We start from the raw sequence: 72089 nt of genomic DNA, 5'->3' as shown, positions 1-72089 counted from the left end.
AAACTGGAAAAATACCCTAATTTCAATATTTACTTGTAAGGGGAACATCAAATGTATATAAATAACCTTCATATTCAAAGTCTTTTAACACAATGAAGATATCAATAAGGCTTTAAATTTGAAATCCCCGAATCTCTTTATGACTTCCAAACAGTTTTACAACAGAAACCTTTGAAGAATTATTATAAATGTTTATTAAGCAAAAAAATACAGAAAATGAGATGCAAAGAAATCCTCACTCGGCATTATCCCATAGTCTAGAAATGAGCATTATGTCAGCAAAAAAATGAACATATTTGGCAGTTGCACTTTTTAAAAATTGTTATATTGTATTAATAGGGACCAGTTGCATTTCTAAAATCCTTTAGATTTAAAACATGGTCTTACTCCTAGTATACCTTGATTGCAGCATAATTAGAAGAAAGGATAAGATTACATACCTCTCTACATGTTGGGACAGCTCTGAGGGGGTTTTTATAAATATAAAAGATTTTTTAAAATTCCTTCTTCTGTTCAGAATTATTTCTGCATGATGTTAAAAGCCATAGCCTACATACTAATTTTTCCTCTAGCTCCAAGAAAAAAAAACAAAGAAAAACATTCATTCTGCGGAGTGAATATTATAAAAAATAACTAATGCAAACAACTATTTTATTGTTTTTAAGACAACAGATTTTGTCAAATATTTCTTTTATTTTCAGCCACATGTGCAATTATGTGTTTTTGGAAATATGAATCTATATGCAGTTGTAATCTAACTCATATATGAAAAGACACTTTCATTTTTTAAATTCAGGCTTGGTCTGTAATTGCATCTGGATCTCAAAATCAGTAATATAAATATGCTTCTCCAAATTTAATTGAATACTTGCTTGAATAAAACTCAGCTTATGTGTCAAAAGAATTTTTTTGCCCATCTACTTAAAAACAGCAAGAGAACAAATTCAGTCATATAATTTTGATAAAATGCATAACCTTTTTAAAAAGGTAATTCAAGAACTGTAAAATGTTTGATTACAAGAAGGTTTTATATTACCAAATAAACAGAAATCTCACCATAATGAGGGACAGTTTAAATCCAAATTAGAGCTTGAATTCTTTGATTAACATTTTATATGTCATATGATTATTACTTACATACAGACTTTCTCATTGATGTTCATGTGGATTAAGTATTTATGGTCACTGCTTTTTACTGCTCTAACATCAACAATGTCCAGGCCTGTTACCCTTTATTACATACAGTCAGCTGATGTACTATATAGCCAGTGGCCCATGACAAAAATGGACTGTACAATCAGAACAGTAAGAAAATCAAGTTGATACAACTAACAATTTTTGACATCTGATTTTGATGGAAATGAGACTTTACATTTAAAACATCTGTATTCAAATACCTAAAGAGGAAAATTGATTCACTGTTTTTAACATTCTTACAATTGCATATTAAGACTTAGATTGAGTTCCAGTGTCCTGTGAGGAAATTTTCAATATATATAAAATCCAGCAATCTGCTACTTTGTCCTTTTGGACTTCACATTCTGTTTTTGACCAATGGAGACCTGCATGCAATCCTTCATGGAGGATTGATGGCTGTGGGAAGAGGAGAGGTATCTATCCTTAACCAGAACAAGTCCCAGGAGGCAACTACTACAACTTCTAACACTATATTATTGGTTAATTTGGGGACTTCTTTCACTCAGATGACATAGCTAGAAGGATGTCACTGCACAAATCAATATCTACTGCCTTGCCATTGATGTGCCTGTTACCTTAAACAACAACAGCTGTGTCTATGATCATCTCTGAGTTGTTCAGGGTACTAATTGTAGTCAGCACACTACTCTTTCTAACAAATGGTCTAGGAAGGTGCCCCCGATGCATATTTGAAGAATTGATGCATACTTTCCAGTAGAATTCACCATTTAATTTTCTGTCTTTACTTTTTCCAGAAATGGTTTCACTCCCATTTCCATTAAAACTCGTCCTTAGCTTTGGCCTGATGTTGAAAAAATGAGATTTTAATTTATTAGAAACAAATGCTTGCAGTTCTTACAACATATTGGGATTAAGAAGCAACGTATTTTATACAGATTTAATATTTTTTTTCAGCACCTTTTAGCAGGATATACAGAAAATCAGAAATATTAATCTGAAATCAAGTTTTAAAGTTTTTGGAAATCCGTTCATATTTTCCAGAGTCCTTCCAGTCTCTTTACATTGTACAAGGCTCATTAGGAGGTAAGACAGCACATCAGCCATCTCACTGATCCAGTTTAGAATGGCAAGAACCATATCCCATGATACTGAGGAAACAGATGCTGAGTTTAAATGTTTGAATTCATTTCTGTACAAGGCATCATTTTGGTCATTTTTTAGGTGCAGCTGTGGTTTTGAAAATGTAATTTGGAGCAGGATGGGAATGGGCAGCTGATGCTCACAGTTTAACTTAGAAGATGGCTAAATTCTGTGTAGCTTTGCAGCAAATTACCTGGGTTTTTGACTGCTGCAACACAAGTTTTGTGTCTTTTAGAAGGTGGAAAACATGGATGGATTACTTCCTGCTGTTAGCAGAAAGCCACTGCAATTGAGGGGAAAAAACAGCTACTGTAGTCTAGTCCATCTTACATAAAGTCATCCCAAAACAGTTTAGGCAGAATAATAATTGTTAAAGGGCTGAGAAATTTGAGATTTTAGTTTTTGAGTGATTTAAGGTTTTGTTAAAATATTTTTCCCTTTTTTTTTTTTTTTTTTTTTTTTTGGTAATGCCCTACTTTTTTTTGTAATTCAGGACTGTATTCTCTTTGTATAAGCTGCAAATATCGGTATATAGTGACAATGTTAGGTAAAAGCATTTAAAAAGTTCAGTTATGATCACACTTGAGTCTTGCCTAATCATTTGTTAATTGTAGTAGGGTACCTATTTTTGAAAATCATTTCATGATAGGAAGCTACATTTTTGATTTTATGCTGAAAAAGAAAATTACCTTGCACTCTCTTTTTAAATTGGTCACTGTCTGTTTTCACTCCATGTCCTGTTGCATGCAGAAAGTGAAATCCACAGGCCTGTAGTGGATGAAGCTAATATTGTCTGTGTCTTTCACTGCTGGCTGTTACAAAAATCAATACAAAAAACTTATGAGCATTCTCAGTACCCAATTCAATAGAAAATATGTCCCATTTCTGCAGCTTTTGCAGCATTGTTTGAGCTTCCAGGGCATGGAGGTCTGGACATACTTTTTATTGAATCAGATCCTCAGTAATGTCTTCATATATTTTTAAAGAAAACTGTGAAGGTACACACTGAAATAAACAGTGAGAATCGTACAAGTTGATGGCTACACCAGAAAGCTTGAATCAGGATGTGAGGACTGAAATCTCTGGCTAGCAGCACTTTCGTCTGAAAAATATTTTATTTCTAACATAAGGTCTACTAGATCTGGCTGCATCAACTTCAAAGAATGCAAGCATGGTGCCTTTGGCACTGCCTAATTTTAAAAATATATACCCACCAATAAACTGGCAAGAGATACTTACTGTAATAAAAAAATCATGATGGTTAAAAGTTTTATCCTGTCAGGTTTACAGAATATGTTTCTTCTTCCTTTCCCCCCACCCCTTTCTGTTTGATGCATTCCTTGAATATTCAAAAATATATTTTAAGCTATTCTTATTTCTAAAAGTCTGATTTGTGTCAGTTCTATACCTATATTGAAGTGCCTGGAAGATATATACAGTCTGAGAGAAAGCAGTTGGCTCATGATAAACACAAGATGAAAGTGATGCTTCTAGGCAGAGATTCAAGGAAATTTCTGGAAGGCCATCCTCTCTCTAAGCTGAAGACATCAAAATAATCCTATGGGAAAGAAGTTCTTATTTCTTTTCATTGTCTTTATATATACTTTCCTTAGTCAGTAACTGGCATTTTGTGAAAAATTGTCTTCTGCATCCTCATCTGCATGGACTGAGGCAAAAATTTGTAACACTTCTAATGTCTGTGTAGGAATATTGCAGACTTCAAAGAGGTCCTCAGTAACATATAGGTGAAAACTGATATAAAGTCCAGTCACAGCCATGAATGATGTGAGATATATTATTGTGATTTGCTGACATAAAATCTGGTGATTATGTTAAGAAAATTAAACTTGTCTTGCATTTGCAGTGACCAAGGATAGGTACTGAAGAAGCAGATATTGTGACTTAAGACAAGCTGAGAATCCCAGTTCTCCCACCACTCCTCACGGTTCCCTATTTTCTGGCTGCTTCACTAAGTCATATTGTTGATGTGTAAAAGTATGGTTTCATTTCAAGAACTAAAACAATTGTTTGACATCTTCTAGATTTATTTTAATGGTATTACCAATACTATCAATAATGACGGGTATTTGAAGGTATCTTAACTTCTCAGGGAAGGTCTTTTTGACAGGATAAAAAAAATCATAGAATGTAAATGTTTTAAAGCTAGTAAGGTCCCCTTGCTGACTGCCAAGAAAACATTTAGACATTCATTAGTGAAGTGAAAATATTTTTTTTTTGGTTATGTTGCTCAACATATTTAAGGAAATTTAAAAAAAATTATACATATACATTGTATACAGTTGGGGTGTGTGTGTATGTGTGTATTATTTTTGTGTCTCTGTGTGCTGTTTCTTTCCTTTTGTACTGTTGACATATTTGATCACCAGTGCAAAGGTGAAGTCTGGCTAGACGGTCACCAACAGGGTGGTCAAACAGGGGGACAGGTTGCCCAGAGATGTTGTTGAGTTTCCTCCTGACTGAAGGGGGTCCTGGGCAGTCTGCTGTAGCTGAGACTGTGTGAGGAGGGGCCTTGGTCTAGGGGTCTCTTCCAACCTCAACCATTTCATGATTCTTTGATTTTTCTACTCAGTTACTACAGAGGTCCAAACAGAATTCATGCTAAAATTTATCAGATATTTACTAACTCTGATTTGTAGAAGGTGCAAGTCAGGATCTCATATCATCTGCTCTATACTTTCTGGAAGTAAGCTAAATAGGAATTATATCATGTTCTACACAAAATGAACTGTGATTGCTTCACCTGCTGCTAATGAAGAAAGACAGTTTACTCTTTTTGGGAGATTTTTTAAAAAAAGTCTGGGTGCTCATCATCTGCAATTTCTGAAAAAGTATAAAATTAGTTAACTCCATACACATGAACAATTTTGCAGGGAAAGTTTTCATCTACAAAATTACATGACTTATCCTGAGCGACTAGCAAAATTATCAGTATTAGTTGTTATTCCAGTGGGGATAATACAGTGAAGACACATCTTTCTTTGGAGAATTCAGTCACTTTTTGTGGATCTGGGTCCTTAGATATAAAAACTGTTTCTTTAGATACTGTAGGAATCATAAAAATAGAAACGATCTCTTTAAAAACCATTACTGGTTTTTTTTTCTATTTTCACTGCCGTCAATCATTCTCCATTATTCTTTCTCAGGGCTATCATTTCCAGAGCTTTTCCTGTCCCTGGCAATCCCTCTGTTTCATTTTCTCTGTTTCTCTCAGTCAGTTGTGCAAAGCAAAATGTTGCAGAAATTCATGTCCTTTTTGTCAGTCCCCAGAAAATCTTTGCAAATGCTCTGATACTACTGACAGATGTCTGTCTTCTGTGTGGTGGTTGATATTGCTTTTTCAGTTCTCAATAAAGTGGAAGATAATTGTCTCATTAAAGCTGTTCATTAGTGTCTGCCATAAGAAACCTCTGAATACCCTGTAACGACATCACAAAATATGAATGTACATAAACCAGAAATATTTCTTATTCATAACTGTATGTTCATAATGCAATTGATTTCAAATGCACTAGATGAAGCACTCCATACTCAATTCAGTGTTCTTTTGTTATGTCATGTTTGTTTTATTCAACCAAGTTTTATGCCACTATATTTCAACCACAGGATTGTCTGTGAACTGATTGTGGGGATTATCATATTGTAAGTATAAGAAACTTGAGTTATTTTGATTGGTTGCATATGACATAGCTTTTGTTTCCATTAACAGACTGAATAAACAAAACTTGTAGAAACTTGAAATTCTTTGATTTCGAATACATTTCATAATAATTTTAATACTGTATTCAAAGGCAAACAACCTGAATATACTTCTTAAAATATTAACTTTTATTTTGATTTTTTAAAGTAGATTTCTAAAAAGAATTTTTTTCATGATGGTTTTAATAGAAATTGTTCATTAAGTAAACTGTAACATTTCTGGTGAATATATATAGTGGATATTTTTTTGTACAGACACAAATTTGTATTTCTATATAAGGATTTAAATAAAGTCATTATTATTAGATTTAATTATTTTTCAGCAATTTAATTATTATTGTTCAGCAAACAGGGTTTTCAAAGCTGAAATATGCCACTAGTTTATAGAGATATTAATTCTAAAAAGAAAATTTTAGAAGTTAAAAAAATGATCAATTTTCTGAAACAGGGCAACTAATATAGGAAAAGAACTGCTAGAAGTACTTATCTGTGTGAATTATGCCATTTATTTTTAATTTAGACACTGCATGAATTCAGTCTTTTCCATGACTGTATTATGTGCATTATCTGGAATAATAGAAAATAGGTGAAAATCAACAGCTAAATATCTATACATTTCAGAAGCTACATAAAATACATCTTGCTTTGCATTTTACTTGTACATTATCTAGTATTTATGAGAATCATATTGTGTAGGTTATAGTCACGTACAGGAGAGATATTTCCCCCTTCTGGTATTAATATGAGACCATTTTCAAAATCCAGGCAGATCTGGAGGTTGTCTGGCAGATGTGTATATCCTCTATCTGTGGGAGTGTGCACAATGAAGTAACACTTTATGAAACCACACTTCAGAGTCCAACCTGAAATATCAAATTCTCTGGTTTGCCAGAGGAAGGAAGTGTGAACTGAATAGTGTATCTCCTTCTTAGAAGTTTAGAAGTCTGCTCCTGAGAGATTATTATGTTTGGAATTGTTTCTTTGCACCTTCTATAGTGAACTATTGGTTGTACTGTCACTGATAACTCTTTTGTTTCAGCACCTTTCTATCTTTTTGGCTTTATACCTTGTCACTTATCACTGTGTCTTTCCAATTGCACAAGTTAGTTATCACATGTATGTAAAATTAAAATGGCTAGGGGGTCACTAACATTAAAGCAGTACTACACACCAAAAGGTAGCAGCGATTTTCATATGATCCCCTGCATTAAACCCCAATTTTTATCTAAGAAAAGCAGTATGTTTATAGGAGAATTATTTCCAGGAACAAACTTTGCAGCCAAGTTACCTAATTGATTGGAGAATTTTTCATTTCAGTTATGACCTTGAAGTCAGTGATGCCTGGAATGCCCCTCAGACCATGTCATGGATGCTCTAGTAAAGATCTATCTCTAGATCAATTACTAAAGCAATGGAACATCTGATCCTACCCTTGAAATTAACCAGGAAAAGTAGGTCAGCACACCTTCAGCTGACACAATGAAGTATTATGCTCTCAATGACCCAGGAAGGAAAGCACTAATGATTGATGGGAAGAGATATTTAAATGAGAAAGTTGAAGCACACTAGAATTAAGCATGTCAGAATGATCAAGCAACTCTAGACGGCCAAGTGCCTTCAGATAACAGTACTTTTGGCCAAATCTCACATGCGTTTATCCTCCCCAAAACAGCAGTTATATTTATAATGAAATTTTAAAGGATTTGGGCTTCAAAGATCTAACGGTCTTTCCAGATGGTAGCCTTTCCTTCCTTTGTTGATCTATGTTTTTTGTTAAAATTGCCTTTCGTTTGTTATCGTAATCTGTATATGTGGTAGAAAGGCCATTGCCATTTCTTCTGAGCAGCTAAAATCACTGAAACAGGTGTCAGGAAGAATTTTGCAGGGCATCGCTGACACAAGATTTAAGAAAACTTTTCTGAGTATGGTTCAGAGGCATTCTTCTTTGAGCAAATAACATGGACAAATTCAACAAAATACTCGTGGTAATACAAGAATATCAGAATGACATGCAAGTAAGTTTCAATGATTCTATGGTCAAGAGCTCAGCATGTATTTAGAAACCACTTAGAACAGCTTTTTTGGTCGTAAGTCAGCAGCACTTGTTACATCCCAGTCATTCAAACCTAGGCCTAAAGCAATGTTCTTTTGAGTGGAGCAAATGCCAATCAAATATTTTCAAGAAGTAAAAATACACAGAAGTGTACTGGCAAATTTAAGAAAATTAAGGAACGTTGGCAAAAGATTGAATACAACATATAGTCACTTATCACAGCATGGACTTAGCCCACTGAACATAGAAAGCCATTAAACTCATTGGATGTTATGTTTCATGAGAAGAGAGTTAGAAGAAGAAGAAAGGGAGGAGAACAGTGAGTTGGTTTGAGATCTGGCCGAACAGCAGATCCCAGAGAGTTACAATCAGTGGCACAGGGTCTAGTTGGAGTCTGTCACAAGTAGTGTCCCCAAGGTTAAATACTGGGCCAGTATTATTTAAATTATTCATCAGTGACCTGGATGAAGGGACAGATGTCTCCTCAGGAGTTTCATTGATGACACAAAGCTGGGAGCAGTGGGAAATACCCCAGAGAGCTGTGCAGCCCTTCAGAAGGACATGGACAGGTTGGACAGATGGACAGAGAAGGACATTCTGAAACTCAGCAAAGGCCAATGCAGGGTCCTACACTTAGGGGATCATCCCCTGTACCGGCAAAGTCTGGGAGCTGGCTTGCTGGAAAGAAGCTCTGGGGAGAAGGACTTGGGGGTTCTGTTGCACAACAAGCTATCCATAGGACAGCAGGGCCTTTGTCACCAAGAAGGCCAATGGTACCCTTGGGTACATCAGGAAGAGCATTGCCAGGAGATCAAGGGAGGTGATCCTGCACCTCCACTCAGCCTTAGTGAGGCTGCCTCTGGGGTGCTGTGTCCAGTTCTGGGCTCCTCAGGACAAGAGAGACATGGGACTTTTGGAGCAGGACCAGCATTGGGCAACAAAGATGATGTGACCTCATCAATGTCTGTAAGTATCCAAAAGGAGGATGTCAAGAAGATGGAACCAGGCTCTTCTTGATGCTTCCAAGAAATAGGACAAGACACAACAAGCACAACAAGAAACTAATGCGTATCTGAATATGAGGAAGATTTTCTTTACTCTATGGATGATGGTGCACTGGAACTTTGCCCACAGAGGTTGTGGAGTCTCCCTCACTGGAGATATTCAAGAACCCTCTCAACAGAGTCCTGTGCCATGTGCTCTGGGTTGATCCTGCTTAAGGAGAGAGGTTGGACCAGATTCACAGAATATTCTGGGTTAGAATGAACCCGTAAGGATCATCAACTCCAGCTCTTTAGTAAATGGCCTGTGCAGGGATTAAATCCACAATCTTGGTTTTGTTGGCATCATTCTCTAACTAACCAATGATCCATTCTGTGAAGTTATTGTTTAAAGACAGAAATCTTTGTGAAGGCAGGAAGATTCCATTATTGTTTTTTAGAACAATAGTCAGATAAAAGGTATGGTTTTGATGAAGTGTGTCAGAGATTATGCAATGCCTTTCCCAAGGTTTCTGGGATAAACATCTTAAAAAAAGAAAAGGTGAAGGAATTTGTTGGTCTCTTACCAGACTGACAATTTTTTTTTGCCAAGTCTGAAGAGGAGACTATACTTGCACTTGCTTTTTCTACAACTAATCGTCCAAAGACACAGCAAACAGAATTTTGAGTAGCCAGGGATTTGGGGTAGTCAATGTGTTTGCAAATTTGTGGCTCAATTGTTGTCAATTAAAATGACCTAGTTTTTGTATTCAGCAATTAAAGGCACACCTGTCATAGGATATTAATAATTTAGAACTATAAGTTTACTGCATCAACTTTTTCTTGGACTACTAGGAAGAGAATTTACAATGTGCTGCTTTTTCTAAATAACCTTCTATTGAGGGAAACATTACTTACTTCACTGAATATTTTAAATGGGTGTATAAGAAATATGAAACACCTGTACAGAAGATTAAACTGAATGTCCTAGAGCTTGAATGACTCTGGGAGCTGAATATATGGTTTTTGGTTTTGCTTTGTGTTTTGTGATTTTTTTTTTTGCTTTGCACTGGAATAATTCAAGTTTATGGTGTAACAGCAGCTGGAGTAGAGTGGACAGGGCGTCCAGAGCATGAACAATGAGACTACTTCCACGTACTTCAATGTTCAATTTAGAAAAAGTAGTTGTGAACATAACTAAATGTTTGTTACCACATTTTTATCTATCTTTTAAGTATAATCAAAGGGTAAATCTTCAGATTGGGAAACAGCTGGGATAACTGATTTACTGTCTCAGTCAAGCCCTACTAACTGCAGCCTCAAGAATAAATTGGTTTTTTTAGACTGTGATTTGGGTTCTGCCAGATATAATTCAAAAAATTTGCAGTCATCTGTTTCTATCATTTCACTGTTTCTCCTTAGGTCCTTGGCCCTTAAGGGTCACATTATTTTATATTTCCAGAAAAGGTGTCAAAATTAATGGAAAATAATACCAATTCTTACTGGAAGAAGTTCTGAAATAGCTCATAAAAATATTTTTCCATATCTGGCGCATTATGATTTAATTTCTCTTTTAACTAGATTTTCATGCTCACTTACTTTCCTTTTTCTCACACAATGATGAAAGCTAGCAAAGCTTTTGGTGCCTGAACTAAAATAAAACATCAAAAAACCCCAGTGGTGCTGCTGCATGTATGTGAATACACTGTGGTGATAAGTGTGATCTAATTCAGTTATTTTACATAGGCCACATGGAACTCATTGTTCTATTTGAACAGCACCCGGTGAAATTAGCTTTACTCATAATGCTTTAAACATTCAGTATCAGGTTATTTATTTATATTAATTAATATATAATTTATGTAAGTATATGATATTTATATTAGTAAATAAAATATATTAGATTGATGTCGGCAACAACTCCATCTATTCGTCACTGAGGTAAGAAGGAATATCTCTACATTAAACCAGATCTAAAACTCTCATTTGAAAGGAAATTTGCCTATTTAAGTTGTAGAAATCTCCTAGCCTTCGTAGTTGGTATCTTCATAAAAAGCACCATTTTAAGATAAGTATTAGGCAACCACAGTCTAGTATTACTAGACTTAGAAATAGACTTCAAAACCTGGACTTGCAAAGAGACCTCAAAAATAACTTACAGAAAAAAGTCTTCCAGAAGTAGGCAATCTTGGATTAGAAAGGAACATTTCTGGATTGTTTTCCAATTTTTTAAGAAACTTGAAGCAAAACTTATCTTTCTAGGGGAATTCTTACATTCTTATTATTTGCCTGACTGCTTTGTGGAACACTTTCATTATGTATCATAAATGAAACAATAAAAATGTCACCTGGAAATTATGATTTGGTTTAAGATTTGTCAAGTCATTTTTAAGAGCATCAACAAATGGTGTAAGAAGCACTGCAAAGATCATTTTGTAATTAGGAGTGGTGTGCTTGTAGTGTTGATTAATTTCAGGCAATGATTTCTGAGTACACTTGGTATATAGCAGAGTTTTTTAGTATAATTAGACTTTGAATGCCAAGGTTCTGATCAATAAGAATTAAAAGACCATTTTCAAAAGCTATACTTATACAATTTATACAATCACCTTTTCTTTCCTTTAAATATCTCAAAGCCTAAGGCATAAAAATTGTCAGGATTCTATGCTGGTAACATCAAAAACTCTGCTTCTTTTCTTGCTCCATATAATAGTTACCTAACCTTTTAATTTTCCATGTAAAATAAAGTTTGTTGATATTTAGTTCATTTGTATTTAGCTTAGCAGGTGCCAATTTAATTAATAATCAACCAAATGACATTCTAGATTTGCTTTGGATAGCAGTTCAATGCATTCTATTGATTTTTGTATTATTGGACTAGATGTTGTCATCATTATTACTGTGTGCCATGCTTCAGGCAGGATTTGAATTAACCAGTACTATTTCAGTATAGGGAGCTTTTTCTTTCAGCATGGAAATCGTATTATAGTTCAGCAATAAACTACAATAAACTATTTTCAATATCCTTTTGGGGTATTTGTTGTTGATTTTTTTTCTTTTTAACCCCCCTTATGAATTTAAACATTCAAAACAAAATGCTTCCCAATACTTTAGCTCATTTATATACAAGAAAGTTTTTCAGTTTTGTTGTTTTTGTTAAGGCTCTGCTGCATTTTGTTCAGAATATAATAATAGCAATAATATAAATAACAACAACAACAACAGCAGTAGTAGTAGTGGTGTGATGTTACCTAGCATTTTAACAGGAGGGCTGAGGTGAGACAGTTTTTCTGTGGATTAACCTTTATTTTCTCTACAGTAAAAGCAGCACACTCCATTCACTGTTAAGTCAGTTAAGGGAAGGCATCCTGCCCCAGTGAGCAGGAGCTGGGGAACTTCTCTGTGAGGAAACCAGTCTTGGCATGGACAAGGATTACAATGGAGGAATTCTTAAGCATGTTCAAAACCTCTGTAACTCCAAGAAACTGGACATCTTGTATTACATTTTACAAACCCGGGATTCCCTTGGGAAAGAGTCTTTTCTTGCAGGAGTAACAGAATTTGAGAATAGTGTAGAGTTCTCTCTGTTTTCTAGCCCAAAAAAAATGTATTTGTTTCTTTTGAAACTAGCACTTCTTATGAATGTAGGAAGTTTTGTAAGTAGTACTGCAGCCTTAAACTTTATAACTACTAGGCAAAGTTAAAGGCCACAGATACTGAGATCTGAACAGGAGTCTGTTCCATATCAGTCTGACTGTTCTTATGACTAATGAAGTATTGTGTGTATGGAAGGGGTGTATCAGCTACATCTGGTTTTGCAATGGGATTCAGATTAGACTCAGCTATTTCAAATGTTTACAAAGATTTTAGAAACAGATGGAGCCTCAAAGCTAAAGCAACAATTTTTCACACAGTTATGGAATGGTTGAGATTGGATTGACCTCTGGCCATCATCTTTTCCAATGCCCTGTTCAAGCAGGGTCACTTACAGCATTCTTCTAGAGGTGATAGACATTAGTACATTTTTGAGACACTCATAAAAACTCAAACAACCAAATTAAAAAACTGCTTTCCAGACAACAAAAAGGATGAGAAATTAAAGAAGGTAAAGGACTTTCCCATTCTCATGTGGAAAATGTGTTTACTTCGAGAGAGTATTCTCTGGTCAGGTGGCCATGCAAATGTAAACTGCAAAGCAAAAATGTGTGACTAAATTAAGGCAAGACATTCTAAACACAAGTCCAAGGAGGCACTAATATAGAAAGACCTGCTTTTCAAGATGGAGTAAAATATGTAATTAAAGTAATAACATGTAGTCCCATTTGAGGACTTTTTCCAAACTTTGCTTAATTTGAATTTCACATACTTGACATCTTGTTTTGACAATTCATCTGATTATATCAATATGTCACATTATGCAATAATAGCGAAACATGATGTATTTCAGCACAATGAGTCATCCTGATGGCGTGTCAGATCCAACATATTCCAAATCAAAGTTCCTTAAATCATAATGATTGAAATGTCTATTTAAAAGAGCTTTCCCTGCTCAGATTATTTGTATTTCCTATTGCTTCTGTTAAGTTTAGCTGTGTCTTTTACAGCCTGCCTCTCTTAACTCAGTTATCTTTCACTATAAGTCAACACATAAGAGAGAACAGAGATGTGCAAAACCTCGAGGGTAAAATGGAGAACAAAATAACCTTTCTTTTCTTGTACTTTTGGCCAGGTTTGAAAATACACATCTAGAGGCTTAAAGTAAATTTCCTTCCAATAGTAATTGAGTTCCTACACCTCTCTAAATAATCAAGATATTCTGCCCTTTAAAGCTGGGGCCAAGCAAAAGAAGTTGGGGACATTTAATGAGTAAATCTTCTTTTACAAACTTTGGGCGAAAAAAATCTTATTATTGAGTCATGTCAAGTATTCCAGAAATAAAGTTTCATTTTCTCTTACTCCAAGAAGGCAGAGCTAAACACAAAACATATAGTTTTGTTGCTGATAGTAATAAAAAGTAATAAATAAATTTTTCTTTTTTTAAAAAAAAGATGTATTTTCTTTTTAGTTTTGTTACCTGAAGAAAAATTCCTGAGCTTTTTACGACTTTTTTTTTGCCATGATAGAATATTTGGATATCAATTTAGTAGAAGAATTACTTGGTATCATTTTCTGCTTGTTCATATGAGGGGACATATAGATTGTTTTCTTCCTCCTTTATTTGCCACTACTGCTAAAAAATATAGGAGGTGTGCTATTTATGGGAGATGATAAATTTCCTCAGATACAAGAGTTCTGTTGAAGTCTGGGTGGTTCATTCAATTTGATGATTAGCTTTTTTTGCTGAAGTAGCTTAGGAGGGCCTCTGTTTGATGTCAGTGTCTTCCCTTGCTTCTTTGAGAAGGAATGAATTCGTGACCTAGTTGTGGAAATGTTTAGAAAAAAGTTGCTTCAAGGGTTACTTACCTTATTAGCTGTTTTTACACTGCTGAACATTACTACCCTTAATCCTAATCGAAGTTATATACACACACCTTAGCAGACAAGTGGGTCACCCTGCTGAGTGGATTTCAGGCTCCTCAGAAAGTGATACAACAGCAAAACCATTGCATTAACCAAAATGACTGCCAATGATCATAATAGGTCCTGGCATTGGGTGGAAAGGGCAGGAATCTGGGCAACTTCTCAGTTTTCTCTGCCTCTTCAGCAGATAGTCTGTCTTTTCTGAAGGCACTGCTCTACTGTGAAAGGAACCTGCTGTCCACTGCCAGACTTTAGCTAAATATTAATTGGGAACTTAATGAAAAATACAACACTGAGTCTGCGAACCCTCTAATTTGAAATCCTGCTGTATATGTGCAGAAGATGGGAGGGAAAGGCAAGTATAAAGGAGAACAGTGAATGTTGAATGTGAGATTAATATTTTGCAAAATATATTTTTGAGTGTGCATGGGAACCCACTGAAATGCAAGCTGACAAGCACTGCTGAAATTCCTACTATAGGGGCTCATTTTTTTGTATAGATTATGAATTTAAATGATGTAGAGAATCCTTCCATAAAGGGATAAACCTGGTAGATAGCACCCCAAAACCACATGCATTATTAGTTAAAATCCAAGCCCTTTCAGAATAGTAAACCATCTAAAAAACTTCAATAGATAAGAATACTTTTTTTTTGCTTCAGTAAACCAGTGTATTTTTGAGTAGAACTGATGGCAGAAATGAAACATATTTTTCATTATTACCCTGTTGATAAGTGACAATATTCCTGTCTGATTTTATTAAATGAAAAAATAACCCAGAAAAAATCCAGACAGCACATATTAAAGTGAGATGTGTGTAAGTACCTTACACTTTGACAAGATGATCAAATAATATTCATTACAGATATTCACAAAATAGATCTGGAAAGACTATTAGACATATGAATAATTATAACTCTCCTGGAAATACTGCAGTATTTGATGTATTGTATGCTCTGTAAATTTTGATATGTTAGCTGTTTCTGTACAAGTAGTTTGTGACTGAAATTTTGGGGCAGATTTTTTTCCTTTGCTTGGAACTAGGGGTTCAGGATACATTTTTCCTTTTCTTTGTATTGCTTGAGTTCTGATTTTTGTGAGGGACAGGAGCATACTCTCTAATTATTTCTTTTTTAATATTACATTTTTACATGGCTATATTTGCTAGCCAACAGCTATATTTCAGTTTATCACCAGACTGCCTTGCAAATGGAAGCACTTTATAAAACAAGTGAAATCACAATACCCAATCATTCAGAAATATTGGACTACTTCAAATTTTTATAAGCTCTTAAATTTTGAGGTGATCAGGGTTCTGAGCTTGCATTGCACAGAATAATTTAAAATTATTGGAGCACTTCACATATTTTTAAAACCACTTCAGCTAGGAAATGATGGGGTTCCAGAAATATGTGGCTTATAAGGGTATAAAATTATCAGAGAGCTTAAGTGTTTCATTGTGAAAGTGATCAAGGTTCCTTGCTTGCACATTGCAAAGCAATTGAAAATTACTGGAGTGCTTCAAGTGGTTTGTGTTTTTAGGATTTTAAGTCCCTCCTGCTCAAATACTCTTTAAAATTATTAATGTTTGCAATATTTTCAATTACTGAGTATGCACCCATTATCCTATTTTTATTTATTTTGGGTTTTTTGTTTGTAGGATTTTTTTAGATACAACTATTTGTCTTTCAGAGGTCTCAGAGTTAACTAAGTCTTGAAATTCTTTTGTTTGCAACACACAGGAGCTGTGGTGATCTTAACGGTGCTATTGCTTTTAGAGAAAACAATTTAAGGAATAGTTTTTATTAATGCCAGTATCCAAAGCTGAAACCTGAGGTTGTGCCTATATCTTTTATTATTTATACAGTACTTTCCACATGTAGCTTATTTAAAATTTTATAAGGTTCAGATTTTAATCAATTAAAATATTTAATATTTCTTCTAATATTATCATGTTTTTTTTAAAAATTACCTTTTAAACACTGTGTTTTTTCTTTGTGTGCCCTCCTTTCTCCTTCTCTTCTTTCTGTCTTCAATACACACATAGCACAAACCACTGGTACATCATAATTCATTCTCTCACAGCCCATTCTCAGTACTGTGTTTTGGTAGAACTCACAGTGGGTAGAATTTTGAGCTGGATTTATCATCCACACAAGAGAATCATAATAGTTCTATATTTTAAGAAGGGAAGAAAAAAGCCCTATAAAGTGCATCATTCTGCAATGCATTGTTTCTGTACATTGAATTTATGACTGTAAGAAGGAAATCACTTGTGTTATACAGGTATTCTATTGTGTGCGTTTAAAAATTTAATTCAGTCCCTACCGTGCTATTCGTTTTACTTAACTGTTTTCATGAACTTTGCTTATTTCAGGTCTATATTTCCTTACCTTATCTCTATTATGAACTGTTTGCTTCACCCATTTTCCTCTTCCAAAAGTATAAAGGAAATAATGTAAGCACCCGGATTTTTTTCCTCTCTTTTTTTTTTTTTTTTTTAGGTTTAAGTATAGTAGTAAAAAGGATTTATTGACTTTTATCTTCAGGTTGTATTTATGAACTATATTAGTAATAAGTAGTTTTCTGAAAAATTAAATACTTTCCTTAGAGAGGATTTTAAAATATTTGTGCAACAGGATGAAATTTTCTTTAACTAGAAGAGTATAATCATAGACTTAAAGAAACCAGAAAATACTTGCAATAAATAGATCAGGTTTTTTGACGATCATAATAGAAATACTACATTTTTGACATAATATTGCATTCATTTTCATGGTACTCCTTTCACTTTTAAGATACCTAGAGCAGGCATGATTCCTAGGAACTGAATTTGAATGGACTGTTTGTAAACTTACATATATATAATGCTTTTTATCATTCCTTTGTGAGAATTTCAAGCTGTGAGCTGCCAAAAAGTGCTTATGTAATGTAAAATGTAAAAAAACCTTGGAATTAAAAAATTATCATCTTATATATGTTTTATTCTTGCTGTCATGAATAGTGTCTTTCAACCATTAGAAAATTATAGAAATAATAGTATAGTAATCTAATATATAATAGTATAATATATAGTAATATTAATAGAAATATAGAATAATAAACTATAGTCCTATAGGAAATGATTAAAAAAAATTATCTTAGAAAATCACACCTATATTGGCCACAGATACATGCCTATCAATAGCCTCTGTTAAAACAATGGTTTTGCAGTTTTTGAAAATGGAATGGCTGTTGCAATTACAATTGTTGAAATAAAAAATATAGATATATTCAGGGATTTAAAAGACTGAAATCTGCAAAAATTAGTATAGAAATTTTTTGCAGTGTTAGCATTTACCGCAGACTGAATTTTCTGTGTTATAATAAATCATGTCTTATTAGGTGAGGGCCTGGCCTCTTTTTTTGACTATTCAATGTGATCACAAGGAAAAATATGTTTGTACTTGTAGTTCATTTTAATCAAACTGATTTTAGAAAAGCAAGATGTGAAGACTTCAGTAGGCACAAAAATCTCTTCCCTGACATTTCTCTCACAGTTTTTGGTCACAGTAGGTATCCAAGCTTTGGGAAAGATTTTTTGGAGTAACTTTGAAAAAACTGCCTAGAAAATGATGATGATATCTCTTTCTATCATACTACTGTTGTCTTTTCATAGCAGATAAATACTGACACTAGAAACTGCTATATGAAGGCAACAAACACTCAGGTTTGCTTGGACGGAGTGAGTGCCACATGAGTGCAGTGGTAATTCTGTCCATGGGCAACAAGGTCTGAAAAGTGAGCATGGACCAAAGGGGTCCAAAATGGCCACCAAAGAAACGTGGGAGAGCTGCTGAGTTGAGACTGGCTGAATTCACATTGCAGAAGCTGGAAGACAGTTTTGTGCCCTCTCCCTCTTAAAAAACCAGACAAACAAACAAATAAACAAATGCAAAAAAAAAAAAAAAAAGTCTATGCAAGGATTTACTGCTATCTACCATCAAAGTACAGATACGTCTCAAAGTAGACTTTTGATCTTGGTGAGGATGACCATCTTCAGGCAGTATTAAGCAGCAAAATGAATAGTGCATAATCAGTGCCTAAGGCTGTTCCTTAGAACTTACTAATAGGTTTAGACATCTCATAAATTTGCTGCTGAGAGCAATCTTGATTTCACGTATGTAGGTGTGTTTTTCTCTAATTTTCATATACATAACAAAGTGTTTAGATAGTTAATCTAATTATTTTTTGCACTTTTGCCATCCTTCTCTTGTGTTGGTAATTTTAGGACTTCTTGGATGGTCTAAAACAATATTTCTAGAGGGGAAAAAAAGGAAATTATTTAATAAGTACAATCCACATGACCTGCTTTATAGAAAGGGGTATATACAGTTTTTCACCTAAGTGGCATATATCTTTACCACAGATGATGTGAAAATTGGTTTATAAGAAGTTTGTGTACAAATATTTCATAAACTCTTCTAGTAGGGGAATCATATGTTGAGATGTATGTTGAGATTTTCCATTTGTAAAATGGTTTGGATTTTTTCTTTCTTATTTCCAACCAAAAATTTGTCACAGGTCTGGTTTTTTTCTTCATATACTTTTATAATGGTTATTCCTCCATATCACAACTGAGAGACTTTGAACAAGGGGATTCAAATATTTTAGCACTTCAACTAGAGGGTGATGAACAGTTAATTATGAATAGAGATCCTTCTAGAGAAAGGGAATAAAAAGACATCTTACCACAACAAATAATATTGTTTCCTTTACCTTCTGTTGCAAATTCAATTAATTTGCCAACGGAGCACTATTGTGAAAAACCAAGGAGCGAGAAATAGAAGTGTCTGTTAAAAGGGGAGCTTATGACAAAATTACAGGGTTCAGAAATGTTGATGGTTTTCCCATAGCTTACTGGATTCCTGAAGCATTTATTTCATCACAGACATCAGTTTATCACAGATGTCTTCTGCAGCCCTCCTTATCTTGCCGGACAGTGCTTTTTTGAAATAACACCTGTGAAATTGTAAAAAAAAAAACCAAACAACTAAAAACCCAGAATGGTTTTGCTATTTGCTTCCTATAGTGTTTCATTTTTGGATACTGAAGTTAGGCCTAAGTGCTTTTTTTTCAACAAATTAATGTGTTTATTTACTTCTGAGCGTAATATATGAATACATTTCCCAAAATAAGTTCCTATATGCATTTTCCCAAAGGCTGACTGCTCATGAGTTGTGATCTATCCAAAGCAGCCATTCCAAATTCCCCATCACAGACAAAAATTAAAAAAAATCTTCAAATCTTCAAATCTTGATCTTGAATAAATAGTCAACATTTTAATACTGTAAATTTTAGACAAAGTACATATTCAAATGGCCAAAATTTCCAAAACTTTAAAAATTCCCTAAGGGGAAGTAAATATATTAGTCAAGATCGGAATCTGTAGGCTGAATAATGATATATTTGGTTAAAAATTAGACCTCTAGCTTCTGAAAATTATCTTGGCTGGTAAGTATGATTGGCCTTTGGTTCACTTTCTGAATGGCAGATAAAATGTTGCAAATATGGAATTTTTTAATAAAAATTTTACTTAGAAACACTGGAAGCTGTAGTTATGCTGTTTCAATATTCCATATTCATTATAAATTTTAGTTCTATTCATTTAATTGTGTTTTTTTTCATTCTTATATGTTTTCCAACACACAGTTGCATTTATAGCATAATCAAAGAAGTGTTGTCTGAAATCAAAAATGAATTTATATATTAGTAATTTTTTTCATTCCCAAAGCTTCATGGTTTAAACATTGTAGAAAAAGCCTTTTAGAATCATCAGAAAAAGGCAAAATGCTGGATATTAAAAAAATGTTCCTGAACAAACATTTATAAACTCATATTATTCAGTAGACTTTTTTGTAACATTGATATGATTAATAATGCATTGTATTTTAATAGGATATGGTATGTGTGAAAAGGAAAAAGAGACTGAATTAAACCAGCCTTTTTTAATTTTTTGAGAAATAAAAAAATCTGCCCATTTTACTGGTGCTTAACATGTAGGAAAATGCGGTTCATACACAATGCAAATTTCTACATGTGTATGCAATTTATAAAAAAAAAAGAAGTTAAGAATAGTGTTTTAAAAATATCTCTCTGTGGAAGGTGGTCACTGTGAAATATAAGAAAGGATGGACCATTTATCTTCCTACACAGTGAGTGTGTGTACCATAAATTAGTTTGATAATTAATAGTAATAATTTTAGTCCTTGAGAAAGTGTTAAAGTTTGGTCTGGAAATTTAAATGTGTTGGGTTAGTTAATTCAGTGTTTTAAGCACTGAGTTAGAGAATACCTTTTATTCTTATTGCAAATGGTAGAGAAATTGACCTCTTCCTGCTAATTCTCTATATAACTTAAACTATCACAGGAATAAAATGATTGCTATGCTGAATGAAATACATCTTACAGAACTGATTGCCTTTTCTTTGTGTTTTTTTTGTTTGTTTGTTTTGTTTTTTGTTTTTTCTGTGGTGTTTTTGGTAGATTTTGGGTTTGGCATGTTGGTAGGGTATTTTGGGTTTTTTTTTTTTAGTTTCCTTGGTTTAAGGGTTTTTGTTTTTTTCCTTTGAAATATATGACAATTTTTCTTTCCAAAACATTTGGTAAATGTGATCAGGTATTTGGAATGTAATGAAGAAAAGATAAAAGATAATTTTTAATGTTCTTTCAATCTATTTCTAACATGAATTCCTTTAAAATTAGGTTTATACAGTGATTCTCAGTCAATTAGTCCCCTACTTACAACACAATACTGGATTAACCATTGTGAGCTTCATTTAAAGGAGAAGGCCCGAGAAACATCAGGTTTTATGTTCTGTGTGTCAGTTCCAAGAATTGTTCAAGCAATATACTCATAACTTTTTCACATGTCACAATAGTGCTGTCTCATGACTTAGGGGTAAAAGGAATACAGTTGGAATTATGACTGTGTGAAGGCTTGGCTAATAATTCTGAGGAGAAAAAGGCACAAATGAGTTAAAAATTCAGGCTGCATTATGTCCCCAGAAAATTAAGTACACTATTGTGTGTCTGATTCTGTCAGTGGCATCCAGCACATAGCTGAGGCGTGTAGCACTGACTTTACTGCCAATACAGACAAGTAATGGGCTTTAGAGTTTGTTTTGTTTACAGAAAAAGATTCTGGTACCAGCCACAAATCTGTGGGACCCTACCTGGGACAGCAAAGTTGCCATTTGGTGCCTCTTGTTTAAAAGGCTGAGCCAAGTGGCCTTTCCTTGATTATTCACTCTATGATGTTGCTGATACTTCTTCTGCTTTACATAAAAAAAACCCCAAAAACACTGGTCTTTTGCCCAGAATGACCTGAAAATCCCGAGACACTGGAAGATATAGAGAAATTGGGGGTTTGGTGTTTAAATTGTTTAGCTGATGGGCAGCTGCTGTGATTGGCTCTTCTCACAGGAATACCAAACTGACTTCTTATCTTGCATTCAATGTTTGCCCTTTTAAATATTATGGTCTTGCCTGAACATTTGCTCAAAAAAGTGGGAACTGGTCATAACCATGAATCCAAAATTCTTGTAAGACCATTTTCTGACTCAGAAAATCCAGTTATTTTTCTACTCTGGTGATACTAACCTAAAATGACTCCATGTTTTACTCTTTAATTTAAATCAAACAGTTTGTTCTCAGAATTGATGCTTTTATTTTTTTGCCTTTTTTTTTTTTTTTTTTTAAGATGAGCCATTAGGCTTAGTGGCTTTCCGTTAACAAAATTTTGAAAGAGCTGTTTATTTTAAGTGTTTATCTAAAATGTCAGTGTCTTTGCAGTGTGGGAATCACTTACAGCTGCTTGATTCCTTCTCATCTACTTCTACTCTGTGTTCTGCCTGTGTCCTCCCCATTCCTGCATCTCTAGGGCCATCTGCAGGACATCTCTCCAGCTGAACCTGAGGGATCTTCATCTTTTCCATGGGGCCTTGCTTTCAGGAGCCCCTTTCCTCTCACAGTGGGCAATGACAACTTTGATGGGGCCTGCCTGAAATCAGATATAATTTAATGATTTACTAATAGATGAAAACCTGCATTAATGACTGTCCCTCTCCAAAAATATCTAGTCTCACGTTCCACAAAATTTTTGAATGCAATTGTCCTTTAAGCAGAACTACAGCAGTAACCGATCAGGAGTGCTTGAAGGTAAGAAGATTTTAAGCAGGATGGGTGTTTTTATCCACCTGAGTAAACAGCAGTGGTGTAAGTTTCTAAGTGCATGAAACATGTCATTTGGGGTTTTTTTCATATCTTGTCTATTTAGCTTAGTATGGATGTGGCTCATCCAGAGCAGGTTATGTGGCCACTGCATTAGAGTAGCCACTAAAGCAGTGGGGCCATAGTCCATGTGTTTTTTCTTTTGGTTTTGTTGTAGTTGTTTTGTGTAGTTTGGTCTTGGCTTTTTGGGGGTTTTTTTGGGGTGTTTTTTTTGATTTTTTTTTATTTTTATTTTTTCTGTAATCACTTCAGTAATTAAGAACAGCTACATTTTATATCTGTGTGATTTTTGATGGTTTTCTTGTTCCTACGAATGGACAGCAGGGGTTTGCAGCCCTTTTCCAGGAGGGCCATATTGGCCACTTTGCAAATTGGCTGGCTGGGAGGAAACCCATTGGTGCTCACACCAAAGGGAGCAGGGTGAGGGATGTTCTACTGGCACTGAATGCAGGTGAGATCGCTAGTGGGAAGGTCCAATGCAACTCAGCCAAATTCCTTCCTGAGAGCCCATGGCTTAGAGGACTTTTCTTTAGAGCAAATTTGACCCAGACTGGTTTCTGAGGTCTGCCTTCTGCTTTTCAGTCAGCTCAGAGGAAATTTCAGCAGCCTGGGTCTGGAGGTGTCAGGTCCTGCCTGCTACCACTGCGAGGAAGGGCAGATGACCTGTCAGCTCCCCAGTTGCTTAGGTCCCTGTCCAGAGAAACGACAGGGTCAGTGGTCAGGCTGGCAACTGCCTGTTTCAAAAGGGCAGCTTTCAGCTTAACCTTGAAAAGGAGTCTTCTGGGATTTGCATTTGCTCTTTAATGCCCATGGAATCCAAATTTCATCTTCCTAAAGATGATTCCCCCTGGCCTGGAAGCCAGTACCTCCAGTAAGAAGTACTGCAGAGCTTCACCAGTCAGAAACTTCTCTTATTTATTTGCAACTTTTGTATTTACTGCCAAGTGGCTTCTTAGTTTTATTTGAAAAGGAAATTGACTTCTCTCTCTCTTTGTCATTGCCTTGTTAACAAGGAGGAGGAAAAGCTGCCTAATCTCGACATTATGAGAGTTGTTAGAATTGATCCCAAGTGAACTCTGGAGAGCAGAAAGTCAGATCACCTCTTTGTTTTGTTCCAGGGGGTTACCGAAAGGGAATGACAGCCTTCAAGGGACCTATTTTCCACTGGCTGAAAGACTGCATTAAGCAAGCATGTTTAGTGAAGGGTAAAGAGAGTACCAGTGGGAACAAATGCATGCACCACCATAGCAGGCACGGGGCTCAGAGCAGAGGAGGCGGATGTCTGCTGTGCAGAGCTCTCTAAAGAGGCCACGTGGGCCTTTCTGCGTAATTCAGCATCGCAGACTAGATCCTCTGCAGCATCCTCTGGGCTCCTTGGTAGAGAATGGCTACAAGCAGCCCCTTCTAGCCTCTCCTTACCTACCATGCAGAAGTACTGCTTGTTGATCCAGCTTGCTCCACACAGGAGATGTTGGGAAAAAGGGATTTATGTTGTCGTGATTAAGTTTCCCCATTTAAGCTTGTGTAGAAAGTATCCAAAAATTTTTGCCATACTGTTTTTTTTGGGTGAGTTCTTAACATTGTTTTATTCCTGTTTGTTTAAATATGGCGAATAAAAATATTCCTTCTAGTATTACTATGTTTCCAAGTAGCACAGAGAAATATTTTCTAAGTTATCTTTTCCCTTTCTGAGATTTGTCCCATGTGTATAAACAAAGTACTTTGAGTAGGCTAGTTCCCTTCCAGGAGAGAGGATATCATACTTTCATGCCAATGAGAATCCAGCCTGCAATGTTAAAGTGGGTAGTACAATATAAGATGCAAACCAGCAATATCAGACTTTTCACTGATACAAAGAGAACTTCAATAAGGCTAATTTAGGTCAGTGCCAAAGATCAAAAAATAATTGAAATTCCTGTATTTGTTCCAGACCAATATGAAATATATTTGTTTCAATACTGTAGTTTCAATGTGCAGGCAGAAAAATGTCTTACAAGGCTAGGAAAGGTGATCTCTTATACTTGAGCTCAAAGAAAATTAAAAAAAGGCAAGTTTTTCCTATGAGATTTAGTATCCTGATGAGATGTGCTGCCAGTGAACCTTGTGCCCTACCTTGTTTACCTGCATCCTTGCCAGGTGGACCCAGAGGGAAGGAGCCTGCCTGCAAAAAGACATACTACAACTCCCAGGAGTCCCTGCAGCCTGAGTGAATTTTACTTCTTAAGGCAGAAAAGGAAAAAAAAAAATCTTTTTTTCCTCAGTGCCTAAATTCTAAGGGCAAACAGAAACTCATGCTGTTGGTATTTTGTCTTTACCAGACAATATGTTGGTCAGACTTAGCAATGTGCTTGGCTCTTTGAGGCTACTTCCTTCCTGCCACACAGGGAGAGATTTTCTGGGAGAGGATGGTAAGGCATGCACTCTTTCCCCCTTGTTCTTAGGATTACATTGAGCAGGCCCTTGGCATAGTGCTCCCTGAATCTAAAGGAATAGGTTGTGTGGAAAAACAGAGAGAAAGGTGCTGGAAGTTGAGCCAGTTATTTCTTCAGTAAGGCATTTAGGGACTGCTTCAAAACTTGTTGGTGAATCAGATTTCTCATTGATTCTGTGGGTTGCATCTTCAAGTGAAAACTGACTATTGAGGTTGTTATTCCATAAGGTTTTCAAATGACTGCTGAGAGATCCAAGTATGACCCACTTCCCACTCTTTTTTTTTTTGTTTTTATTTTTGCTCTGTCTTTAGTTGTGAGGAAGACTAGTCCACTTAAAAGGATGATGTAGGAAACAGAAATTTCCATCTGGCAGAACAAGAGTGGCTGATGGTGAGAAGAAATCTTTTATATAAGGAGGTTATTATCTATGATTTCTAAACTTTATTCCTCTTCTCTTTTTTTTCCTGTTTTCTTCCTTTTCCCTCTTGTAACAAGGAAGCCAGGTAGTTTTTCCTACTCAAGGAAAAGTTATTAGAAAGCCAAAGGAAGCAGCAGGAAATAGTTGATAAGATGGTGATTACTTCTTTAAAAAATACCTATAAAGTTCTTTTAAATATCTAAGCATCTGTGACTATTAGAGTCGATGAAAAATGTTGTTCATAAACATCAACAACTGTTTAACACTTAAGCTGTAACCACCTTTTCTGCCAAATGGTTAAAAATAATTATGTAGCAGCTTTAATAGTTAAAATCTCTTTTTTCAAAGCAACCAGTAGGCCTTTTTTCAGGTACAGCCTGTATCTACAACAAAGAGAATACTATGATGGGGAACTTATTCTAAGACAGGATTTTTATCATGTTGGGACATTTCTTACCAGCATTATTTAAAAGCTTTTTAAAAAAATCCTCCCTCACACCTTTGTTCTTTCTGTGCCAGGAAATGTTGCTACATATTTAATACCATATTTTAAATGTTTCATATGTTTATGACATGAAATACATGTACAATATAATCAAGGCTCTTAAAATTCTTCTGTATCTATTTCACTCCAAACAGCAGCCTGAGAGTTTGTGTGAGGAAATTCTTCTGACCACAAATGCTGTAAATTGAGAAATACATTTTATAACTATTTTTTACAGCTTCGATCTCTTTCCGTTACACGACAAAGACAAAATGTGGGGCTGCTGGGAAGAATGCTGCTGTTTTTACTCTCTCTTTAAAAACTATTCTGTTTATTCTGAAGGTTTTGTAATTAACTCTTAAAAAGTCTGTTTGAATTTGGGGAACCTATAAAAAAGGGACAGAGTGAGGTTTGCTCATCATGCTAACCTGGATCAATATAATTGCATATTTCTCAAACCACCAGTAACACCCTGGTGGTAACTTCACACCACTAAGAGGAGACCTAAACAAGAGCTCAGTTGAAACTGAAAGGCTCCTCATTTCTCTCAAACAGGATTCATTTTCTAATTTTATTTTCATGGATCTGACATGTACATATGCATACAGAATTCCTAGGAATCTAGTTCCTGCAGGTAATACAGATTAGAATTTCTTTCATCTCATGGTTTTAGGGCATGGGCAAGAGCAAAGCAATTTTTTTTTGGTAGCAATTAAGCATTTCATTGTAGTGTTTATGTGTTAGTGGGAATAAAAAGAAAATTACCTGATGTAAAGCTTGATATAGTTTATGACTTTTAAATTAAAATTTTGAAGGTAGTTTTCTTTCATGGACAGGGATCTTTCCAAAAGTATTTTTTTTTGTTTATTTGGGATTTTTTTTGTGGTTGGTTGATTGGTTTGGTTTTTTGGTTTTCTTCACAGTGAGAGCTTTTAGTAAAAAAAACACTTTTTTTTTTTTTTCTTTTGTTCTGACATTTCTTTAGATCATTCCTGGGAAATTGAGGAGTGTGAATTTCTGATCACCAGGTTTACATGGATCTCCTGGCCTATGCTGTCAATGGCTCAACTTTTCCTCTCACTAAATAAGTAAATTATAGAACTTAAAACACTCAGGTCTGATGTAAGACAAAGTGACTTGGAGCAAAAACTGAAATATTTACTGGAATTTGTAGAGGCAAACAAGTAAAAAAGTAAAATTTTAACAGGGTTTTTGGGTCTGGTTTCTTTTTCATTAGATGATACTGTAATTACTAATACTTCAGCTTGTGGTTTTCACCATAGCTGCAAGAGCGGATGATTTTAAGTCTTCATAAACTAATGTAGCATACTTTGCAATACTGAACACTAACCTCCTCATATGAGTGTCAATGCACTGTGTGGTATAGTATAAAGACTGTAATGTTTCAATTTCCATCCTGTTCTCTTTCCGCTGTTGCTTGTTTACTTTGGTTTCCTCATATAAATATTTGTGTGCATACTGGTTTATTGTGTTGCTCTAAACACATGTGAATCTAATTACCAATGTGTTTAATTTGAATATAGTGTTACATGGTTTTTAATCACGCTCCAAGTCACTTTTAATGGTTACAAGAAAAGTATTTCTGGAACACATACTTCTCAGACCATAAGGATGTACTGTTCCCAGAAATAGTTGAGATTATTTAATTTATTAGCAAATGAATGTTGTGCAAATACTTTTGGATGGGATCCCAATGTTAATTAACAGAAAGTAAAGTCAAGAGGTTAAAAATTAAACTTGAATTCTATTAGGTTTTGTGGATTTTTTTAATACATTTTAGCAAGCCATACATCTTTCTCCTTCTCAAAAGCACACCCCAAGTATGTATCTTTTGAGTTGCATGGAAACATTATTTTGTGTATATTGATTTCTTAGTACTAGTCTGGAAATAATAGTGTTTTGGTTTATTTTCCAAAAACTTAAAAAGACTGGAAAAGTACCAGTGAAGGAGTTATAGAAATGCAATGCCTTCTGCCCTTTGTTATAGCAGTGATTCTGATAGTAAAATATTTCTATACTTTTTCACTCTATTTTGCATTTGTTGTTGAAGGACTGCTAGCTGAGATGAAAAATATTTTGGTCCATCTATTCTACAATTTTTTTGATATCTTTTCTGTATTTCTATAAGACAAAAAATATTTTATTGCTTACAATTCTGAGAAATCTTGGACAGATAATTTTATCCAGGTCGTATGATGGCCTACTACAGCCACCATTGATTTTTGTGCTGAAAGCAGGTGGGACCTATAAAAAAAAAAACAGAAAAACCACCTTGATGTGCAAGTAGAGATTTAGGTGCAAAATGCATTCTGATTAATTTAATGTTGTGTGTTTATTTGTTGTTTGGACTGAAACCTTTATTGAACAATCACATATATATTTATAATTACTAATTATTTTTCTTCCACATGAAAATCAGGAATAGACATAAGAAGTTACTTCCTCTCACAAATATTTTTTACTTTATTAAACCATTTAATATTATCATCAACTAAAGGAAATTTATCAAAAGCAATGGGAAGTTGTGAGTCAGTGAATCAAAGAAAAAAAAATTAACATCTGAAATAATTACAGCTAGTTGTAAATGTAAAACTGATTCTGTTTTGTGATTTTTTTCAGTTTCTTACATGTGATTCCATTGTTATGTCACTTCCATCACAGTGCTCTTATATAGTGTGATTCAACATTGTTATCATTCAGTGTTTCATTGTTTGTTGTGTGGAATTTATTTAGCTGTTCATGCTGCTGTCTTATTTTCTGTGTTTCCTTTCAAGTGATTCCTTCCCTTTTCTTACATGAGGTGGATTTGCAAGTCATTCTTCACCTGTGTAGGCTACAACTTGGCTGAAATGCTTGATGTTGACATCCTGCTTTTTTCCTGTGTCAGCTTCCTCTTGTTCCTGCTGGAGCAATAGCGGGAGCCAAAGTTACATTTGAATGTGTAAGCAGGTAAATACGAATTCCACAGCAGACTGTGTTATACATCCTTCTAAGATATTCATTCCATACACTGCTGCCATGATAATTTTTACAGTTTGTGATTTTATATGCTTGCCATTTTGCAAACTATTACAATCACTGACTTTTGTTGAATTATCAGAACAGTTGCTCTGTGCCAATTTCCCATTGGTGACAGTGGCTGGTAGCAAATACTTCACAAGTAAAAGAGAAATGGTGATTATGGAGGCAGTATTTTTCTAGTTCCAGCACTTACACCCTTAGGGATCTCCTGGGTCAGCCTCTGAATCCTAGCCGGTGTTTATATTTTTTTGACAGTCCCCTTTTCTATGAATTAGGCTTTTTAAAGCCTATTTATTACATATGCCTTTAAAAAATTCTGAGGCAGTGGCTTCTGCCTTTTATAGACACTTTTTTTTTTTTAATTCACTTTAAATCTCTTTGATCCTATTTTCCATCAGCTGTTTTCTCATTCTTTTAGTGTGCAAGTTAATTGCTCCCTATATACTTTTTCCAAACAGGCCTTCCCCGTATTTTGACTCAGATCTGTTTTCCCAAATTAAGTTTACTTATAAAAAGGCTATTTCTTCATTTTGAGAGTTCTTATTTTCCTTATTTTCTATTTGTACTTTCTCCTTTATAAGATTAAATTATAAATATTATGTAATCAATAAGAAATAAAGGAATTCAATGGCAGTTCTTATAAAGAAGTTGTAGAAATGCTTTTTTAGTTTTCTGTTACAGAAAATTTATCTCTGATTGTAATGTCACTCCTAGCTTAAACTGCACACAATATCTTTATTTAGTGAAATACCTCTGGCCATTACCACATTCTCTCAACACATACCTCTTTTCAGGTCAGGCATCAAAGACCCTCCAAGACACATGTGCATGCAGAGCACCTCTGAAGTTTTTTCTTTGTAGGTGATCTTCTTCCAATTCTGTTTACCTCCACACTTCAGTGTAGGCTGTAATCTAAATCAACTGAAAGAGAAAAAAAGCGACAGGTCTGATTCCTTTTTCATTCAGCACACCTGGATCTTGAACGGGGGATAACTAGTGCTGTACTTCAGCTATTCTGTGAAACAAGCATTAGAGACACCTTTGTAAATATTGATGGTCAACACTGGTTTTCAGATGTGTTGTTATGGATATTCAACTTTTTGCTTGTGAGTTTGATACAGAACTTTGTATCTAAAGGAAGAGAGCTGTGTTTAAACATCTAAGATTTATTGAAAACTGTGATTTACAGCATCTGAACATCTGGCCTGAAACATGGGTTTGGAAAGGTTTCTGTAAATAAAAGACAAGTTGATGACAGCACAACTTTTCCCCCCGCCTCCCTTAATTGTCATAGATATTGATTTTAGATGCATTCACTCTGATGTATTTTGCATTATTATCAACATGAAAATGCTACCTGTGATACATTTATTTTTCCATATCAAAAAGATTTGTGTCAATGAACAGTGTTTCCCCTACACAATTAAAAACTGTGTTTTTTAAAAAAATATTTTGAATACACAAATTTTAAATGGTAGAACAGGATAAAGTATTTTTACACAGCTGTTCAGAAGCAAGAGTAGCTGTAATTGTTCACACCAAGGCATTTGGTCTTGAAATATCATTGCTTACCACTGTCATAGAAAACATTAGATATGATTAGCTGCAGGTATCCATGCCAGATGATATCCTAGTAAAGTCCTTTATATATTTCATCTTATAATTGTATTTGCAAGTTAATGTTTGAAGTGTCAGTCTTTGTAAAATTAGCTCATCTTGTTATGATTTAGAGCTTTGATGTGAGTGAAAGGCTTCAATTGCAATGCACAGTCACATCTGAGAGTAAACTGCATAGACAAAGAGCCTTACAAGACTAGTAAATCAAATACTCTGAACTGTCTATGTGGATTATGAGGTACTATTTGCATAACTTTGAAGTATTTATACTGATGAAATTACAATAATTAAAATCATTGCTGTGTCAATTGCTAGATGCCACAAGGCATAGCAATTACTAGCATGCAAATCAGACTTTGTGTAAGCATTTTAAAGAATAATTACCTTATTTGATTCAGATGTGCCTGAAAGGCATTAAGAATCATTTGAGCTATTTTGCCTTCAACAATTTTTAGGTCTCAGATAATATTGTTTTTATTATTGTTGTTGATGATAATGCCTCTGTGTGGGCATATGTCTATATGTTTCTGGTTTAGGTGTAAACTGAAGCTTGGTAGTACAACATGCTGAAGCAGTTAAGAAGGATTTTTTTATAATAGCTTTTTCTCAGTCTCTGTCTAAAAATAATTTTATTTAGCATAAGAATAAATATAAGCATGCAAACTCTTAGTATTTTGTTGGTTTTTTGCTACAGCTTGTTATGGAGGAAATATATAAAATATTTCTTAGGGAAAAATAAATTTGTTACTTTTTATTTAGATTTTTAATAGATGACTTCAGTTTACACAACATGATTTTGAAATATGTGTTCTGAAGAAATATGGAGCATAAAGAGGTGCTCATTCGCATAATTGAAGATACGTAATTTATTGCAGAAACATAATACCAATCAGGAGTTTGATTAAGTCGACCCAAATTTTGAGCCATTTCTCCTTTACTAATTCTGGGTGGCAGAAGATGTACTTTGCAGTGAACAGTAGTGGACATTTGACAGACACAAGTTGCAGAGAGTGAAAGAGGGTCTCCTTCTGATACTGGAGCCATACCACAGTGCAAAGTCACATGAGAACTTGTTAAATGGTTCAGGCCTTAGGGTTAATCAGTGCCATGAGTTTTCCTAGAAAGGTCCTGATTTACAGTGCATATCCCAAAGTTTTCCTAATAACTTCATTTCCCATGCACAGTGCAGTACTTGTTGCTGTTAAAATCCCAATTGTTTAGGTAATACTAGCTAAGAACTTGGCATGTGTGCAGATGCATTTGAAAGCTGTTTTGTTTATTTATCAAATGAGACTATTGTTCTATCAGTTTTATCCTGAATTTTGCAAGGATTATGTGAAAAAAATAATTTCAAGTAATTAAATCCTCTGTATGAAGAAATACCTATACAAAGACAGCATTATATTTGTTAATATAAATCATCCATAAAACATTAGCATTTTATCCCTGATAGCAAAGGCACAAATAATTAAGGACAGAAGAAAAGGTAAATGAGTATGAGATGAGCCTCAACACATGATGCCATTTCAGTGGAGCTCTGAAGGACATTAAAGTGTGTGCCATAAAGATAAATCTGAGTGCCATAAAGAATCCACCTTGGCCATTCCACCTCTGTCTTTGTGTGGGAGTGTTGTTTATTTTCCCCCTTTTTTCTCTTGCAAAGTTTCAATTGTGCTTCTCATCACTTGGTTGTCAGTAAAATATGCACTGTCCTCTCACATGAGAAGAGGTTTGTGATCCCTATGAATCTGCAGAACCACATGAACTTTTTGGAGACACCAGGTTCAGAGCTCGCCTTCTATAGTGCCAGCAGAAGATAAGCATCTGCATTCTGATGTTTCCCTTACCTCTGTAAATTATAGCATATAGAGCATATAGAGCAGGAAGAAAACCCCTTACAGTTAATACTTATTAACTCAAATAACCTTATCCTTCTTGTCCTCTTGTGTCACAAATTTGTTGTTATTACAACAATCTATTTTTAACTAAATAATAGCATAGTTCTGATCTAGTTTTGAGGCACAAACCCTGGGTTTCAGCCTTATATGCTGTTCAAATATCACCCACCCATTTTTCAATGAGCCCAAGTGTGAGACCATTGTTCACTTGAGCTCAAGCTCAAGTATGAAGACTATTAAAAACTGACCCTTGAAGTGACTGGTTCTAATGCTGTTTCTGCAAAAACATTTTTCATTTATTATTTCCTCACTTTATTCCCTCCCTTTCATTTGTCTTTTAATTCTGAAATTGAATATGGGTTTTCTTAGATTTTTTTTCTGCTCCAAATGTAAACTGCTTTTGTCTGGTTCTGGATGTATCATTTAATTGTGGTGTTTTTTCTAATATTCATACTTGAGTGTACCCAGATATACCTATATATGTGTTACTCCATCCATTTTTTACAAAGGCAGCTCTTTCACCTTCCAGCTCCAGTTCTCTCCCATATGAGTTTAGTGCCATCACCATTCATCATGTTCACGTAATGGGTTGGAAGAAGAGCTATACTTGCTCTCCTTAAATGAACTGCTACTATTATTACAGAGGTGTGATTGCTGCTGGTATAATGTATTGTAACCATCCAATGTGAAATGCATTTTGTGATGGCTAATAAGTACATTAACAGCCTTTATGTTTGCATTATTAGGATTTAGTTAGAAACCTACTATTTTCAGAAGAGACAATCACCTAAGCCAAATAATTTCCAGTCTGACCCTTATGTGCAAGGGCAGGAGTATAACTCATCCTAGTTTTTCTTCTATCAGGATCATAAATGGTCATGCTTTAGCTGTCATTAACATAGCTTGCACTGGCTATTGAAAGAGACCAGTATTGGCAGCATTTGTCACACTGCAACTTAACAGTTTTCCTTATGTTTTTTTTTTCAATTCTGAGCCACATGGCATCCATAAAGACCATTGTAGTCTGCATCCCTGCATGCCTTTCCAGTTCACTTCTTTATTAATTTCGTTGGAGATTTAAACTTTTTTTTTTAAATCTTCATCTTTTTTGTGGGGTTTTGGAACTCCATTCTTAGCTCTTTGTTTATGTTCTGTTTCATCCTCTTTGGGAAATTTCAATGGATGTACTGAATCCTCACAGGCATCTGGATTTTCGTTTGGTTTGCTTCTCAGGAGAGGTATTCTTCAGGAAATTCAGACTCTTTTTGATGTCTAAAAAGAGCATATTGTGTATTGAGATACTTTGGAAATCTTACTTCTTATTCATTATTTAGGTTTTTTTTTTTTCAAATAATTAAATCTCTTCCTTGTTTTTTTCCAAAGGAAAAATATACTAGAGTGAATGGTAATACTTTACTTATTACTGATGAACATCCTTATCTGTCATCCCAGTGTTTTATCCAGAGAAAACAAAAGGAAAACTGTGAAAATCAGTAGAGATCAAGTCCTTCTAAAACCAGTATACCTACTATTCATTTTCAGTGCACTTGGTATGCAGTTTTTGGTCCCACCTAAAAACAGAACATGAGACCAGATGATCTAGTACAGTCTTGAAGACCTAAAATACAAAATACTGCATATGATTGTTAATTGATCCAAATGCCCTTTATAGGGTCTTGCATTGCATTGGTGATTGCTACATGTCATGCACAGAGGAATATCTTGAAGTCTGAAGGCAAGAATCCTTGTGTCTTACTGGAATGTTTTTAGGATATATTATGGTGGAGGAAAGAGAAGAGGAGAGAGAGAATAAGATCATTGACTGACAGTATGCTTGAAGGAGCCACTCCCTCAGAATAAAAAATATGTGAAAGTACTTTGGGTCTCAAATTTCATCATATGACTGTTTACTTTGATGTAATATATTTCAAGGAGAGCAAATTATGACATTTAGTCAACCTCATACCTGAAATTAACTGAAAGTGCTCTATAATGGTAGTAAATCTGGCAGGTGTGACTACAATAAATCTTCATGTTTTGCTTTCCAAACAATAAAAAAAAAATCAAATTATGAGAAAAGGTTTATCCAACTGAAGACAGATGAACCATTTAGCATATTTTGAAATATATTGATCTTGGAGATTTTTTTTTTGAAACTGACAAAATCTGTGGTTACTTCCTCGCTCTGATTCGAGGGAACTTTTGAATGTCTTCTTTATTCTTAAGGTTAGATATTAGGAACCTGGTTGTCAAAAGAATGTAAAAAACACAGGCCAAAGGGGATTGCTTATCATAGAAAAGTCTCAAAAATCTTATGTTATGCTACAGCAGCAGTTCCCATGTTGCTTCTGTCATTACAGGAGTCTTTTTTTCTATGTTTGTATGTGTTTTTTAATTTTGGGAGCACACTACCTCTTGTTTTTTCTTTTCCTGTTACATTCACTGTATGTACCCTTTGAAATCTTAATACTGCCAGTTCAGCTTTGCTGAATCTGGGGGAAGAGAAGAAGCTTTTAATTAGTAGCTCAGGTTTCACTAGAGTTGAAGAAAGACATATCATGTCAACATGAATTATCTTCATGAAGAAAATTAGGAAGGTTATTCCTTGGAGATTGTAGAAGAAATCTAGGTATTGGAGGAGAAAGAATTTCAATACTTTTCTGGTTTTCTACCCACCTATGTTGTCAGATTTTACAGTTACATTACCAACTTAAGCTGTGTTAAGTAAACAAATATATTGTGGTGAACTGTGCTGGGACCTAACCAGAGTCAGAGGGGCCCTGCTCTTTCCCTCAGACTAGAAGAAAGAAATTATATGTTGTCATCTTTTCATCTTAATCTAGATGAAGAGGGGTAGAAATTGTATGTATGTCACAGCCAGAATTATTTCACTGCTCAAAACTACTTTTTGCATGAAAGAGCTTCCCGTTGTCATAAGTAGCTACTGACTTACTGGTGTACTTTCTATTTTTAAGTTTTTTTCATTTTTTATATTTTATTTTTAAAACTTCCTTAAATAAAGAAAATATACACAGGAAACTTCTGCAAGCTCAGATTGCAAAAAGTCCCACTACTTCTCCTCACATTCAAATGGAAAAATGGCTCAAATCCAGCTGTTTCACCACTGGATTGCTGAAGGTTTCTGTAGTTCATACAGTTGATTGTTGTATTTGGCCCCTCTGCAAATACACTGAGTTTCATAAGTGGCTGAAACTGGCTTTACTCCCTTATGTAGTACACACAGTAGCTGGAGGGATAGTTCTCGGAAAATTGTGAGTGTTGGCGCTAACCCCTTTTTAAAAATATGTGGAACAGAAGGATTTACACCTTTTAATTAGAAATTTTCTCTCTTTAAGCTAAAAAAAATCTACATTCTTTCTGGGTGTCCTGGGTTTTAAAATGGGATATCCAGGAACTGCATGAAAAGCAACATACAGCAGAAGAGGAGATGAAGAATACAACTTGAGATAAATACACGACTTTATGCTCTGACTAGAAATACTTCTATAAAACTATGTATCAGATTAAAATGTTGAGAGCTGGCAGGTATAGTACAGTGGAAAGCTACACTTATTCATTTACTAGACCTACAGCATAGAGTATTAGCCCGAGGTGACCACTTAACCTGGAAACTTAAGAACCAGATCTGAATTAACAATGTAGCTACAGCTCATAAAATTAAGCAAATAGTTCCTCAAACAGAAACATTTCCAGCTCATGTGTGGGATGGATGTTGTCCATCCTGTGGATAGGAAAAAATTAATATTTAGGTCAGGCTAGCCTTCATGTAATTCTCCTTAAGGTACCCCAGTGATAAAATATTCAAGAATAATTTTAGAAAAATCTTGCTGCAAGTAGAATTTATTTATAGAATAAGTTTTTGGAAAAGCAGCTGTCTTCACCAATATATGTCCTTCCTTTTTTTTTCATGATATTGCAAATTCTACATTTATTTACTCTGGTCTTCTAACAGCCATATTTCTCAGAAGAGTGTCTCTGAAGTGTATACTCTCTCTGAATATATCCATGTGTTTTTCTGTAGATAGAGACTTTCTTCATTATAATGTGACATTTACATAACTTTACTTATGCATCATTTCAAATATATAGTTTGAATTGGTGTCTGTTGTATTAAACACTGGACTTGCACACAATCACATAACCCTCTATCCACAAAAACAGAAGAGCATAAGAAAATAATAGTAAATCTCATATCTCTTCCACTATCTGTACAATTCAAATAATACCATTTTGCTGAAACATGGTCAGAAGGTTTATAAAATATTTCAGTGAATAGTAGAGTGTATGAAGGAATCCAGTTTCCATAATATGCATGTAAAAATTGTGGGGAAGGACACTGAAAGACTCTCACTGACAGCTTAGTCCTTCATGCAGTCTTTCCTGAGCTCCCTTGGCAGACAAGACAGAAGACATGAGTAAGAACATCCTGGATAGAGCAAAGAGATTAGACCTGATGGGGTTTCCCCTCTACAGAGAACTGGCCTAAAGGAAAGCAATTGGTGTGGGATCATCCATTACAAAGAACAGAAAATACATTTTGTCGCAGACATCTTTTGTGAAAATCCTTTTCTTTAGGATTTTTCCTTCTGAGAAAAGCTAAGAGGCCTCAGAGACAAAATGTAAACAATGGTTATCTGCTGCTGTGGAATGCAACAGGTGGGTCCATGATTGGTCTCATGTGGGCGTTTTGATTTAGTGACCACTCACGGCAGAGCTGGCTCTCTCTCTCTGTCCGAGACACAGATCTTTGTTATTCATTCTTTTCTATTCTTGACTTAGCTAGCTTCTGAGGAAGCCTTTCCTTCTATTTCTTTTTATTATAGTTATAATGTAATATATATATATATATATATATATATAATAAAATAATAAATCAAGCCTTCTGAACACGGAGTCAACATTCTCATCTCTTCCCTCATCCAAGAACCCCTGCGACCACTGTCACAACATTTGAGGAGCAAGTCTTGGCTATGAATAGTTTATTCTGTTCAATGAGGTCTCCAGAAGGACAAGGTTTTGATTTGAGAGGATTGAAAGAGAAATTAGTATGTGAAGGGACGTAGAAAATTGCTGCTACCATATTAAAGTGGTCTGTGAAGATGAAAATACTGAGAGAAAGCATGATTACAGGACAAATATCCTGAAACAAAGAGTCTCGCTTCTGAAACCTTCCTGCAAGAAGAAAGAGAAGTTGGAAGCCTTGAGGACAGATTGATTAAATTTTACATGAGGATTGAAAGTGGCATGAAAAAAGCAAAGAATATAAGAATAAGGAGTTGGTTTAAAAGGTGCAGTGAATCTAATATTTGTGTTTTTCAAGAGCATGATTTAATTAAATATTTTGGTGCATGCTGGAAAAAAATATTCCCAGTGTGCTGAAGAAATTTGTGTGTTTCTGAATGTTGGTTAGCCATGCCAAAGGAAAGAAAGAGAATATCAGGGAGAACTGCATGATATTAGCACTAAAAGTAGTAGAAGCAGGATAAAATTTATTAAGTACCAAATAGAAAATTATACACATGAGGGTGAAAGCAAAATAATAAATAAAATTATTAAGAAATGAGATTGTCTGAGAGAGGGATTGACTGTGGATATTGAACACCAGATGATAGCAACCTTCCTAATTTTGAAAAAGGCATATAAAATGTGTCAGGTGGTGCATTTTTAGTAAAAAAACCCATCTAATTTTTACAAATCTAATTTTAAAAAATAAGGAAGAAACCTGGCCTGAGCAAGGGAGAAGTCTTCAGAGAAATCAACATATACATGTGTGCTGCTATCATGGTGGCCTAAGGCTTTATTATGTTCTGAATAGCATATTCGAGTTAACCAACAGGGAGAGGCTTAAAGTGCAGTGTGAAACCTCCTCCACCAAGTCAGTGATGTCAGTATCACTTCTAGGTTTATGTTAATTCCAATCATTATTATTTTGAACAAGTAAAATAAAAATAGGCTTCTATATATCAAGAGAGTAGAAGATTTTAGGGAAACAAGAAAAGAAAATAAAGGAGAAAAGCATTACTGTTTCTGGAATGGAAGCAGAACATTTTGCAGGAAGAATTGTAGGAACTGTACACCTTGGTAGGCAGTCAGCAAAGCTAGATGGTTTCTGTGGTTTTTTCCCATTAAATCAAGAAGGCACATTGAAGCATTGATAAAAAAGGGAGAATGAACATTTTTTCAAACTAAAATTTTAAGTAGGAATTTTTGTGGTGTTTTTGCATTGTTGCATCAAATTTGGTATGGATACATATATGTACTTTCTTTCTGCAGTGATTTTATTTACATTCAAATGTGAAAGTTTCCTTTACATTCTTGACAATTATAGTTAATTGTCAAAAGGAGAGAGGAAGGTTAAAGAGGCAATGGATTTCAAAGGGTCAGTTTCTCCCATTTTTAGGAATTATATCCTCTTAGAACAGTTGAACACGTAACCTCTTTGTTCTAAGTCTCTTTAGCCCCTTCCTTTTCTAGTCTCCAGTCCTCTGTAGTAGTAGTTATTTTTACATGCTTTCTCAGAAAACAATGCTTTTATTATAAATGGCAGAATTAATAGAATTAAAATTATGTTTACCAAAAATGGTGTGAAAAGAGAAAAGAGAGTTTGTATGGCATGACATGCACTATGGGGATAACTTGTGTGTCTGTAGAAATTTATACGATGGGTAAGAGTTTCTTTCTCAAATGTGGGCATGCAGTAATCTGAACATTACTCTTGAGAGGAAGAAACCAGGAAGAGAAAGCTAATTCCTAAGAAGAGAAGAAACATCAAATATATGTAACATGAATCCCTCTAGGAGAAATGGAAATGGAAAATTTACTTTATTCATTTACTTTTTGTAATTTTAATTTTATTTGCTTGCTTAGTATAGATTGAGGGCAGCTAGAAAGACCAAAGGCTGTATCAGCAAAGAGAATGTCATTCTTCAAACTCTAGGAGCAGGAATTACAAATTTTGTTGGAAAAGGCTGTGATTTTCTTTGGCAAGTGTTTGGATGAACAGTTTGCATAATGTACCTGGTATTCCTTAAGCATCTAGTGTTACTATTCTTCTTGCTTTACACGTTAGATTGTATCTATTGATTGAATATTGAAAGCCTTTAAGCATTTTAATGTTTTATAACAGAACAGGTGTTTGATTTTTCGTCCAGTGAACTGATGAAGACAGACTTAAAAGACAATTTTGTAGTTCACAGTTTAGTCTGAATACCTTTCAGCTAGACAGCCCTGTGGTTGTGTATGTAAGTAGCTACTGGTTAAAATGCCCACAGTTGTGGCCACAGAATCCAGACTGTTCCTTCCTATTTCAGATTCTGGTACACAGCACAAGGGGGTTTCTTGGCCGTGCATAACAGCAAAAGTCAGGCAACCCCAAATCTAGAGCCAAAAAGAAATAAAAATGAAAGCTGAAAATCAAAACAAAGGAATAGTAAGTAACCTGGTAAACAAGCTTAGTTTTGCCAAAAGAGAAACTGATGAAACTCTTCATTGCTGATTTTTAAAAGCTTTAAAATACACCATAGAAGCAAAAAAATCACAGAAGTATCTTGAGAAATGAGGTTTAGCCACTGTTCCATATTGGAGTCTGTTAAGCCTACTTGTAACATATAATGCTCTGAAGATCTCAGCACTCATTGAAGACAAGCCTTTAAACTTGTAATACATAGTAAGAGACTGTTATGTCTTACTGACCAGCAGGAGAAAAGGACGCAAAGTGTTTTTGAACTTTTTAAAAAATTCCTTTCCCATTTTCAGATAGACAGTTGTAGTTACAATTACCTGAACATTTGTATATGGCAGTATACTATTGCCTCAGATACAAAGGTAGAACAAAGTCAGAACTCAACTTTCAGCAACACAAGTGAAGTTGTGTTGTAAACAAAAACTTGAAACCTCTACGAGTCTTGGGCTGAATCCCATCATGTGAAGAGGGAGTGGGGTCTGTTCGTTGTATGGCAACTGGGAACTAGATCCTGTAGTGTAATATGCTGGGAATACTGGTATTATGGGATGAGAATACGATAGCACAGGTATAGCTTTGCATCTAATAGCTGTAACACACAGAATGATTCATAGATTAAGGATTATGTTTGGAATAGCACAGCCCCATGCTTAATGGAAAGTGAAAAGAGGCTTCCTTGTGACTTTCTGGTGTCAAGCATTTTTGCAACGACTCAATAGTGACCAGCATAGGCCAAATTGAAAACAGTAGAAGGAAATATATGTCAAGATGCCCAATGGATATTTTCATTATCCAATTAGAACACCAAGGCATATGACTAATATTGAAAATACAAAAAATGGACACATTTCGTTATGCTTCTAAATATACATATTTTATTATTTTAGCTATGTTTTCGCATCATAGAATCAAAGAATTGTTTGGGCTGGAAGGAACTTTAAAGATCATCTATTTACAACCCCCTGCCATAAGTAGGGAACCCTCCATTAGATAGGGCTGCTCAGAGCCCCATCCAACCTGGCCTTGAACGCTGGGGAATGTGGCATCCACAATTTCTCTAAGCAACATGTTCAGGTGCGTCACCATTTTCTGCATAAATAATTTTTTCTTAATCTCTAATTTAAACCTACCCTCATTCAGTTTAAATCCATTTTCCCTTGTTCTGTCACTGCATGCCCTTCTAAAACCATATTGTGCACATTGTGGACACAGAACTGTCCACAGGACACCTCTGGGCCTGATTTGATGTGAGGATTCCTTCTGCTTGATCCTCTCATTGCTCTCAAGAAATTTTTAACCTAATCTTTATTTTTTCTACCCCGATATTTGATATAATGTAATATAGCTTGTCTACTCCACAGGAAGTTGGATATTTCTGCTGTATATATATAAATTCAGTTTTTCCAACAAGAAAAAATTTGACTTCCAAAGATCACTTGGAATGTTTTCATTTTTTTTTTTTTTTTTAACCAAGTTTGGGCATGATGCCAGATTTCTTTGATTCCTGGAGGGATTCATAGATATCTCAGCTTAGTCGCTGCTGTTGCAAACTCTCAAAAGCTCAGTTAATGAACCTCAGGTTTGTTCACATGGAAAGACTTAACATTAATTGTACCATTCCAGACAGAAGTGCTCAAATTGAGAAGAAATCTGCATTTTGCAGAGAAAGAATTAGGCCTAATCTTCACAAATAATATATGCTCATGTGGGTAATTTTTGTACAGTGAAGAATCTCTGTTCAATTCAGAAAAACAATAGTCCATAATGGCACGGCTGCCATGGTAAGAACTCTCAAAGCTACAAAAGTTTTAAAATTGCACCTCACTCTGTTTAACTAAAGTAGCCACAGAAACACATTAAAAAAACAATTTTTTGGGGGGGAAAAAATCAGGTTATAACTTGCTTGTGTTATTTTGATAAAAAAGAGTTTTCCAACAGTCTCTCTCTCTGACTTACAAGTGCATTTTTGTGCATATATTTGATGCTGAGGATGCAGGAGATTTAGGCTCAAGTTTTCATCCAGAAAACCTCTGGGAGCTTTTAGATATTATGTTCTGCCTGAAAACCCCACCAAACATTTTTTCACTGATTTCCCAGTAGCTATCCCAGATCTGGAGAGCCCTATCATCATTTAGGCATTGCAGTCTATCTCCTCTCAACAAAAGTTTGTGATCTAAGGTATTATTCTCAATATTGTCTTGAAGGTATCTTTGCACAACATTATTGATTGTGATGTTTTTGGCCTATTAAATAATGTTACAAGCAGCAGTTTAAACACTTAATTTGGTAAAGTATAATGAGCCCAGTTTTTGTCAGATAATGCCCTGAAAATCCTGTGGACTTCATCAGAGATACTGAGGCTTACTTACATGAAGGAATCTGTTTTGTTGTTAGGATATGACAAAGACAATATGGACATATGAGAGAAAAGAATTTCTTTGTTGTTCTTCTCATGTCCGAGGACTCAATAAAGCCTGAAAAGCAAATCTTTCTGAGTGAAAAAGGGTGTTTGTGTTATATATTTATATGTAGAAAAAGCAAAGGATTTTAAAGCTATTTGCAGATCTAGGACAACTTCTGACTACTGTTAGGTCTAATTTATTTTAAATTTAATTAAGTATTATTATTATTATTATACCTCTAAAGCTGTTTGTAAATGTTGTATAAATATGTACCACTTCTAATGTTAGCAGAACTTGTCCAATATCATACACTGCATACTTAGTTTTATTTCTTTCAGGTAACTTTCTGTGCATTTTCCAGTATCAAAGAGCAAGCTCTTATTCTTTCAAGTGAAATATTTATGACTATATAGTGATATTTGCTTGCTAGGTCCATGAGCAGTTTTGTATTCACATTTAAACTTATAGCAGCTTCTAGACTATTTTCAGTATGACATGTGCATTCAATTAGCTTCAAAAGGCTACCATAGAAAAAAAAGCACTGAAAAAACGCAGTTTAAATATATATGGTGTGTTCTTCTGTTACAGCAAGTAAAACAGCAACACACGAATTTTCTGAGTTTTCATTTAAGGTTTTAAGCTACTTTGAGCACCGAAAAAAGATTATTGAGAGTTCATGATGACAGTGATATGTGTTACTTATTAAACTGATGAAACAAGAGTCATTAGTACAGCATGAGCATGTGGTCTCTGTCTAGCCTTTGGATCACTGGTGTCACACACTATGAATTTGTAGAAAACTATTTGTCCTGGCTGCTGTCTGCAGAGGAAAAATACAGCCAAGAGTAAAACTTGGTATGCCTTCAAACACAGAAATATTTGAGGCAGTTCACCTTTTCACAGGCCAACTTCTAAGATATTATTGTTTGTCCTAACCTTAACCTTCCTTGACAAAACACTATTTAAGTCACATTAAAAAAAAATGTATTATTGAGGCCAAATTTACTTGACTTTTATGAAAAGTAGATTTCTTTTTAAATGTATTGTATCTTCTTGCAAGCTCATGGGAAAGATAATTTCTATCTATTTGATATATTCTCTTGTGATTATGTAGTTGTTTTATTTCCAGAATCCTTTCTCCTTCATGATTACTTTGGTTTTAAAATGTGCATCTATTAAAAATTAAAGTTAAATAATTAAAACTTTTATTTGTTAATTTTTTTATTTTTCTCTTTAGCCGTGTTGGTGGTATTTTCCATGGTGCTTTCCATGCAAACTAGATACATGTAGTATTTTATTGTCAAAATAACATTTCAAGTAGTAAAATGGCAAGGGAATACTGACTGAGCTATTAATAAAACACACCAGCTTTTAGCTGGCAAAGCAGCCTTCTTTCCATCAAATATGTCTCAGCCTTTAATAAAGAAACTCAAGTGGTGTAGGTGAAAAATTACTTTTCTCACCCGGTCATCTGTCTGTCATGTATTATTCAGGTCACCAATGTTTGTCCTGAACTGTATCATTCTGTAGTTGTGTCAGGTATGAAATATGTTCAGTGTAATTCCATCAGACTTCACGAAGTTGATTAGAACAGATCACCTTTCGCATGGGCACAAGTTATCTCAGCAGATTGAATGAAAAAGACTTATTTATCTTTGCCTGATAATAAAGAAAGAGATGAACAAATTTATCCATTAACTTGAAAAGAGTCCCATATTTTGTGTGAAAACAAACTGAAGGCAGTAATTCTGTTGAAAACACTTTAATACATGAATGTTTCTTTGAAAACATGTTTATATTTGAAACCAGAAAATATAAACCTTGAGTCACATGCATTCTATAACAAGCTTTTAAATGTTTCTTTTTTCCCTTGAGCAGCATCCTCACAAACAATTAAATTGGTGTTGCTGTATTTTTGATAGGTTTTTAAGGCTGTAATGGTGCATTTTTTCCTTAAAATTCAAATGTTAGTGAAGGTCTAAATATAATGGGATGTGAAAAATGTTTTGTTCTAATTAGTAAGAATAAAAAAGTAGATATTAAATACTTGCCAGCAATATCTCTTAAGGTAGATGATTCTTTTTTCTCAAGTATAATGGCTAAAACTCCATTCTACAATAATTTGGTAAAGCAACTTATTTTTCAGATTTTTACACTTTTTTTTTATTTTTATGGAGAATAAATATGCTATTGAGGGGGCATTAATGATTTGAGTAACCTTTTTCAAATCTGTAATAACTCAATGCAATCCTCTCTCCAATACCCTTTCTAACCAAAAATTTTCCTGCCTTGTGTACAGCTCCCATAGATCTTCAGTGCTGTTGTGATGCAACTTCCTAAAGCATTGCATCTCAGCAACAGAAAATTCAGAATAGGTGGTAAGACAGTCAAGGACTGTCCTGTTTTCCTGTAAGCTTCAATACTGTCTGAAATGTAGATCACCATCTGTGGAATATTATAGGTATTTATTTCGTTCTGAATTAATACAAGTGTAGCATAACAAGATAAAAAAACAGGCTGGGTTTTGACAAATAGCAACTACTGTAGGGCCGCTGAGTCACCACGCAGGTTGACCTTTTTCCTGACAAGGAGTGGAAGAGGTTTTTGCTGATGGGTTGCTTTCTCTGCTTGAGCACTTTCCTAGTGCAGCAGTGGGCAGTGAATCGAAGCTCAGCCTCAGCACTTCCTGCTCCATCTCCCTTCTGCAAGGAAATGTATTCTTAGGTGCCTGCTTCTGGAAAAGTGTGGGAGACAATGAACCCTGAGAGAGGGGAGCTAAAGGCATAAACCCAAACTCTGTGGTTTTGATAGTGTCCTCAATTGGCTGGGGTTTGTCATTTCTCGTTTTGGCCATCCATTGGGACCAGCAGAGACTAGTTTTTCAGGTCAGGGCTCTGAAATCATTCATTGTCAAAATATGAATGCACAATTTATTTTTCCAAGATTTACTAGTTTAAAGGCTCAACCCAAGAATGGGTGAGAGGGAAGTTTTTGAAGCATTTTCACACAAATTCCTGTTTGTCTTCCTGGTGACCCGTGGGGAATCAAATAATCTAACTTCAGTCCTCCAAACAAAGTGCATGTCTGAGGTTTAAGCAAATTATCCTAATGTCCCTCTTGAACACCTTCAGAATTTTCAGTCTGGATTCATGATTTTAACCAGTTCTCTAAATTTTACAACGCCTAAGTGAATTGCACAAAATGTGCTGTTATTCTTTAAATGTTTTATTAGGGCAATCTCCTTGCAAGAAACTACTTTAAACTATCCCAGATTGCCTGGAATATAACTCAGACTCACTTCTGTTAGAAACCTGGGTCCATTAAGCTACTTATTTTTTTTGTCCAAACCTTATGTTAAAGTTTAAGACATTTTTATTTTATATGAAACTTATCTTTGAATTTTAATTTTGAATCCTTACAAATTTTAGTAACTGCACCATATGCTGGCTATTTTACTTTAAATAAATAGAACCAAATGCACCGAGACTAGATGATAAATATCAAATAGATGATCTTTAAACTCCCATCCAACCCCAGCCATTCTGAGACAAACCCTTATATTTTGTCCAAAAAACCCCAAACCTTATTGAAATTTTCTCCCTGAGCTGAAATATAAGAAATGTAATTTTAATAATATTATAATAATAATAAAATAAAACAATTGTTTTAAAATTTCAAAGTGTTGACTATGACAAGTACCAACTTTTCAAATATTTAAGCATATTTCTGCATCTTTTTTTAAAGCTGTTGTTGTGTTCAGTTTCCCAGCTCATCAGAAACCTTTAAGGACCTCATTTTTTTCACTCTTTCATTCTCTATCCATTAATCTGTGTCTTTCCTCTCCAAGCTGATAAAGAGCTATACAGACTAAGGCCAGTTAATGGATGCACTGTGTCATGTTCTGCCCTCAGATACAAATCTGAGATCACCTCCCATTGAATCTACAGAGACTGCAACCAATGAAAGTTTTGGTTGTGTATTTGAGGGTACAATTTAGCCTACCTTGTTTCAGGAGGTCGTGTAATTCATTAATGGCTGCAGAGTTTTTGCTGTGGAAAAGAACACTAAAGCTGTGTATAAATGCTCTGGGCAATGTGTGTGCCACTCTGCAAGGTGAAAGCAGAATATACAGCATGCTAACAATTGGTTTAAAGACCAAGGCTGCAACTTTTATTTAAAAAAGAATAGCTTAAACTGCAATGTTACTTGACAGATAATAGTCTCTCCAGACATAAGTAACCATAAAACCCGAGGGCACCAATCATGTGCTTCAGATCCCATGAAGATGTGATCTCCAAGCTGTACCAATATCAGGGAGGAAGATAATTTCTCAAGAGCGCTAGTGAGCACTGTGAAATTTTGTGGTTTGTTAAAATCAGATGCTGCAGTTAAGAGATCAAGTGAATAATTTTCCTTTTACTTTTTTTTGCAAGGGGGAAAAATAATGCTGCTCCAATGTTTATCAAGAAAATGTGCAGTACAAAGATTTTAATCATGACATAAAATGAAGGATCCTAGTGTCTGTTACTTTCATTTAAATTTTGAGTAAATTGTCTCATGTTTGCAGTCATTATGCTTTAAGGGTAGCCATACAGCTGTAAGAGAGTGAAAGGCTTTATTTACTAGGCAGGTGACCCAAAGACATGCAATTGAAAAGTTCCTAGGGAATTCATTGTGTATTAGTGTGATGAAGTTTCTCTGTTTCCCAAACAATATTTTACATGGATTTGGGTACAGGTTATATGATGTTATATGGCAGTTGGGTATGGGAGCAATTTCTGCCTCATGGCTTTCTTGCCAGATGAATATCATCTAAATATAAACTGTGCCTTGTAATAAAAACCTATTTAATGAAATACAGAGGTTATAGTGTTTGGGTGCTATATATATAATATAACCAGATAGATTCCCTGTGTACTTTGTTAGGTTTTCCTGCAATTTTTTTTATCTCTAGTGGAATTCAGACACATTAAGACATGTAAATTCAAGTGTTTGAGTGTGAAATATGCTTCAAGAAGAGCAAAAAGGAAGATTTGAGGAACTACAGGCAAATGAACCCCCTCAGTCCCTGGGAAGATGATGGAACAACTAATCCTTGAAACCATCTCCAAACATTTGAAGGAGAGAAGATAATTTGGAGTAGTCAGCATGGATTTATAGAAGTGAAATCATGAAATCATTAACCAACATTGCACAATTAAGTGATTTACTTGGAGGACAACAGGAGAGCAGTGAGTGTTCTTTACATTGATTCTAGTAAAGCCTTTGACCCTGTGTCCAATAACATCCTTATAGATGAGATGACAGATCACTGGTTAGATAGGTGAAGAGTGATGTAGACTGAAAACTGGCCTAGCAGCTGGGTCCAGAAGGTTATGACAAGTGGCACAAAGTCCAGTTGGAGGCAGGTAACTAGTAGTGTACCCCAGGGACTGGTACTGGGGCCAACACTCTTTGACGCCTTCATTAATGACCTGAACAGTAGCATAGACTGAACCCCCAGCAAGTCCACAGATGATAATTAGGTGTGAGAAGTGGCTGATGCAACAAGGGATCTGCTCTTTGGAGGGATCTTGACAGGATGAAGAATTGAGCTGAGGGGAATCCCATGATGTTCAACAATGGGAAACGTAAAGCCCTGAACCTGGAAAATTATAATCTCCAGCAACCATATAAAATCTGCTGGAAAGTGTCTTGTCAGAGAAAAATCTTGCAGTGTTGGTAAACAGAAACCTGGCCAGAATACTGCTGTGTACCCCTGCAGCAAAGAAGACTGACAGTGTACAAGACTGCATTTTGAAGAACATTACCAGCAAGTCAAGGACAGTGAATCTTCCCCTCTCCTCAGCACTGGTGCGACATATCTCAGTTCTGGGCTCTTCAGTGCAAGAAGGATTAAGGGACTGAAGCCTCTCACATGAGAAGAAGCTAAATGAACTGGGAGTATTCAGCTTGGGGTAGAAATGTCTCAGGAGGATTACTAACCCATACAAACACCTGATGCTGTATAACAACCACATACTTGTCAGTAGAGCCCACTGACAGGACAAGAGACAATGGCCACAACTGAAAATAAAGAAAGTTTTATTTGAATGCAACAAAAAGCTGTCTACTGTGTGGGCGGCCAAACATTAGTACATGTTGCCCTGATAGCTTGTGAAATTTCTACTTGTGAAGATACTCAAAACCAACCTGGACATGATTCTGGGCAATCTGCTCTAGGTCACCCTGTGTGAACAGAAAGGTTGGACTAGCTGATCTCACAAGGCACCTTCCAATCTCAACCATTATGTAGTTCTGTGATACTTTTTATTATTTGAGCTGTTCAGGCCACAGTAAAGCAGACACTGGCATTTGAGAAGCTGAATTGCTATTTGAACTCGACTGAACTTGATTAGGTTGCTCACATGTCCATCTGGCTCCATTTTACATGTATGACAGTATCTCTGATATGCAGGCCTGACGGATATGACAAAGGATAGATGTAAATCTTGCACTATTGTGAAGTCCTATCTGCAGTCTTATCCTGTTACTTTAGGGTGTCTCGGATTGTGATGCCTCAGACATCCCCTGTTGTAAAGGCTGGCTTGTGACTAGCAGGAATTATGTACACTAGTCATATATCTAGTATGTTTAGAAACTATAACTCTATTTACACTGGAATGCCAGTACATGAAATTGTTTCCCATTCAGCACTAGATCTTACAGGCAAAAACTTACCTGAGTATAACAATCCAGACTTCCTTGGCAAGTCCCTTCTCCAGCTAAACTGAACCAAATTTATATGAGGAAACTGGCAGATATTTTTTGAGGATGAATTGTAAAGAGTTAAAATTAACCAGTGTTGATAACTGATGTTAAATTTCCATTTCTATTCTCCCAAACCTACAGAACTCAGGAAATAAGCTAATGAGGATTTAATCATAGTCTTTGCACACTGTGGGCCTCGAGATTAAGGTCACTATAGATGCCTTTGATCAAGATTTCTGGACTGATTAGAATATCTCATGCCTGTTTTGCAACAGTGCAACCTGTTCTGCTTTGGTCAAATTAGATTCTGGTTTTCAAAAGAAGATTCAGGGACTATATTTCAAAATCAGGTTATGAGGGGTAGTTTATCATATTTCATTGGGGTTTTCTTATGTAAAGAGCAGAAAAAATGTTTTGTACAACCCAAAGTATTAGTTGTACGAGACAAATTGTAGAAATATTTGTCCCCATTTTTTAAAAAAATTGGTTTTTGCAAGTGTAGCTCAAAGCAATTTTTTGTCAGTGTTTTATAAACATAAGCGAGTTAAAATCTGTATTGAGAAAATATCAATTTCCACAGCAGTAGTTGTTTTCATAATGGAATGAACAGCTTAAAATTTTTGAGAAAATAAAATATAAATCTATTATTTCCAATGAGCTAACATGATTATTAAAATTGTTGAATAAATAGTATTTATCACACTGTGAGGAAAACTTTAACCTGACTATAGTGCTAAATTCAGACCTTATGAGCTTCTGGGGAGTGAAATGGTTAGTTTACTCTTGTTAAATTCCTGCTCCTTTGATGAGGATATATTTACATTAAATGCAAAATGCAACTTACCAATGATCTTGCAAACATTGAACAATGCTGATTTTTCCATTTAAAGATATCTGCTCAGTGAGAATTCCATCTGCATTCATGTGACTCTGCCAGATGTGTCAGTAGGCTGTTCAAGGATAGACATTTTAAAAAAGAGTCAGCTTTGAAAAAAACATGAATCAACATTTAGCTTCAAACAGAATTAGAGTGGAGTTAAACTGATATCAAAGAAGTTAGGAAGTTTGCCTTGTCACAATATGAAATACAGTCATACAGTATGTTTCAGCAAGCAAGTTTGCAGGTAGCATTTTGAAAATCAGTGCACTTGTTAAACTGTACATGGATTTGTTGGTGTTTGTGTTATAATTATTAATTGCTCCTATTAGAAATAAATTTATTTAACCTTGATGTTTTTAAGAGTGTTAACTTATGTTTATAATGTTGTATACTTCTCATAAATGTTGTTTTCATCTCTAAAAGCCATTTCTTTGTTGGTATCCACTCTTCCTACCTCTTTTCTTTATTAATAAATGTGCTCCTGCCTAAAAATTAAATTTGACATGAATATATTTTTTTTAGCCAAGAATAAATATTATTTACAATACTAGGATATAATTTGGTATACATAGGATGTTGTACTGAATTTAAATAAATATTTTGGAGATAAAAATACAAGTCCTGTGTCCCATTCTCATTCTTTATGTCTTTGAGCACTGATTTGTAGAATTAAGGTGATCTAGATAAAATTCAAGGTAATAAGGTACAACTTGGAAAAATCAGCCCAAATCAAATGTCATATATTGTAAGGCTGTTTTAAAGTTGTACCAAGTCTACAAACTATACAACATTTCTTATATGAACTCTGAAAGTCACCCAGAGATACCAAATCAGGAGAGTTTTTTACTGCTTTTAGTCATGTTTTAAACGTTCACTCTATTAAGGAGAAATATCTGATTTTGTAGAAGGAAAAAGAAAAAAAAAGAGCCTTGAGAGTTTCTCAACAACACAGCTGTTGGCACACATTTTGAAAGTTTGAAGAGGACATGGACTGGTTCAGTGAGAATGTGCAGCTCATAATTTTACAGAAATAACAGTGCACAAATCATTACACTGTCATGTTTAATACATGAGAAACACCATGCGGAGAATATGCTTTGTTGCATTATAATGGAATACTTCTATATGTGGGAGTTCAAATATGTGTATTTCCTAATGGCCAGAATATAACATTGTCTGGAACATTCTCCATTTGAGGCCTTATGCACCAAGAATTTGCAGCTCCCAAAGAGATAAAAGAATTTCAAATTTGCCTAATTTCTTTCAAGCTCTTCCCTTGAGTTCAATACATTAAGCTGACCTTTAGTGTACTAAATGATGACTTCCTTGTTTGTTTCATTCTTTTAAGGAAGTTGTTTCTTCATGCCTTTTCTGAACAAATCTGTGGGGAACAGTTTAATTTTCTTTTAAGGAATGTCAGTGACTAGTGTTTTTATATTTATTTGGTATTCTCAAAATATGTTGTGCTAAAATGTATAAAAAAGAAACGAGTTGCAAAGATGTAAAGTCTAATGCCATCTGGGTTTTTGTAGCACCCCATGGAACTTACAAAATAATTATTTAGTCCCATGTGGCTGCAATATTTTATATAATGATGTTTCAGATGAGGTTTTTTCTAAGCACATCTAGAAGCAGAATTTTTCTTTTAAGAATTTCATCCTGTCATCTTTTTATTGGGTAAAATTTTGTATTTTGAATTAAATTAGTTTAAAAAAAGCCTTCAGAATGGTGTGAGGAGAAAGCAGAGCTCTTTTTTTTTTTTTTAAGATGCAAATTTCATCAGGAAACAGGTCAAATCTAGAGGTCATCAGGTCCACAAAACAATTTTAAATTCTCTTTTATGAGACTTTTCTGAATAGCAGAGCTGCTTTATATAATTTCGTACTTCTTATGGAATGAACAAATAAGCAATACTCTTTCCATATTGCTTCATTTTGTGCAATTTTCCATCTTCATTATGTTTTAGTTTAACTGTTCTTCTGTCATTTTGCACATTTAACAGTATTATATAGTAATATTGATGAGGTGTTAGGTACTAAGACTGTGGTGTTTACTTATTGAAAAAACAATGTCTCTAATACTACCCACTGTATCAAGTTTACTTTGAAGAAGTGTTTTCAAGGTAATTTCACAAGCTTTTATTTCTATTCTGGACACTGCATACCATGATTCAGTGTGTGTATATTTTCCAAACTGATATTAGTTGATTGTAGTCATAGTAATGTTAAACTGAAATAAGATATGCATGTAGTATGGTTATGAAAATACCTGTCTAGTAAATAGTGCACTTATTGAGTCCTAAATGTGTGTATGGTTTTCAGTGTTATGGTTGTATAAGATAGCTTGAGCGTGTCCCATTTTCACCCCATAAATTAAAGCTACCCAGGGTCAACTGCAAGTTATGTTTATTTTTTTCTCATTGAAAGTATTTGCTTTTTAAATGTATTTAACCTTTTTCTTTTTAATTTTTTTCTCTTGGAGCTGCCACTCCTTTATGTATTTCTCCCTTCCTTTGAAAGATGCACACCCTCTGTCACGTAACTGGAAACATTCCTGCAATGCAGGCAATTTCATGTGCATGTATTACCACAGTTCACATTCTTTTAAAAGTAACCACATCTCAAATTAAACAAAGTTTTGATATCTCAGACAGTAATGGAGTGTATGCATGCCACCACAGATATGTATGCCACCACAGGCCATGGAATTTGTTATTAATCAGTAAACTGAATAGAGGAAGAAAAGACATATCACAGGTTGGCAAAAATATCTGGGACTGGCGCTGCACAAAAAGATATTTTCTCTTAACCTTATAGAAAAAAAACCATAATTGTGTCCTATTTAGCTTAACGTCTGTTTTCTCTTAGCTTATAAGGAAACTGAGATGCTGTTAAAAAAAAAAAAAAAAAGAGAGAAAAAGAAAAAAGAAAACAAGAACCAGAACTGATTTCAGTAAAAAAAGTATGTATGTCCATTTTATTGCTTCATATAGTGGTATTGAAATATATCACCTGTGTCTTGCTTATGAGGATTCTTCAGTGTCATTTTTAATAGAAAAGTATCTTTTTACTTGCTTAAGGGTCTGGACTTTGTTAGAGATTAAAGCCAGTGATGAAAACACTGAACATAATGAATTTTCATTGTATTTAGTTGAAGTCTACTAAAATCCAATGTTTGCATTCGTTTTATGATAAAAGTAAGGCACCCAGCTTGGCCATATTTGTATTTTAAATGCTTTGCTCTGATGAGACCAGAACTCTATTTCCAAAATGGGTCTTTGCAGCATGTTCATGCTTCCTTTGCACAGCATCTGTTGGAAGCGCTGATAGACTTTTCTTGTCATAGATAATCTGACAAAAAGATTCTGTAACTTCACCCCTTTTCTTCTCTCACATAATGAAGAAACACCACTAGGCTCTCTACCACTAGTATTACTGCAAAATTTCTCTATTCAGTTATTGTCATCATGCAGAGTAAAAAACTGTTTTGTGCATTCCATACAACAGTACTCTTAATGGAAATAGAGATTTTAGATGATGGATTGTGGAGCTGCTACACTATGATCTTTATCTTATATTCACACTAAGGACAGCAAGGAAAATTCTTATTGCAATCAGAGGTGTAATGGGGACTGAATCTAAAATTCATACAAGTGAAAGGTGGTAGTGAGAATTGAAAACTGTAATAGATGCATTTCAGTGGTACTGGAAATAACTGCAGATTACTGCTTGCAGCACTTTCAAATATATTGCAGTGCACCCAGGGTAATTTGCTAGGCAAGCATTTAGTGCTACTAAACCTGCATGTGTCACAGGACAGTATGGGAAAAGTGGGGGACTGGAGAAAGCAGGAAAAAGAAGAAGCAAAAAGGAACGCCTATGAATTTTCTATTAAATTCCATACGCTCACTATTTTTTACCCCAGCAAATTGGAGTTTATATTATGTGCCAATTATTGGTCTTGCAGAATTCTGTTTCAGTGAATTTTCATGAAGTAGAAAAAAAAATGATGCAATGCAGATGGAAATGAAAACATCTACAAAAGCAGCTGATGTTCATAAATAAATTAAGCAGTTTGGCATACAATGACTGTACTCAGGAAGAATACATATTAGCAATTCTTTTTTGTATTGATCCTTTAAACTAAGGCATGTGTGCCATAGTTAAACACTTTTGTGTATTTTAAAGCTGTCATTTGTAAGTTTGAGCAAAGTACAATAGTCCTTCAGGGAAACAGCCTAACAGGCAGACTTGCAGTCAGAGTTCAGTGTATTTTCTTCATCTTTAATTCAGGAGGAAGCCTTTCTAAGTACGAAATGAGGGTTCTATTCGTACTTGCCACTGGAGAGCTGCAGTTTATAGAGTGAGCTTCATTGTCTGGACTTGCCATGCACAGTGGGTGTGTGACTGAAGCCCTTTTTCCCTGAGTATTGGGCAGATCACTGTCAGATCAGAGGTGGTCCAAGCTGATACAGCACCTTGACAATCTGATTTGGCCTGTTGTGACCTATTGTACTTAATTTCACATCATATAGTACCTAAAATAATCCCTAACCATGCTATTCCTCTCTCAGATTGTCTAGAAAGCACAAGTTTGTTTCACACCTACTTTCTGTGTGAATGAAATGTGTGTGAATGCACATGTGCATGAATTTAAGATTTACTGCTTTCTTGTCTTCTTTGAAGAAGTCTTTACTAAAAGCAGCTGACTACATTTCCATTATCAAGGATTTAGCAAGAAAAACTATATGTATAAATAAAATAATAATTTTTAGAGAATGTGGAAAAACTTGGCTCTGTTAGGATGCCATAGTTTTTCAGTGCAATGCTGAAAACAAATCTGAAGAAAACCCTCCACAAAATACACCATAAAGCCCCATGTGATATTTTAATGCAGATTCATAGAATTATAGAAAAAAATTGATTGTAAAGGATCTTTGAAGATCACCTAGTTCTTATCCAACTCCAGTCCCTGCAATGGGCAGGGATGCCTTTCACTAGATCAGGTTGCTTCAACCCTTGTCTAACCTGACCTTTGCCACCATGGAAGGAGCATCCACAACTTCACTGGGAAGCCTATTCTGGTACCCCATCATCCTCAATGTGAAAAAATTTTCTTCACATCTAATCTAAATTTACCCTCTTTCAGTTTAAAAAATAGCTACCAATACCTACTGGTATTGTAATAGTGATTCCTTCTCTGTGGCACTGCTCTCAATCCATTCCACACCCAGCCTATACATCAGTTTGCCTTGACCAAACTGCAGACCTTGCACTCGGCCTTGATGTACTTCTTGAAGTTCACACAGGCCCAATCCTCAAGTCTGTCAAGGTCCTTAGGGATGGCATTCCTTCTCTCAATTATACAAACTCTACCTCTTAGTTTGGAATCATCCAGATGCTGAAGATGCTCACTCCCACTAACAGGGCAAATGTGGACCGCTGGGGAACACCGCATGGTGCTGATCTCCATTTGGAAATCAAGCCATTGACTGCAACTCTTTGGATGCCCCCATCCTTCCAATTCCTTTCCCGTTCAATAGCCTATCCATCAAGCCAAATATGTCCAGTTTAGCAGTGCTGTGTAGAATTGTGCCAAAGGCCTTACAGAAGACATCTGTTACTCTTTACCCACCACCATGGCCACTCCAGTGTAGAGGGCCAGAGATCAGCCAGGCAGAATTTTTTTTCATGAAGCCACGTGGATATCTCTAGTCACTTCCTTGTCATTCACATGCCTTGACAGGCCTTCCAGGAGGATCTCTTCCATCAGCTCACTGTCATGGAGGCTGAAGGGTGAGCAGTTCCCAGGATCCTCACTTTTACCCTTTTTAAAAATGGGTGTGATTTTTCCCTTTTTTCAGTCACAAAGGACTTCACCTGATCAATTGTTAGGTTCCTCAGAATCTTAAAGGAGTACAGCATCATTTGTAAGTGAGGAACAGAATAGAATAAAACTGTTACTTTTGTAGTGGTTAAAGTAAAACATTGCAGAAATCATAACAAAATGTATTTGTTGAGATTCACTACAAATATCTCACTCTAATGGATGGAATACGTTATCAGGTTTGGCATGTGATAATGATGTGACTTTGGAAAATGTAGTTATATGTTGGTGTTTGAGAGGAGAAAGGTGTCTTTCAGACTACAGTTTGTATGGAGCAAAAATATTATATGTATCATTACATGTAATTACCTTGCTGCTAGTTTGTTGTCTTTAGCTAAAGGAAAAAATTTGCTGATTAAACAACTTTGTCATCTTGATTCTTGCTTACATTTCTATATAGAATTGTGTTTACATGCAAGTGCAGAGCACTACTATAAATGTAATGGTTCTATAATTTGAAAAATATTTTACATTTAGTTTTCATTATTTCAGAAATTTTTCTAATGTTCTCTTTTTACACCATGTTGCATGTGCATGTGCCTTCTGACCAGCTTTGCAGCTGGTTTCTTTTTCTCCGTTATAATATTCAGGCTATTAATATAATGCAGCAAACTAGCTTTTAATTGACATCCTAAGTGATAACTAAAATTTACCTCCTCTATGGGAGCCCTGATAGTTAGAAACATGTAGGATGGGAAAAAAATTTTATGTAAAAACTAAAAAACCCAAACCTGTCATAGATGCCATTAAAACTTTTCTTTAAATAAAACTGTATAATTGTTACGGTGGTTTAACCTCAGTAGGCAGCTCAGCACCATACAGCTGATCTGTCACTCCCTTCCCAGTGGATTGTGGGAGAGGATCAGAAGGGTAAAAAAGAGAATACTCATGGGATGAAATAACAGTTTAAAAGGTAAAGCAAAACTTCACACACAAGCAAAACAAAATAAAGAATCTATTTACTGCGTTCCAGATATTTAGCCATTTCTAAGTTTCATGGTTGGAGATGCTCGCCAAATGCCAAGCACCCACAAAAGCTGCTCACTCACCCTCCCCTGCTACAGCTGGGCAGAGAAGAGAAAAAAATTAACAGAGGGTTCATGAGGAGATAAGGACTAGGAGAAAACACTGCAAGGGCAAAATAGGCTCAGCTTAATGGTGTGAAGTGAATTTATTACTAACAATATCAGAGGAGGATAATGAGAAGTGAAATAAACCATCTTCTCTTCCTCCAACCCCTCTCTCATTCCCACCAACAGCACAGGCAGACAGAGGATGGGGGTTCTGGTCAGTTTGTCACCCGAGGTTTTTTTCTGCTGCTGAAGGAGAGGAGTCCTTCCCCTGTGAGACCGTGGAGTCTCTCCCACAGGAGACAGTGCTCCATGAACTTCTCCAGCATGACTCTAAACCTCATGAGCAGCAGTCCTGACAAAACTGCTGCAGTGTGAGTCCCTCCCATGGGCACACAGTTCTCCCCAAACTACTGTGGCTTGGGTCACTCTTCCATGGGTGCATTCCTGCAAGGACCGGCTAATCCAGCCTGGAAGCAGGGGCCCCCTCTCTCCACTGGGTCTCCCACTGGAACACAGCCTCCTCCAGGCGTCCACCCACTCCAGCATGGGCACCTCCCTCACGGGCTGTGGGTGGATCTCTGCATTCCCCATGGATCCCCACGGGCTGTGGGTGGATCTCTGCATTCCCCGTGGATCCCCGTGGGCTGCAGGGCCAGAGCTGCTTCACCATGGTATCACCATGGCCTGCAGGGGAACCTCAACCCCAGCGCCTGGAGCAGCTCCTCCCCTCCTTCTTCACTGACCTGGCTGTCTCCATGTTGTTTCCCTCACATGTTCTCACTTCCTTTTCTTCTCTAGCTAGGAAAAGAACTGCACAGAGCCCACTTTGTTTTGATTTTCTTCTTAAATATGTTATCACAGAGTGATTACCAACCTCTCTAATTGGCCCAGTTTTGGCCAGCAGCATGTCCATCTTCAGAGCTATCCGGGATTGGCTCTGCTGGATGTGGTGGAAGCTTCCAGCAGTTTCTCACAGAAGCCACTTCTGTGGCCCCCCTGCTACCAAAAACCAGGCTGGGCAAAACCAACCCACCAAGTAAGTAGGACTTTATCCTTTTTCATGGTTCCTTTGGAAGTGCTTTATCCCAGATGTGTCTCCCTTTCTCCTTCTTCCCCTGGCTTTTACTGAAGAGCACAATGTAGTATGGAATATCCCTTGGGTCAGAAGGAGTCCTCTTTTCCAGCTGTGTCCCTTCCCAAGTCATTGTGCACCCCCAGCGTTCCTGCTGGGGGGGTGGAATGAGGTGCAGAAAAGACCTTGACGCTGTGCAAGCTCAGCAATAACTAAAACATTTCTGAGTTAGTGAGCTGGTTTTGGCTGAGGCAGAGTATATTTTCTGCACGGTAGCTGGTATGGGGCTCTGCTTTAAATTTACAGTGGAAATGGTGTTGATAATTAAGGGATGTTTTCATTTTGCCTTTGACTCCAATGGACTAAAGGGATATTGCAGACCATATGGTATCATGCTCAGCACATAATACTGGGGGGAACAGGAGGAAGTGAGGGATGTTCAGCATGATGGTGTCTGTCTTCCAAGTCTCTGTTATGCCTGATGGAGCCCTTCTCTCCTGGGGATAGCTGAGCACCCGCTTGCCCATGGAAAGTGGTGAATTAATTCCTTGTTCTGCTTGAGTGCGTGGGTTTTGCTTTCTCTATTAAACCATTTTTATCTCAGCCTATGAGTTTTCTGACTATTACTCTCTGGATTTTCTCCCCTGTCCCACCAAGGGGTAATGAGCAAGTGACCAGCTTGGGTAAGCAATCATGATATTTATCAACACTGTTTTGGTCACCAATCCAAAACAAAGCACCCTACAAGCTGGTATGAAGAGAATTTACTCTATTGCACCAAAACCTAATTGTGAAGTTACTTTATGCAGGAGATGAAAGAGAATGGAAGCATCATGAACTGCCTGAACACAAAATGCAGATCTACTGCTAGGGGTCGTAATCCAGCTAAGACTTTGAACACAATTAGCTTTTTGCCCTCTGTGCAGATCTGTTAAGTCAAAAGAGCAGAAATTCAGGGTGGAGACTCAGTCTTGTTGCCATCAACAGCAAGGCTTCCAAGGCAACTCACTCACTGCTCCTTAAGGCTTATTTCAGACAGACAAAATAATATATTACAGGCAGGGACTCCAATTCAGGGATCAGAGTACTACAAAAAATCTTCAGGAAAAGCGGAAGACTTCTAAAATTAGAATTTGTAGCTAGCTATTGGCAGAGTTACCAATCCCTTTCTGGTAAGCTCTCTAACACCTGCCATGATAAATTAGGACCTCCATCCACGATTGTTTTTGCCTTTGTGGTCTTGTAAAAAATACGTTGGAAAGGACTCCTAAACAGTAATGAGATATGTTGTTTATGTAATAATTTTTACTTCCACTACATTTAGAATACGTTTTTTTAGATATTCATTATTTATTTAGGCATGATGGGTGTTTATTTAGTTTTTTGGTTTTGATTTTTTTATGCCTTCAGAAAGGGCAATACCAAAGTATTTCTACTGTTCAAGTGTGTTAGGTTTTTTACTGCACCTTCAGGCAAAGTTTTCCTAAGATTTTAAGTCCAGGCTATTCTAGTGTCTGATTGACTGCAAGACACAGAGGTTGGAGAATTTCTGGCAGCAAGTCAACTTGCAGTAATAAAAGCTTTTTTTTTCCAAGTCCATTAGTTCCCATTACACAGACTCCACAAAGCCCCAAAGATAAAATCAGCTGCAAAAAGTATTCACACTTCTCAGTTATTCTGGAAGTTAATTTTGCAAACAGTTTTTTGCCAATTGCTTTTTCAGAAATAATGCTGAATCTGGAACAAGAGCATTATCCTTGACTTCCTTCCCCTCTACTTTCAATCCCCATTGAGCTCCTTCATACAGAGATTGCTCAAAGCTAGTCATGAGCAATAAAGAGAGTATTGGACTTAAATTGCTGCAAGAAATATTGCAGTAATATGGATTCAGTTTAAGCATGCCAGAAGAGTATCCCTTGCAAAGGAAGTCCTAAAAGGTGTAAAAGGAGCATTTGCATGAAATTTTGAAGCAAAACTTTCTTTCTACTCTGGGGCATTCTTAAGTCCACATAGATTTGTAAGGTTTTCATTTTCTCCTTTCCAAATGGGAAGTATTTTTGCATTTAGGAGTAAAAAAAGGAGGGTAAAAACTCATTAATTTTTTGACACAGCCCACTATTTCTTCAGAAATCATGAATGTGTCTTATCAGCAAAAATGAAAAAACTACTTTTATAAAGGAGAATCCTCAAAACACATATGGGATCTACAGAGGTTGAGTCAGACTGTTGACAATAATAGCCGCTATTTAAAACAAACACGACAATTTCCAACTCCAAGTTTCTTCAAACAGAAAACCTCTTGGTGGAATTAATTTCAACCATTGAGTATCAGTACTAAATTACCAATTTGTGCTATCCCATTTTAAATATACTCCATATACATATGTATTCCATTTATAGTTTTTAATGCAAAAGATTGCTAATGTCAAATTCCCGCTATGCATGGTATTTTATATTTAATTTGATAGTAAATAAAACATCAGTATTTGGAATACTTTTTATGACTAAAAGCATTAAGCCATGTCTTTTTCTCTGAGGAGGCAAGAAAACTGCTGTTCTGAGTCAAGCAAAGGTAACAAATGAATATTGGTCCATTGTGCAGTTTAGGAAAAGGATATAAAACCCAAGATGAATGCAGAATTTTCTTTATCCTGGTAGAGTTTCTTCACTTCTAGTGACCATGAACTTAACATGTAATTTTCAGAGCTGCAGATTTACTGCACTATTACACTTACTCTTCATTCATGTACCAATCTCCACGAGTTTGTAAAAGATTTGCGTATGTCTAATTATATTGACTTCTTCAAGTTTCAGTGAGAGGGCTTTCCACTACTTTCCACTACTTGAGAATAGTGAAAGTAGTAATTTTGGCTGACTTTAGGCCCATGGTCTGATAATTCTAACTCTATTTTCTTTTATTTGATATTAGTAATAGTACACTTCAGTCAGAATTGATTAAACGTTCAAGAAAATGTGTTTTTTGCTGGTTTTTATACTTCTCAGTCAGGTGTAAAATGAGAGATAACAACTCATCTCTTTGGCAGATACAAACAAAGAGCTAGGGTTAGTATTTAATCTGCAAATGATTTTATTTGGAATTTGTGGAAGGAAAAACAATGCACAGAAGGAGTAAGATTATATCTTTTGCAAAATTTCAATTATATTATAAAAACAAATTTGGAAGCAGAGGGTAACTTCCAAATCGATTTCACCATTTCCAAAATTCAGAAGGAAGAGAGAATAAGAGTACTGAGATATGTTCCATTTTATATGCAGTGGTTAGAGTATGGTGTCTATGAGTGAAAGGGTCTGCTTGGGAGAACCAGTCCTATGTCATAGTCACTTCAATAATTAGTGTACTTAATTTGGTGTCAATGAGTATTAGAACAGTGTATGAGGAAAGACAAAAAAATGCCACTGCTACCTTTTCAACATGTCTGAAAGAACAGAAAATTTCATACAGTAATATTGAAATTTGCCATTTCACCCTTTTTCTGTATAACAGATAAGATAATTTTCTATTTAGGAAGAATTTTGCAGGAAAGGACCACAGATTTCAAGTTTCCAATAATGTGCCATTGTCAGTATTAAATACTGTGATAAGTTAAATTTAAACATGATAAAAAGAAGATTCTATAGTATATCTGATGGCCTCTATATCAGCTGTCTTAAACAAATTATTATTAAGTCAAAGAGCCAACAAAACAAACCCCTAAAAATAAAATAGAAGTTTAAGGAGAAAATGTGGTGCATCACAATTTTTTAAATTTCTTCATTTTCAAAGATTAAAAGTCTGAGGGGTAAAAAAAAGCTAACCAAACTTTTCATATTTTTGTTTTCAGAAATGCAGATAATACTAGTCTCTGCAGTTTTGAGAGACAGAAAACACCACAAACTATTGATATTGATATTGATATTGATATTGATATTGATATTGATATTGATGTGTCTGGAAAACTAAGTTTAAACAGTCTTCACCTGTAGCAAACATTTGGACAGTGCTTTTAGACAGAAGATGTGATTTGTGGAATTGTTCTCTCACTCATCTGGTGTGATATTTTAGTTGTCCTTAGATCATGCTTAGATCAGAAGTGAAATCTTGAGTATGATATTCTTTAATTGTAGTCCTAGTATTTGACTCTACTGGATGGAAGTTTCATTAGGAAATCAAAAGAATGGCTTTAGTACATTAATGATTTCAAATTCTAACTTATTTACTTAATTCTACCTTATTTACTTTATTCTTATTACCTTATTCTGAAAAAAAATCTAGAAGTGATTTTTAGTCATAGGTGCTATTTATAGTTCTATCTGTGGAACTTAGAAGAAAAAAGCTTATTATTTATTCCTGAAAATACTTTTCCTTGGTCTTTAGTAACAAATGCATTCAATAAAGGACTGGACATGTGGAGTTTCCTGAGTTTGAAGTATAATCACAGCAACTTAGTTAATGCAAGTTAAGATTTAAAGACTTAATTTACGCTTAGAACTCCCATAATTGGAGATTATATTCCTTTTCTGTCAGTAAATTTATCCTGTTCATTGATCATTTTGCTATTTCTCTTGCGCTCATGGAGGTTCATCAAGATGAGTATTTACTTGATAGTAGTTTCCCAATGTATTTTATTTTCAGATTAAAGCTTTTTATTGTAAGAATTTAACACAACATGCACCAACTCCAACCATGTCATTATTAACCTGGTTAAAGATATGCATTATAAATTCTGGAATGTTAAATTCCACCATACAAAATGGCAAATGATCTTAAGTTGCTGTATTCTCTCTTGCACATTTATCAGCTCTATTATGCAGCCATTAGTCTTTGCAATACTCCCATTACTTTCCATGGGACCATCAAACGAGCAAGGATTTTTCATATCATAGAATTAAATTAATGGGAATTTTAAAGTGCTTGCAAAACCTTTCAGCCATATTGAAGTTTCTAAGAAGTCTTTTTACTGCTGTTTGTATATTTGCAATATATATGAACCATACCCAGACTGTTGCACTGCAAGAGCTGACTAATTGTACTTCTGTAAGGTATCATTTTAAATGTTTAAGCTTTTAGATGTGCCTGAATGTAAACGAGATCAGAATCTGCCACTTCTTTCTCTCTTTTTTTTTTTTTTTTAAGACTAGTATGTGGTGCTTTTAAGGGTGGGTTTGGCATGCTTTCTAGGAAGATAGGATTGTTTTATCTGTGGTTTATGTTGTAGAAAGTTCTTAGACCCTCAACAATGCTGCCACATAACCACATCCCTGCAGCTGGGCTGACTGAATAGGTTACTGCCTCTTCAGCTATGCCAGCAGAAATGTGTGTGTGATTTCTTCCTAATTCATTTTGGTCCAGTACAAAGTTCTTATTTAAATTCTCTGAACTAAATCACCTTATTTAACTAAAATGGGTGAGGAAGCAATCCTATGCACACCTCAGTGAGCAGACACCAGCCCGTGGTCATTTCCAGAAGGAGGATGTGGTTCCAAATGTCACAGGGAGAGCAAGGTAACAGGAACTTTCTCATCTGACACAGTTATCATCAGAAGAGGACACATCTCTATCTTTGTGTCTTTAGCATACATATAATAACACAGAAGAAAAAATTATACATATCTTAGTTTGTTGTATAAATCACAGTTATAATCAAAATTAGAATGTTTCCTAAGAAAATTTATTTTTAAAGGCTGCATTTAGCAGGAAGACAGTATTTTCAAAATATGAGCAACGTGAGATAGCCATAGAATGACTAGACAGGATAAGTCAGTATGTATAAAAGCCAATAAAGTCACCAAGAGTACGTTTCTGTCCATGCTTCAAAAAAATATAGAAGAGATATATTGTGTCACTTACTTTACAGATAAAGTTGGGCAATAATAAACGATTCTGAGAGGATTTGATCTTTAGTGTAGGATGAGAATTTTAGATAAGGCAGTAGGTTCTTGTTATTTAGTTATTGATGAGTATTGGGTAGCTGAGTTAAAGAAGTCACATTTAAAATAACCTTTTCCAGGTCGTAAAAAATTAAAAGTGAGGCTGCCCAATAAAGTCAAAGAACTGCTTTTTGCCCCATCTCTCTCCATAAGATGTATGAATGTATAAGAACCTCAGCTTTACACTAGTACTGTCATCTTTTATCTATTTATGTCGAAAAGGTATTGAATTGAATTGAATTGAATATCAAATATGTGCAAGAATTTCAAATATGTTTTCAAGAAAACTAATCCCCTGGAAATTTATCACACTACAAGAATTATGTGTGTCAGATACTTCCTTAGTTTTACATTCAGAAATATGAGTAAAATCATTGGTGGTCATGATTGTTTTGTTTTAGGGTGTTTTGGAGGGTTTGGGATAGGAGTTCATAAAGAAAACCAGTAGGAGTGAGACTGTCCATGAAATAATATTTTATTTTCTGGGTGATATTTATCAGCGCGGTTGCAGTAATTGTAAGTATTTTCCTTTCCAGTTTTTTATTTCCTATGTTCACACTATAGCGCATTTCCAGATGATGCTGGCTAGGGAGATGACCTTTGTTTACAGTCTTAACATAAACATGTGCAAATACAATCCAAGCACGGAGCTAGCCCTGAGACTGTTTCTGCATTCTTTTTACTTTGCCACTAATTTGCATTTTAATATAACAGCTGATGCAGCCTGCCTTAATATTAAACTCAGAGCCTTTAGAAATAATACAGAGTAATATAGTCAAAAAGGTCTTATCAAGTCTTCAGGCAAAGACTGCCAGCAGGTACAACCACAGTAACAGAAAGAATTTTTTTCTGCCCCCTAACTGTATTATTGTTCATGAAAATTTCACTCCAGTAATTTTTTTTTCTGTGTTTTTAATGAGTTGTAGTTGTTTAAATTTGATTTGTATCATATAGTGATTAGAGTCCTATAACATTTATTCAATTCAAATTAAATTTCCTGGCCTTATAAAGTAACTGAAGGCTTGAAGATAATGATCAGTCATAGAATTTTGGTTTGTTCTAATTCTAAGTATTCTAATCTATCACAATTATTTGAGTTCTTCTTTTATTTCATATTTCTCTTTAATGGATATGTACAGATATGATTCCAAATTGCTAACCTTACGTAACAATATTCTTCTAAAATGAAGTCAACTAATATTGTAAAGATTGAAAACCTTTAGATTTTTATCAGATTTTGAATTGGAGCAGGAGAGTTTTTTTGTTGCTGTTTGGTTTTCTGTTAACTTGTTTTCTGTTAACTTTTAGAGTGAAAATGAGTAGATATTATTGTGAATATGATAGAAATATTGCTGATGTTTGTAAAAATTGACCCATAGAAAAAGTGATTTCTTATATGCATGAGCATTTCAGAAAATAGACAAGAATGACCTCAACCCAGGGACATGGTGGCAGCCTGTATGAGATGGAACTTTACCCAAGGTGTGACTCTGAAGTGTTGCCACTGTGGATGGTGAGGTTGCTATAGAGGAGTTGTTATTAAGCATTTCTTAAAGATTCTCCCTAGAACACAAATCTATTTAGAAGGAAAGTCAGGAGGATTGCAGAGCAGCATATCTTCCTCAAACATTCAGTCCTCTAGTTTGTTGATTTTATATGGCTGAGAAAGGCAAAAATTCTGGTTTTCTCGCTGAACTTGTAAATATATTTACTATTTAACTTATCAAATTGTAGTATTTTTTGATGGATCCTGTCTCTCAAAAATTACTGTCTGTTTTCTGTGGACAGTTGTATGGGGACTAAGAATTTAATGTTGAGAATTTCCTCTGCTTTCTTGCATAGATTTTATAAGTGTTTTTATTTAATTTAGGAACAATAAAGGTCTGAATTCTAAGCTTCTCCATCAACCTGTTAGATTCACATGCTTTGAACTAAGTTACAGACTAGCTACTGATTTCCTTGGGGCACTTGGTGCAGAGAAGTGCCCAGCTCATCACTCACACTCAATGTTTTTGCTAGAAGCGCACAATGTACTGGAGAGGATGGGAAAATGGTTATATGGTTCTACCCCCACCCAGGTTCTCCCTTTCACTCACAACAGGAAACAGCCAATGAATGCATTTTTTTAATGCCAACAAGTAAATGCAGTACTTCTAGGATTTTGAACTGTTGCTGTTGCCAACTTAAGTAGCGGCTGATTTATATTTATGAGCTGTACTTCAAAGGAACACTGGCTAGGGGCAGTGCTAAGGTTGCTGCTGAGCCCCTGGCCTAGAGAAGTGACCGAAGGTCCTGAAAAGCAGCGATTTTCATCCAGCTGCTCAGTGCCCCATGAACTATTCTTGGCAGTATTCCTGCTGGCTCATATGTCTATAATGCTTACTTTCACAGCTTATTTCACCTTTATTGGATCATGGGTAACAAGGCTGTGCTTATTCTTGATCTTTTATTTTGAACCCTCATCTATTATACTAGTGTATTGGGACATGGATGTCACACTATTAGGATTTGTTTTTCTGCTACTCGTGACGTAGATATACTTTTAAATTCATAACTGCAATAATGTTGTAATATTAAAAATGTTTTTAATTTCTATGGTTATAAATTGCATTCACTGTTAGAAAAAAATACAGACCTTAAGGTAGTAAATGTGAAGTATTTAATAAAATCAAACTGAATTCAGAAATAAAAGTATTGTTTAAAAGCAGTTATGAACACAACCCTCAAAAAGCTGTTTTTTCAATTGTTGGACAGCACAGTTCATATAACTGTCAAGAAAAAAATCAATGTACAGAGAAAAAGGAGACATATTAAAAAAAATATAAATTCTTCTCCGAGAGTTATAATTCCCCTAATATAAGTATTATCTTAATATAGAGATAGTACTTAAATATTTACATGCAATAGATGTATTTAAACTATTCATTTTACACTCTTTCACTGCAGCTTTACTGCTATTTGGTCCACTCAAAATTCCCGTTGTACTAGACCAATTAAATTAAGTGAGAGACCGTACACTTTTGCTTCTACAGGTCTAACATATGCCACAGAAAAATATGAATGAACACAGATAGGATTCCAGTGGAGATTCAGATTGAAGTCCTTGGGTTCTTTTTTTGGGGGCTACCTTTTTTATTTATTTGTTTTGACAAACCTTACACTTTTTTTTCAAGTAAGGTTTATCATAAAATGTATAGCCCTAGCTATATTTACAGCTTACTGTGGCACCTTGGCTGTATTATGGAATCATCATTGCAGTGGGAATCTTCACAAAACTTGATCTAATTTCTATACTGCATAACCAATTGATTACACATTTTCCTACTGATTCCTGAATTCAACTTGCACCAGAAAAATATGCACTGGAATGCAAGTTCCTTAAAGGGCAGCATAGATTCCTTTCTAAGAAATGTGGACATGAGAAAATTGCCCCTTCTTAAACATAAAAGGAGTTTTACATAGGTCTTATGAGGGATTTGTGCTGTTTCCTTATGTTCAAACAGATAATGTGGCCACATTTCTCAAGTCAAAATCTAATTTAATTCAGAAAGAAACTGAAAGGAGAAGATCTTTCATAGCTCGGCATCTGGACCCTGTGATTACCTTCCAAAGATGAGGAGAAGCGGAATGAAGTCATGTGTAAATTGAACTCTGCTTCAAAAAAATATAAGCCATATTTTTGTCAAATAGAAATAAAACATTCTTAAAAGGCATTTTTGGGCCTCTCTTGGTGTTTTATGAGTCCTTTTTCATGGTAACAGTCTCAAAAAAAAAAAAAAAAAAAGCAAGCAAAGTTATTTTTATTATATGTTTGACCAAGCAGAAAGTAATGGAATATGAAATGTGGAATATAGCTATTTGGTATGCTTACCTTTATAATGACTTGCAGTAATGAGTTGTACTGGTAAGCACATAGCTCTTTGTAATGACAGGTCAAGTTTTAGAAGATTCATAAATTTGGTTTTAGTAATCAGAATCCGAGAATAATAATATTCAAGTTTAATTGTTTGACTAGCTCTAATTCAGAAAGGGGCAAGAGGTAGAAACTGTGGAAAGCTGATATGGAAAGGATTGTTCAAATTTTCTGGGGCATGCCCACATAGCTTTTTGAATATATGTACATACACGTGTGCACATGGAGGATCCAGCCAGCACAACAGAATTGCACACTTTAATTGTGTTATCCATTATTGGGTGCATATGTATCCTGCTACTATTTGCTCATTCATCCTAGAGGCCTGAAGTGTAGCAAGTCTTTAGTTACCACTCATTTCTGGTTTTGTCTGCAGTGGCAGTTATTTCCTCTATTCTGGCACTGTTGTCCTTGTTCCGTTTTTTTTTCTCTATGTTGCCTAATCCTAAAAAAGAATTTTTCACATCAAACTAATTTGATGTGACTGCTGGTTTTTTAAAGCCAGATTTTCAGGTTTCAAAATTTTTTCAACAACAAATTGTTTTTGTTTTATTTAGTTGTGAGATATATTGCCCTATACACAGTTTGGTGACTATTTGCAAAATAGACTCACTGCTTAAATGGAGTACTTATAGGGACAAATTTTTGTGATGGGGGGACCATCTTACTGGAAGCAAACAGGTAAATAACAAGTTCTTTTGCAGCAGAGCCTAATTTTTTACTTACTTTCTATGTCCCACTTCACTGTGACATTTTTTGAGAAGATAGCTGATAGCAGAGTCTGAATTCTCCATCGTGGTTTACACAGGAGTTGTAAATACCCTATTCTATATTTTTATTTTTCAAATGCAGTGACAGAGCATTAAAATCATATAAGAAAAAATATTCTTTTCAAAATAATGCCTTTTGTGATTGAAGTTCTTAGTAGTTATACTTTTATTTCAAGTGCATGCTTGGCTAGAAAACGAACAGTCTCTTCACAACTCTTTTGCGATGCATCTGATTTACAGATGCTAAAGAAAAGTTCCTAGAAAAAGGTTTATAAACTTTACCTTGAAACATTTGAAGTCAAAGTGATTAACTGTAAACTTATATTTCAACTTATAAATGCTTCCTTTCCTCCCATCTTTTAGATCTACCATTTTTTGCATGCATTTTCTTGACTTGTTCTGATCAACCCACAGAAAGGCATAAAATGAAAAGAAACTTTGCCATTCTACTTCTTTCCTTAACTTGTCTTAATTTAACCCATTTCTTTGATAAGAAGGAATGTCCTTTTCTCTGCTTCCTTCATCCCAACATGTAAAGTATGTAGAGGTGGCTACCAGCTATTTGTTGTGCAAGCAAGATAGACAGGAGGAGAGACTGTGAGAGAGAAGATACAAAAGCACCTTAGTCAGAAGAATGTTTCATCCCAAAAGTTTGGAAAATTGCAGTTGTGTTTCTGTGCTGCTGACACAATAATTCAGATGTAGGGGATGCATATAGTTGTTTTATCAACTATAAATTGCATACTCTGCTGGCATTAGTAGGAAGGCATCTATCTGTTGTTTCACTTGTTTCCCAGTGTCGTGGTTTTTAACATCATTTTAACACTAATTTTGAAAGAGGAGATGAGGCTTCACTTGGTCCATCAGTTAGCAAATACTTGTTTATATTTGAGTAACACTTTGATTCTCTAAATGTACACAATGAGTTGATCTGCTGGGCACAGCAACTCTTGGTATTACAGCAAAAGCAATTTTGGCAAGGCCATTGCTGGCATGATGGAATGACTGAATATAAATACAACTGTTAATCCTGCTATCTATAACCACATCAGTAAGGTGCAGCTCACTTTTTAGATTGCTACTCCTGAAAAAACTCTTTAGGATGTTCTTTAAAAACATGAATATGATCCCATCATAGCACATTTATTGCATATTTAATGAATATGGAGTGGTTATTTATGACAGTAGTATTTATGTACTTTTCACCAAAAGTTCAAATGGTTTTCCAATATTTACCATGAAGACAATTCATAATAGTCTTTGGAAGCCCTGTGGAAATGCATATGTATCCTCCTTTCTGTAACACAGTGGTGTCTTTGTCTAAGGTGCTCAGCAGTAGTGTTCACAGTAAGGAGTGTTATCCCATATACCTACTGCATGCTTCCCTTGTGGATTCCAGTAATGTTCATCATTATGCACCAATTTTATATGTTGCCTTAATGGTCAAGGCTGCTCAAACTTGGGTGCTCTCTTTCTTGCTACTTCCACCCAGGAAAATGAGAAGGACTGATACTTTGCTGTGTGCTTCAGAATTGAAAACTTCATTGGGTTAACAGGGTTACCGTTCCCAACCCAACTGTCAATCTCAGTCCCTTGGAACATCGGGTTTCACAGGTCAACCCACAGCTTGTTAAACCATTTCAACAATCTAGAAGTAGTAGATTTTTAGTTAAAATCTTCAAATTCTTTATGCTGTGCAACTTTCATTACATTTTATCTGTTTCCCTACATTCCTTCTTAATATTACTGCCCTCTAACAGAATACATTGCTCTAAGAATGATTAGAAATACCCTTTACTCTCCCCACTGCAACCAATTGACCTCCAAACAGCAACAAGAGAGATCTGGAAAATAACCTCTCTCAAATTTAAACTCTTATTGTAAGTCTGAGTTCTTCCTGGAGCTAAGAGTCACAGTAAAAGGTCAGTGCATTGATACAGGGTATATTACTGAACTGTACCTCACGTTAGCCCAAAACCTGTAGTGCTTGAGGTAAAAGGAGTGATAAAACGGCTGTGAAAACTTTCCTATCAGTGTACTCGTTATGTGGGAAGGATGCATTTGTGATGATACAGGGAATCAAAGTAGTTATTCACAGATTCATTTTTGGTCTAACAATCAATTAATGACCCCAGGTCACAGAACTCTATTTTTTAATGCCTCCTTATCTCTAAGCAGCTTAGGATAGTGATGGCCTCTTGGTTTTTTTCTTTCCTTCATTTTTTCCTTTTTTTTTAAAGATGTCAAATGTCAAGGAAATTTATATTTGGGATTTGAAAAAATCTCTGCATCTTACACAAGAACTGGCATGCTTTGATTAATTTTGATATGTTTTCATTGACAACAATATAAAAATTATTGCTTGTAGTAATATGTCTAAAATGCTTTCAGCAGCCTGGTAACATGGCAAGTAATTTACCACTCCCGTATTTTTTAGAGCAGGAGTCCAGCAGAAGATGTCAGCAGAAAAACACTGTGTTTAACATAAAATGTGAATTTTTGTTTTGGTTCAACATTGAACATATATGCCCTTGTAAAACGCTATCATAACATCTGCTTATATTTCCATCCTATGGCACTTATGCTTGTTGAATTCTGAAGATATACAGGAATGAGAAATAAAAGTTTTGTTTGGCTAACAAGGAATTTAGTATGACCCCAGATTTAAAGTCTGTCTGCTTAATTGTCCAAAAAGAGTAAAATCCATTCTTCATTATGTCAATTGAACTTTTAGTTTTTAGTTGATATTAATTCTTGAAAAATCTTACCTATAGATTACCAGCGTTCCAGCTTAGTAAATTAATCTACAGTTACGCATTCATCTGGAATTTTAAAGGTCAGTTTTAATTGAGGGGATTTTTTTATTATTTCTAAGATTTTCTTTGTGGGTTTTTTCACAGCTATACATTTTTTTCCTCAAGTGGAGTTGAGATACCATCCTCTAGATGCCTCATGAGAGATGTTCAAATAAGGGTTCTTTCCTCCTTACAGGTTTAATTATGGTGGTCACTGTGAAAATATTTCTCTTCTCAGAATGGATAAAATTCATTAGTTAGGGCTTGAATTGAAAAGTTTTCTCTTAACATAAATATCATTAGTTCATAAAGTTGCAAATAATACCCTTAAACACTGGTAGTACAATTAAAAGTAATTAATGAAAGAAGGTAAAATCTCTACTTTTCATATAAATCGTTTTTATGTTTT

This window comes from Melozone crissalis, unplaced genomic scaffold (genome assembly GCF_028551555.1).
Source record: "Melozone crissalis strain CALT ecotype California unplaced genomic scaffold, PUWL_Pcris_2 ptg000042l_1, whole genome shotgun sequence".
In the NCBI taxonomy this organism is placed as follows: domain Eukaryota; kingdom Metazoa; phylum Chordata; class Aves; order Passeriformes; family Passerellidae; genus Melozone; species Melozone crissalis.
The sequence above is the reverse complement of the archived record's forward strand: the minus strand, read 5'-3'. Positions refer to the sequence as shown.